Source organism: Schistocerca americana, chromosome X (genome assembly GCF_021461395.2).
Source record: "Schistocerca americana isolate TAMUIC-IGC-003095 chromosome X, iqSchAmer2.1, whole genome shotgun sequence".
Taxonomy (NCBI): Eukaryota; Metazoa; Arthropoda; class Insecta; order Orthoptera; family Acrididae; genus Schistocerca; species Schistocerca americana.
In genome coordinates this window covers 317,589,171-317,661,259 of record NC_060130.1, presented here as the reverse complement: position 1 = coordinate 317,661,259, position 72,089 = coordinate 317,589,171, and positions in this window count along the sequence as shown.

The following is a 72,089-nucleotide window of genomic DNA, read 5'->3' as shown; positions in this document are numbered from 1 at the left end:
GATTATGTGTTTAATGTTAAAATTTCTTGTAAGATTAGGATTTATGACGTGCAGATGCACCATGAGACCAGATGATAATTCCGCTTTGCTCCTAGTGTGGGGTGTGCATTACAGATAATTTCGTGTTACTTTGTGTCCTGGATCTACATCTGCGTTTACATGGTTGCTCTACAATTCGCAGTTAAGAGCCTGGCAAAGGGTTCATCGAACGACCTTTAAGCTACTTCTCTACGGTTTCATTTTCGAACCGAACTCGAGAAAAAGGAACATTTAAATCTTTCCGTAAGAGCTCTGATTTCTCTCATTTTATCATGATGATCCATTCTCTCTATGTAGGTGGGCGCCAACAAAATATTTTCACACTCTGAGGAGAAAGGTGGTGATTGCAATTACATGTGACGGTCCTACCGCGGAGAAAAACGCCTTATTTTAATGACTGCCACCCCAATTCCTGTATCATATTCGTGACATTCTCTCCCCTATTTCGTGATAGTACAAAACGAACTGCCCTTCTTTGAACTTTTCCGATGTCGGCCGTCAATCATATCTGAAGTGGATACTACACCGCACAGCAGTACTCCCGAAGAGGCGGACATGGGTAGTGTAAGCACTTTCTTTAGTAAACCTGTCATATTTTCTAAGTGTTCTGCCTATAAATCGTGGTCTTTGGTTTGCCTTTACCACAACATTGTCTATGTGATTGTTCCAATTTGAGTTATTCGTAATTGTAATCCTCAAGAATTTAGCTGAATTTACAGCCTTTAGTTTTATGTGATTTATAGAATAACAGAAATTTAGCAGATTCATTTTAGTGCTCACGTGCATGACTTCACACTTTTCGCGACCAAGAGTCAATTGTCACTTTTTGCACTGTACAGATATCCTGTCTAAATCATTTTGCAATACCTTTTGATCATCTTATGACATTACATGACGGTAAATGACAGCTTCATCGGTAAAACATGTAAGAGGACTGCTCAGATTGTCTCCTAAATCGCTTATGTAGCGATCAGGAACAACAGATGGCCTAAAACAGGTCCTCGTCTTACTCTTTAATTAGCTAAGAAATCTGGCGTTACCTAGGTATTTATTTGTTTAAATCTTCCATTAGCCCATCCCCTCTTCCCTCCTCTCTCTGGCCATCTCCTCCTCCCCCCTCTCTCTACCCATCCCCTCTTCCTTTATCCTCCCTATCTCCCTCCACTTTATTTATCCTCCCCATCTCCATCCACTTTATATCTGTCCCCCATGTCCCTATCCATCATCTCCATCCCTTTCTCTCTCTGTCCATTTCCACCGTCCCCTTTATCTATCGACTTCCTCCATCCTCACTCTCTCTGTCTCTCTCTCTCTCTCTCTCTCTCTCTCTCTCTCTCAATCTGCTTCTCCCCCCTCTGTTCGTCAGCCCCTTACTTTCTGCCCATCCTCTCCTCTTCCTCTCTCTATCCGTTTCCTCCTCCCCTCTCTCTGTCCATCTCCTAATGCCTCTCTCTGTTCATCTCTTTCCTTTTATTTTCTGCGCCGATCTCCTCCTATCCCCTCTGTCTGTCCATCTCCTCCTCTTCCACTTATCTGCCTGTTTCTACTCCCCCTCAGTCTGTACATCTCCTCCTGCCAAATCTCTCCATCTGTCTTTTCCTCACACTGTCTCTATCCTCTTCTTTTCTTTTTCTGTCCATCTCCTCCTCTCCCATCTCCATACATTTCCCCCTCCCCTACCACTATCGACCTCCACCTCTTCCTATCTCTGCATTTCTCCTCCTTCCCCCTCGCTGTCTGTCCATCTCCTCGTCCTCCCTTTTCTCTCCACGTCATCACACTCACCCCAATACGAGGCTGGCAGCTCAGCTCTTGCCCCTACATTATTTCTTTCCATATTATAAATAATACATATACCAAATTCAACTAAAATCGTTTCAGGGGTTCAGGATGAGCTTTTTACCCGTAGCTTCGTTCGCATATCCACATGTCACGTATAGGCCACATATATTTAACATATGTCTATGTATTTCACCTGTATGTCTAGCGAATTTCACCCTGCAGTTTCATTTTCACGCAGCTGGATGTTTATGAAGTCGTATCTCCTGAACTTTGTGGTGTGTAACGATATAGTTTTTCAGGTACATCCAGTGGTATATGTTCCTACTGTCTGCGAAAATGTGTTGTGCCTACAGTTACTAGTGAACAAGAAATAAATTAGAACGTCATGAATGACGCGGCAGTTTCTCACGCATTTCAGTGTTTATGCAGTAATATCTATGGAACTGAGTCGTAAAATGATACATTTTTGTAGATTCCCTTAGCGGCAAATGTGTATGCGCTCTGCGATATGCGTTGTGAATAGAGTTCGTAGCAAAGAAGTAATAAATTAAAGCGTCATGCATGATGTGGCAGTTTTTCAAGCATCTCGGTATCTTAGGTCATATCTCCGGAACTGTGTGTCGTACAACGACATATTTTTGTAGGTGCATGCAGCGGCAAATGTGGATATCATCTGCGATAAATGTTGCGAGTAGAGCGAAATAATAAATTTAAACGTCTTGCATTTCACACATTCAGTGTTTAAGACGTTGTATCTCCTTAACTAAGTGTCGTATAAAGATGTTATTTTTCTGGTGTATTCAGTAGTATATATGAATACCGTCTGCAAAATGTGCCACGAGCATAGTTAGTAGAAGTAATAAATTAAAACGTCGTGCTTCATGTGGCAGTACTACCGCATGACCAGAAAAAATGTAATAAAAGACAAACATTCTCCCTTTCATCATTTTGTGGGTGTCGTCCAGAAAAGTTTTGTAATGATATGAAACTATTGTAAGTTCTTTACAAGTCTCTAAGTGCTCGCATTTTCAAACACTGTTTAACTAAAGTAAGAGGTATTCTTGAGTCGTCGGCTGCACTGCTTTTTCACCTCCACCACTCCCTTTTGATAGTTCGGTAGTTGTTACTCCCACCGTGATTATTCCCAGACAGTAAATGAAATGTGCATGAAGTTCGATTGAAATCGGTGCATTGGTTTAGGAGGAGATGTGGGACATATATACAATTCTTCAACCAAGAAATCTGTACTAAATTGTAGCCATAACCCTCATTTACGAATAAATGTAAGCCCTTTACAGATACTAAGCACTCACAGGGACGCATACTCATTTACAGATGATGTGAGAAGAAATAAATTTGTTTCATATACGTACATGAAGGCTGACAATTATTGAAGTATATGAAACAACGTTAATTGATTAAAAAATACGGCGTGTACACACTTTATTCAACATGTAAGCGTTACTACAGATATTCAGATTCAGATTATTACATGTTCGATATGCCTGCCATCATTGGTGATGATGTGGCGCAAACTAACAGCGAAATTCTGCATGACCCGTTGAAGTGTTGGAACATCGATGCTGCCAATAACCTCCTGACTGGCTGTTTTCAGCTCAGCAATGGTTTTGGGGTTACTGCTGTAAACCTTGTCTTTGATGTAACCCCACAAAAAGGAGTCACAAGTGTTCAGATCCGGAGAATATGGCGACCAATCGGGGCCAATGTCAGTGGCCTCTGGGTACCCCAGAGCCAGAATGCAGTCCCCAAAGTGCTCCTCCAGGACACCAAACACTCTCCTGCTTCGATGGGGTCAAGTTCCTTCTTGGATTTACCACATCTTGGTGAAATCAGGGCTACTTAGGGTAATGGGGATGAAATCAATGAAATCATCTTCTAAAGCCTTCACATGCCGTTCGGTAGTCACCGTGCCATTAAGAAATATGGCACCGATTAGTCCGTGACTGGACATTGTACACCACACAATCACTCATTGAAGGTGAAGAGATTTCTCGATCGCGGAATGCGGATTCTCAGTCACCCAAATGCCCCAGTTTTGGTTATTGACGAACCCGTCCAAGTAAGAGTGGGCTTCGTCACTAAACCAAACTATAGAGTGCATACTAATTCCCATCATGCTACGCAACCAACCAGGCAGTTTGAACGTCCTAACGCAAACCGTTCAGAAGTTATGATGATTTTATTTCATATGGTTCAATAACTGTCACCCTATACATAGACACATGCAGTTTTATAATTTGTATGGATTTGTTGTTTATTGGTTAATTGAAGAAATTTTTCTTTAGTCTGTGTGTCTGGAACCTGGTCTGTTAAAGAAAAATGGTACCTAAGGTTATAATGAGCTTACCATACATGTTGGTTTCTGGATGAGTGTATTATAGGGTGATTAATGATTTGAATGTTGCTTTAGACAGTGAGCTCGTAGATGTTATTTTGCATAATGCTTATAAACTTAAAAAGTTAAAAAAGAGAGAGAGATTATAATAGAAAATATTCTTATATGTATAGAGGTGTAGTTCATAATGAATACGGAGTGATCGATGAGGATTGTTTGCATTGGTGCAGATAGTTGACTTGTGTGTTTGTATGTACTTGGAACATATTCTGACAGTTCGTGGAGTGAAGGGGAAATTTTTATCTTCTTATATCAGCATGCCTGATACAGACGTGAGCCATCTGCGAATGAGTACGTGTCCCTGTAAGTGCTTAGTATCTGTAAAGGGCTCACATTTATTTGTAAATGAGGGTTATGACATAAATTTGCTACTGATATCTTGGTTGAAGATATGTTCTGGTTATGTGATTAAAAAATAAATAAATAAAATAAAAAACAAAAAAATCAGGAGAGAAATAGGTATGAATATCTGATTAGGTGGTCACATTTCCAGTGACATAGTTTTTTGTGGCATAAGTGATTCTGTACCGAGCGTAGTGGTACAACGAGTGAGCATTTGCGAAGTAACCGTTATAAAACGTGAATTTAATGTGCATGATTCCCTACGGTTGAAGACGATGTGATTCTTGTCAAGTATTGTATGATTTAAGGCATATTAGAGTGGTAGATGAATGCGTTGAATTAACAATTTCCTTTAGGGAGTTTGAGTGGAATGATTTTTGAGCTATAGATAATGAGTGCAATTTGTCACTAACTGGTAAAGTTTATCCAAGACTGATGCTTATTTCCAGAGGTCGTTGTGGTTCCTTCATGATCGCCTGTACGTAGAAAGGGCTTTGCCTTGGAGAGGTCATGCGGATGTACAGATGAGTATAGTTGCTGACCAGAAAAAAGTGGTTAATGCCCAGTATAGATGATGGTTGCCAGTGCCTAAAGAGGGGACTGAGACTGACAGTTTCTGCGGAGAGGTTATGATAGCCAGAAGCCAAAGCGAGGACTGATCCTTGTGAGGTAACGGGTGAGTTGTGGCACCCTGAAAATATTCTAAGTTCGGAGTTGGCGTGGCCGCACAGGCCGCTCAGTGGGCGCATGCCGCTCGGCAGGCCGACCACGCGGTGCCGGACGTTGGCCGAAGCAAGAGGGGTTCAGCCCAAGCGCGTGGCTGGGAGTTCCATGGTGATGCTGTGTCGATTAAAGAGACTTGTATGCCAGGAGTGCCAAAGATGCTGGACTTTGTGAAACCATCATGGCAGACATTTCACAGTTCGTATGGAAATTAATAGCTAGATGAATCATGATACCTCAAAAAGAAACATGTACATTACTGTTATTTGCACGATGATTCTGATGGTGTAATCAGATTTTCAATATTTTTATTAGTTTAAAGTTTAGTATCTGACAGTAATTTATACAAGTAACACCCAGTAACGAATTTCCAAAATGTAAATGGTTCATATGATTTCGCCGATCTACGTGTCTTTGGAAAGCTATTAGCGTAAACATAAATTGGTATAAATTGCAGGCATGTTACTTGAATAGTACATGAGTTATTGGAGGTCAAAGTAGCCGATTACTACTGATCGCATCAGGCCATAAGTACTCCTAAGTTACACGGAAAAACGGTTAAAAAAAAATGGCTCTGAGCACTATGGGACTCAACTGCTGTGGTCATCAGTCCCCTAGAACTTAGAACTACTTAAACCTAACTAACCTAAGGACATCACACACATCCATGCCCGAGGCAGGATTCGAACCTGCGACCGTAGCAGTCTCACGGTTCCGAACTGCGCGCCTAGAACCGCGAGACCACCGCGGCCGGCGGAAAAACGGTAGCACCATGCTTACAAATATATATTCATCTATGTATTTGTTTATATCTGATATATACTATTCATGAAGAAATTGCTCAAATATTTACTGTGTTTTAGAAAGCACAGAGACATTACGCTACTGGCCTATTTTTGTTTGCTATTCCCTTGATACATGTTTATTTGATTTGTTTATATATTTAATAGTGTGTGTTAGAGCATGTTTATGGTACAGCCGTAGGAATATTTATTTAATTTCGAGTTATTTAAATGTAAGTCCAGTATTTCGAATTTGTTTCAATATTTTCGTGAGTGTGCGTTGGCTTGGAGACATGGAGGGAGTGCTCTAGCCAATCACAGCGCTCGTTACTACAGTAGGCGACTACCGAAGTGAATGGAGGGAGTTCTGAACAGTGTGACGCGAGGGACGCTCACACAGGACACGGGGAGTGCTGAACGTGAAATCGCGACGTACGGTCGCAGAAGAGACTGGGAGGGTGTTGAGCGGTATGTGCTTGGTTGCGGCAGATAGAAATACTTCGTAGTGCCCACTTGTGCACATGTGAGATTTCCGTGTATTCTACAGTGAAGACGTAGTGTGCGTTTAGAAGTAAATATCTCGCGAGCTATGTTGTTGTTCATAACTAATTACGTGCAGTACGAATCTATTGTTTCCGTGTTGGCCGCGCGGGATTAGCCGAGCGGTCTTGGGCGCTGCAGTCATGGACTGTGCGGCTGGTCCCGGCGGAGGTTCGAGTCCTCCCTCGGGCATGGGTGTGTGTGTGTTTGTTCTTAGGATGCTTTAGGTTAAGTAGTGTGTAAGCTTAGGAACTGATGACCTTAGCAGTTAAGTCCCATAAGATTTCACACACATTTGAACATTTGTTTCCCTATTATTCAACTTATATTTTATTTAATTGCTGGACTATAGACACCAATAAGTATTTTGCAGGAATATACCACATTATCAAAAGTACTTCTGCTATCGTACTGATCGTTTAAAGTCGTTAAGATAGTACCTGCAGATTTTACTTAATTGTAATCTTTCATGTATAAATTTCTACGTTACATTCGCAATTTTCTAGTGATAGGAACCTTCGACCATTCGATTCCTGTGTTTATTCATACCGTATACTGTAGACTTAGCCTGTAACGCGGCAACTACGTATCCCAGCCCCTAGATAACGAAACCAGCCTAAACTTTTAATATTTAAACTCTGAGACGGAGGGTACGTAGTTGAGGGCCACTCAACACCATCACATCATTTCATTTATCATTTCATTATATTAGAAAGCCCGCAGCCTGCAAAGGATGCGACTGATGTGCAGATGAATATATTTGCTGACTGAAAAAGTATGTTCAATCTCAGTATGAATAATGATTGCGTTTGACTGAATTTCCTGAGCCAGGTGCGATACAGCAGCTTTAGGCAATCGAAGTAAGTTATAGGTAGCCTTTCTTCGATGCAGTAGCCCTCTGTCTCATTTACACTATACGAATAATTTGATTCCATATGTCTGTGAATGGAGATGCTCGATTTTTCAGTGGAAATAACGTTCTTAGACTATTTGCAGCACTTGCGGCGTTCGAGGTCACCACCGTCAGCTCCGGCTGCCAATAATGGTGTAGTCGAGAAACTGATGGTTACTGCAGTATAGGCATGGACAAACGATTGAGCCACCTTCCGTTGATTCATAGCTAAGTGATGAGAATAACCGTTTTGAAAGTGGATGACGACCTAACGTTACATAAACATTTTTGTGTCCTGTGTTGCATATGTGTTACTCACGATTCATATTGTTGATGTGGTTTTCAAATTTCCTTTTGATGATGTTTTAGTATGAGGGGCAGTCGAATGAATACCGAACACCGGCCACAACAGGACCATGAAGTGATTCCATTAAAAAGTAATCACCATACCCGTTAAGACATTTATCCCATTAGGAGACGGGACGATCCATTCCTGTTTCATAGAACACGATCAGCCACTGATGGATTCACAACTGCACCCATTCTTGCATTTCGTCGTCCGACTGAAACCGACGTCCACGTATATCTGTCTTCAAGTCTTCAAAGATGTGAAAATCCCATCGTGAAAGATTGAGGCTTTACGGAGGAAGTTGCAGTGTTTCCCAGCTAAATCGCTGAAGCGTAGCCATCGTCCGATTGGCAGTGTGAGGGCGAGCGCTATCGTGCTGCAGGATGATTCCGTCCGATAGCATTCCGAAAGCTCGAGGGCAAACGGAAAACTCAACAATGGTAACATCTCACAACCCCTTCCCCAAGGATATCCAAATCTGTTCAAACAAGTTCCGGTAAGGCTATGCTGACCTCGTACTGCGGCTGCAGAGGCCTTCTGCTCGTCGAGTTCTTCGAGCGTGGAACCACAATCAGTGCCCAGTGTTGTGGAGGTTCTTTGCAGAAACTGCAACTCGCCAGAAGGTTAAAACGCCCACGAATGCTGCCGGACAGAATCATTGTTTGCACGACGACGCCCACCCCCACACCGCTAGTCGGACGAAGTATAAGCTCTAGCCATTTCCTTGGGAAACATTGTAGCAACGTCCATACAGCCTGCATATTTCAACAAGTGATTGTCGCATTGTTGGTGACCTGAAGAAATACACGCGTGGACGTCGCTTTCAGTCGGACGAGAATGCACAAGAGTGGCTGCCGTTATGGATCCTTCAGCGACCGACCAAGTCTTACGAAACAAGAATTGATCGTCTCGTCTGCCAATATGATAAATGACTTAACACGTGTGATGATTACTTCTGAATGGAACCATTCCATGATCTTGTTGTGTCGGGCGTTCGTTTTTCTTTTGACTGCCCCTTATTTATTAGGTAATTAAGTGGATGGTGTCCTGATGAAGCATCAGGCAACTTGATGGATACAGGGAGTTCTAGGTTAAAGCAGTGCATGTAGTTTTCTTTCACTGTCTTCTCTGTGCCAATGACTTGTTGATATACGTACTTCAGAGGATACATTTCATGCATAGGCATGTACCATGTGCCGTAGAATAACCCTCCCTGTAGCACCACAAGTGCTTGGCTAGAAGTTGTCACAGCAAGGAAAGAAGTTAAATTTGTTTTTCTTGTAGTTCCCTTTCAAGGCACTTTGAAAACTGTAAGAAGTACTTGTATTTCTTTGAAATGTTTTAGATTATTATGACCCGATACCTCGTTAATTTCTCCTTTTTGTTATCTTTGAAGGAACTAATGATAGTAGCCGATCACAGTTCACAGGCTATTAACCTGGACAATCATCATGATACACTTAAGAGTTTCTGTAAAGAGAAAACCAGTTTTGCTTTTGTTCATCATATATAAATGCACTCTAAGAGAACGATGCACCACTTAGGAATTATCCAAAAGGGACGCAATTCGGTAACTGTGATGTAAATGTACAGACAAACAAATGATTACAATTACAGAAAAATTGGATGATTTATTCCAGACAACGACCTTCACAAACTGAGCAAGTCACAAAAGCGTTGGTCCAACTCTGGCCCTTATGGAACGAGCTATTCGTCTTGGATTCATTCTATGTATATAGTCCTCCTGAGGAATACAGTGCCAAATTCTGTCCAATTGATGCGCTAGATTCTGAAATAGTGTGAGGGCCCTGCTCACAATGCTGCAGGTGTTCTCAGATGGGGAGAGATCCGGCGATCCTGTAGGCCAAGGTAGGGTCTAGCAAGCACGAAGACAAGCAGTAGAAACTCTCTCAGTGTGCACCCGGGCGTTATCTTGCTGAAATGTAAGCCCAAGATGACCTGCCACAAAAGGCAACAAAACTGGACTTACAGTATCGTCGACGTACCGCTGTGGTGTAAGGATGCCGTACATGAGAAACAAAGAACTCCAGATATAAAATGAAATGGCACTCCAGACCACTACTTCTGGATGTGGAGCCGTATAGTGGGTGACAATCTTATCCCACCACTGTAGGGGACGTCTCCAAAAACAACGTCACTAGTCATCGGAGATCGCTTCAAATTAGAACTCTTCACTGAAGAGTCCTGCTTCGAACTGACCGCCGATGACCAGCGATGACGAACAGTAATGAGAGGCGACTGCTTCATAGAAGGACCAAAACAGGAGATGTTGACCTGGTATGAGGCTCGGCCTGCTGAGAGCAAAACTCTGTTCGCACCCTTTGACAGCGGGGACGCCTACCAGAGGCAGACGCTGTCAGCACAGTGCTGGACTCCATGCTGTTCGGCGGAAAGGGGTTCGCAGCAGCCACCTTCTGAGCCAGACAATAGAACTAGACCTACTTCACCTCAGCGCTGGGTCACTGCGGAGCACAGGTGCCGGAATCGTAATTGCTGCCTCAGCAGGTTAGGGAAGAAAACTGCGGCTCCCATTCAAGCTTGCTCGGCTGGGCACATTGCGAACGACCCTTACGCTGTTAGCACGCGGACCGTGCTTTCGAACGTCAGCGTTGAACGTGCCGAGTTCAGCATACTACTGAACACTCACAAACAATACGACTTCTGCTTACGGCACACGTGCGTCAGCGTGATACACGCTCTCGCAGCGAGTTCCAGTGGCAGCTGTCAGCTGCAAATGGCTCACAAATCACACTGTTACAAAATAGACGGCCGTAGACTTCCTAGGTTAGGTCTATTATAACGCACATTTCATTCTTTGTCCATGCTCTAGTAATGTTCTTCTGTCCGTAACATACATGATTAGAAATTTCAGTATCCATGGACATTGTCTATGGCAAAAATTAGAAAATTAAAGTGCCTTGTTAAGTCAATAAGGACTTCGGCTTGTAAAAGTTCCATTACTAGTAGTGCGATGCTAATTTATACTGAAGGGCCAAAGAAACTGGTAAACCCGCCTAAAATCATGTAGGGCCGCCGCGAGGATGCGGAAGTGCCACAACACGACGTGGCATGGACTCTACTAATGTCTGAAGTAGTGCTGGAGGAAACTGACACAATGCATCCTGCAGAGATGTCCATAAATCCGTAAGAGTACGAGGGGTTGGAAACCTCTTCTGAACAGCACGTTGTAAGGCATCCCAGATATGCTCAATAATGTTCATATCTGGGAAGTTTGGTGGCCAGTGGAAGTGTTTAAAGTCAGAAGAGTGTTCCCCTGGACCCATTCTGTAGGAATTCTGAATGCGTGGGGTGCCGCACTATCCTGCTCGAATTGCTCAAGTCCTTCGGAATGCACATTGGACATGAATGGATGCAGGTAATCAGACAGGATGCTTACGTACGTGTCACCCATCAGAGTCGTACCTACACGTATCAGAGGTCCTATACCACTCCAACTGCACACGCCCCACACCAAGCTTGAACACTCGCCTGCTGATATGCAGCGTCCATGGATTCATGAGGTTGCCTCCATACCCGCACACGTCCATCTGCTCGATACAATTTGAAACGAGACTCGTCCGACCAGGCAACATGTTTCCAGTCACCAATAGTCCAATGTCGGTGGTGACGGGCTCAGGCAAGGCGTAAAAATTTGTGTCATGCAGTCATCAAGGGTAGACGAGAGGGCCTCCGACTCGAAAGCCCATATCGATGATGTTTCGTTGAATGGTTCGCACGCTGACACTTGTTGATGGCTCATCACTGAAATCTGCAGAAGTTTGCGGAAGGGTTGGACTTCTGTCACGTTGAACGATTCTCTTCAGTCGTTGTTGGTCCCGTTCTTGCAGGATCTTTTTCCGGCCGCAGCGATGTCGGAGATTTGAAGTTTTATCGGATTCCTGATATTCACGGTATACTAGTGAAATGGTCGCATGGGAAAATCCCGACTTCATCGCTACCTCGGAGATATTGTGTCCCATCGCTCGTGCGGCGACTATAACACCACGTTCAAACACACTTAAATCTTGAAGACCTGCCATTGCAGCAGCAGTAACCGATCTGAAAATTGCTCCAGACACATGTCCTATATAGGCGTTGCCGACCGCAGCGGCGTACTCTGCCTCTTTACATATCTCTGTATATGAATACGCATGCCGCTATCAGTTTCTTTGGCGCTTCAGTGCACAATTGTTCTTCACATTAAGATAAAATTTGTTTTATCATTCTCACTTCTTAGTAAAACCATAACACCATTTTACTAGACCACTGTTCGTATTCAGTAGCAGAATCTTTACAACATTTGGATACAAAACTTGAAACGAAGTGCAAAATATCTTACTGCAAGTAGTTCAAGCTGTCTCGTACGTGAAGCCAATAGAAAAAACTCCCTGCTGAGGAGGAGCGCACTTATATTTACATAACGTCGAATATTATAGAATATTCTTCTATTAAACCAACAAGGAGGCATCCGGACCTATTAGAAAACGCCGAGGTTAAAAATCCGGCAACACATCATATACCAAATTTCAATACTGCATCTGTACTCAACAAATCATTCATTACCATATTTTGCATCTTACCAATTCCTTAAAACTTTAATGGTGGATATTTTTAAGTGAAATTTAGTTATAGTAAATTGTACTAAGAACAAAGCGTTTTTGATGGATTCTCAACACTGAAACGGCGTACTTTCGTGATACATCAGTTACAATTATTCTTTCATCAGCAATGCGACGTTTCCCGTCATTTTATTACTACAAATCGTAAAATTAACCACTGTTTTTTGAGAGATCCGCATTTTTCTGGTACTTAGAAGTGGCATATATACACACGGGCTGCGCCTTCAGAAAATCTGGAGTGCTAGATATTCCCTGCACTTTCGGAAAGACTCCCGAAGGTGCTTTTCCCATGAAATGACATCAGAAACTTGCACGCTCAACGCTCAACTTTCGAATTCACTGTCCCTGTGCCTAAGGCATTATGCCTGCCTAGAGCCTGCAGGCGGTCCGGACGGCAGGTTGTCACTGGCATGACAGAACTTCGACGTATGGGAGCGAGCAAGAAATGACCAGTCGCTGGCGCCAGCTCGCACCAAAAAGCTGAACTTGATGTCTTCCTTGGTGCTTGAAATACATTTCTCCCACAGCAAGTCAAAAGCCGGAATCCTTTTGTGTCATTTTATTCCGTTATATCAGGCAAAGATCCACTGTACTGGGCTCGCAAATTCCACTTTCCTTGCATTATCGCATCCGCGCAGGAAACTGGACACTTGCTCCTGCTGCACTGGCATCATTGTTCCTTTCTTTTCTGCAAGAATCTGCTGTTGACCACGCCACTCCAAAAACCTTTCCTGCCTCCTTCCTTCGACCGATAGCTCTACCTGATGGCAGCACATAACGTCCTCTGGAACCTTGCCTGATCTGAACTCCTGTGTTCAGACAACAGTTCCAGAACAGGCAAGGGAACAGTCCAATTCGATGTGTCGAAAATTGCCAGGATATTTTTTACACTGGAAGAATGCATCGAAAGATGCACAATTTCAGTGATAAGACAAACTGCCAGTATATTTTAAAAAAAGTGCTGAAATTTGCCAAATTCGTAGCTCGTCAGGCGTCAGGAGTAATACATACTCCTGGCGCAGTTGTAGCAGACAGCATGTACGCAACACGACGGGCACATGTTTCGGTTGACGGCTCATCGGTAAACAGATAACACGGCACAATGTGTACGTAATTTGTAAAGCGAATTTCAGTTTCTGTTGATAGTTTCTCCCACACAGTTGTCCACAGTTACTATTCGGTCGAATTTGCAACTCATTTAATATCCATGACAATCAACAGTTGCCATTGCGGTATCGTTAAGTGTTAAGAGTGGATATAAAACGGAATTAATTTTCTTTGTGATTTCTTCGTATGTGCATGCTAGGAGTCTCTGTGTTTGTGCAGGTTCCAGAGTTCCACGGTATTGTGGAATTAATTAATGTTTTCAGCCTTGCAAAGATGAAATACGAAGAACATAGCATGCAATCGAAATTATCAATTTCTCCTTTATATGTGTTATTTATCAGCTTTTTTCTCCTATATATATATTATTTATTAGGTAATTTCTTGGACATTCATTCGAACGATGTCAAAATTTCGTTAGAAATGGAGGAAACAGGCAGATTCCGGCAGTTGTGGTTCCAACGATGATGATTGTGCTAATTAAAGTCGAGAAAAAAATAGAGTACATCTACATCTAAATTTATACTCCGCAAGCCACCCAACGGTGTGTGGCGGAGAGCACTTTACGTGCCACTGTCATTGCCTCCCTTTTCTGTTCCAGTCGCGTATGGTTCGCGGGAAGAACGACTGCCGGAAAGCCTCCGTGCGCGCTTGAATCTCTCTGATTTTACGTTCGTGACCTCCTCGGGGGGTATAAGTAGGGGGAAGCAATATATTCGATACCTCATCCAGAAACGCACCCTCTCGAAACATGGACAGCAAGCTACACCGCGATGCAGAGCGCCTCTCTTGCAGAGTCTGCCACTTGAGTTTGCTAAACATCTCCGTAACGCTATCACGCTTACCAAATAACTCTGTGACGAAACGCGCCGCTCTTCTTTGGATCTTCTCTATTTCCTGTGTCAACCCGACCTGGTACGGATCCCACACTGATGAGCAATGCTCAAGTATAGGTCAAACGAGTGTTTTGTAAGCCACCTCCTTTGATGATGGGCTACATTTTCTAAGGACTCTCCCAATGAATCTCAACCTGGCACCCGCCTTACCAACAATTAATTTTATATGATCATTCACTTCAAACCGTTCCGTACGCATACTCCCAGATATTTTACAGAAGTAACTGCTACCAGTGTTTGTTCAGCTATCATATAATCATACAATAAAGGATCCTTCTTTCTTTGTATTCGCAATACATTACATTTGTCTATGTTAAGGGTCATTTGCCACTCCCTGCACCAGGTGTCTATCCGCTGCAGATCTTCCTGCATTTCGCTGCAATTTTCTAATGTTGCAACTTCTCTGTATACTACAGCATTATCCACGAAAAGCCGCATGGAACTTCCGACACTGTCTACTAGGTCATTTATATATATTTTGAAAAGCAATGGTCCCATAACACTCCCCTTAGGCACGTCAGAGGTTACTTTAACGTCTGTAGACGTCTCTCCATTGAGAACAACATGCTGTGTTCTGTTTGCTAAATACTCTTCAATCCAGCCACACAGCTTGTCTCATATTCCGTAGGCTCTTACTTTGTTTATCAGGCGACAGTGCGGAACTGTATCGAACGCCTTCCGGAAGTCAAGGAAAATGGCATCTACCTGGAGTACTTTCCAAACCAAAGAAATTATGTACAGTAATAGCATTCATGTAGAAAAGAAAGGCTATAAATTTTTTATTTAAAAAAAGGAGGGAGACGCTTATACATAAGCAGTGTGCAGCTAATATCGTTTCGTAAAATATGATCATGAATTGTATAAACGCAAGAAAATTTAAACCAGGTATTAAATATGCACCAAAATGAACTCGCCAGAATGTGAAAGAAAAACTTTGCGTAAGGCTTACAAGTGCTCGTCAGAGTCAAGACACCGTTATCTAGGGAGATCTATCATACTGGGTGTTCTGAATTGCAAGTGATAAGAACATTACTGATTTCCATGTTTCTTCTAACTGGTTAAACAAATTCAGATAATTGCACGGCGAAAGAAATCACAAATTACGAAGCTTACCTAAGTAAACTTGTTGAGGAGATGATATTAATAGATAATACTATAGAGAAATCTGTAGCTGACGGGAAAACGGAGCTTTTTGGTTTCCCCTAAAATGCTGCGTATAAAACCAGTCAGTCAGGTTTCTTGCAAACCGCACTTTATCATTTCGAGCGAAAAAAAGACATAATCGCTTGGGCAGTCGATGATTACTGTGACACATTCATATAATACAATGCCAGTGACAAGTATGAGTGGATTACAGTTTCCGCAGATTTATATCAGTCTTAAAAACATCAATGCAAATTAGGGTCAAAAATATAAAAACGACTGTTTACTTGCAAAAATCTTGCATTCAGCGTAGGAATTGGAGAGAATAAATTTCTACGTTACATACGAAAAGTCTTCTTTGCAGAAAATAATTCATTGCTTTTGTTGGACTCTTCGCCTTGACATAACGATCCCCTTGTCTTTAGGAGGGCGACGAAAATACCGTTAACGAAATTTCTATTCCACCCGGAACTAAAGATGTGAGTCAAACTCACGATAAAAAAGTTTTTATTAATCTAAAGCATTTTTCAGAGAACTGTCGATCAAAATAATTTCCGTTAGCCCTTTGTTATGTCAGTTTTATCAGGAGTACAGTATTGCTAAACTTCAATCGTTACTAATTTGTCAGTTTTCGTCGCCACGTATTACAAATTTTACAAGTATACGCAGCACAATATGAGAAACAAAGGCCGCGACCGTTTCTTTCTCCGTTCCTGTGCCGTCTAAGTAACACAAGTAATTAATGTGAAGTTTCTGAATGCCTCAATTTTTCACTTACCAGGTGTTCCTGGTGTAAACAAAATGTTTGTTCTTGTCATCAGATAGACACTTCAAATTTTTGTAACGACTACAGTAAATAAACAAGGAACTGTTTTATTGTTTGCAAAGCATACATGATTCAAAAAGTATCGTGTGAACTGTGCTGTAGTTAGTCTATTCGTATAAAATATTTAATTTCAACAAATTAAAGATACGATTAATGGAAGTTCTCTCTTATGTAACATCATATATTCCCGTGATTTTTTTTCTTCTGCTAGTCACTTGTGTAATAATTACATCTGCAACAGTTTAGCTGTCGGTACAGACTGCAAGTTACTCAAAAAGTTAATGATTTGAAATACTTTTGGTGTGGTTAAGTGCACAGAATTTTTCGTGTGTACACTTTGGACTTCGCTGTTGTAAGTGGTTCTTCGTGCGGCATAAAGAGTAACTTAACCATTTTTTAAAATACTTACAGTACGCCTTAGGAGATTTTGACTGTGCATTTTTTTCAGAGTATTTTTACTGTGTGCAAAATTTCAGGGTACGTTTCCACATGTCGACCATGCCCTTGTAAGCACACTACCAGCCCCTCTCGAACTAAACTCGTGCAATTCTCATGATATGTTGTAAGTAGGCTGTTTATGTTTTCTTATTGGCAACGTTACGAAGCAGTCTGTGGCTGCTTTGCATTGTTGTAATACTCGCCATTGTAGTGTTAGGCAGCTGGATGTGAACAGCGCGTAGCGTTGCGCAGTTGGAGGTGAGCCGCCAGCAGTGGTGGATGTGGGGAGAGAGATGGCTGAGTTTCGTAATTTGTCATGAACTGCTATATGTATTATGACTATCAAGGTAAATACATTGTTTGTTCTCTATTAATATCTTTCATTTGCTAACTATCCCTATCAGCAGTTAGTGCCTTCCGTAGTTTGAATCTTTTATTTAGCTGGCAGTAGTGGCGCTCGCTGTACTGCAGTAGTTCGAGTAATGAAGATTTTTGTGAGGTAAGTGATTTCTGAAAGGTATAGTTTAATGTTACTCAGGGCCATTCTTTTGCAGGGATTTTTGAAAGTCAGATTGCGTTGCGCTAAAAATATTGTATGTCAGTTTAAGCACAGTCATGTATAAATTGTTCTAAGGGGACGTTTCATATGTCGACCCTGAGCCGAGGATACCTCACTAGCGCCGGCCGAAGTGGCCGCGCGGTTCTGGCGCTGCAGTCTGGAACCGCGAGACCGCTACGGTCGCAGGTTCGAATCCTGCCTCGGGCATGGATGTATGTGAAGTCCTTAGGTTAGTTAGGTTTAACTAGTTCTAAGTTCTAGGGGACCAATGACCTCAGCAGTTGAGTCCCATAGTGCTCAGAGCCATTTGAACCATACCTCACTAGATTCTTCTGATTTTTTCTTGTAGTTTGTGTAATTGGTGTAGATTTTGTTTATTGCTAGCGCGTAATTCTAGAGAGAATCTCCTTTGTAGTTGCAGTCTTTCATTGTTGTACAGTAAAACAGTTGTGGCATGCATGTAGATTTGCACCAAGTATTTCGCAGCTGCAATTATCTAGATATTATTTTCAGTGCTATGTTAATGTGTTCCCTTATTTTTGCTCTTCAAATTGTGTTTTTCTATGTTGTCGTGTGAAATATTGTGAGAATAATGGCGTGTGAAAAACGTAACACCAGGCTCCAAAGTAAACTGAGAAATAATAGTGACGACGAGCGTAGCTTATCAGCACCACTGTGTAGTGAATTAACAGACATTCGAAGTAGTAATTTGGTAATTGTGCATAGGGAAATGGAGCGGGCGGCAAATAATGGTGTAGACAGTAAAACAGGTAGTGAACAAGGAAGCATTATCGATCGATCGGTCGGCAACAGCTCGCCTCAGGAATCCGAAATGACAGAACACAATATTGCAAATGCTGTAGACTTAGGTTTTGGGTCCTCACCGTTTTCTCAAATGAGTCAAGACACATTTTCTACTTCTCAAAGTGTGAATGTTGCCGGTGAAAATGCACTGCCAAAAAGCATAGAGAAACAGATTCCAGACACTAATACATTATTATTGCAATTAATGCAACAAATGGAACAAAATCAGAGACAAATGGGACAAAGGCTTCAAAAGTTAGACACAATGGAACAAAATCAGAGACAAACACAGCAACTGTTAGACACAGTGGAACAAAATCTTCAAAAGTTAGACACCACGCTTGCACACACACGTGAAGATTTAACTACTGAGCTTCATAAAATCGAATCGAAATGTCAAAAAGTCTGTAATGACGTGAAAACACAAATTTGTGAGCATTTCCAACCTATTTTTTCGCGTCATGAAAATGCATTACAGAATCACGAAGCAGCCATAAAAGAACTGCAAACTATTGTTCATGAAAATCACGACACCTTGCAAGCTAAATTTGACTCAGTTGCATCTACCGATTCGGTTACGCAACTTGCAAAAACTCAAGAAAACTTATAGGACACAGTAGATTCGATTTCAACACAAATGGACACTCTGAAACGTGGTTCAGAAAAACACACTGAGGAAATGTATTCACTATCGGAGAAAGTAGCCGAACTGTCGGATCAGGTCACTAATTTATCTACGAAGGTAGATGATAATCTGAATGACACAGAAGAGTGCAAAGTAGGAAATTCAAACAAAATCAGAATCAGATTAATACGCAACACCAAAGAGAAATCCGGGAAGTACAAGATCAGCTGACACAGTTAATACAAGAATTACGTATTTCAGAGGACACTCGCGCCCCAATACAGGAAGAGGGACATAGAAATACGGAACAGCCACAAAATAATAACACAGCGCATTTCGGAAATTATGAAAGAAATTGGCAAGGTGCACCGAATTTTGAAATGGAACCGCCGAAACGACGTAACAATGACCGATATGCGACTCGCCGACATGATGACTTTGACTATAAGCTGTTCATTACTACACGTAAATTCAAAACATTTAAGAATTCTGCCAACGACATTCATCCACAAGCATGGCTCCATCAATTCTCTCATTGTTTTCCTCCCAACTGGTCATTAGAGCACAGATTAGAATTTATGTGTGGCTGCTTAGAGAATGAACCAGCTGTAAGAATGCGATCGGTCATTCACGATTGCCACAGTGAAGGAGAGTTTTACCATGCCTTCCTCTCAGCATATTCGTCTCAAGCCACACAAGACCGAGTAAAACATGGCATCATAATGATGAAACATTTCGAACAATCTGAATTTTCCAGTCTTGTGAAATATTTTGAAGACATGTTGCATAAGAATCAGTATCTTTCAAACCCATACAGCCCCTCAGAACTCATCCCCATTTGCTTAATCAAATTACCTGAACATTTACGGCATATTATTTTGGCAGGACGTTGCAAAGACGACACTGAAGCTTTTCAGGGGCTCTTACAAGAACTGGAAATTGACACAGACAGTCGCGGGATGCGAAAACAGGAAAACAATCACTACAGGTCACATATGTCACAATTCCGTGACGACAGAAACGATAACTGGACGCGACAAGGTTATTCTCACCACACAAATCGTGACCAAAACAGACACCACCCGTATGACAATCGGTGGCAGAGTAGTAATAATTACAGGGAAAGATCACCTCTCCGCGGTAATGACTATCACAGAGACAATCAGAGAAACAGACAGTATGGGAACCAAAACAATTATTATTACGGGAGACAGAATAACTTTAGACGCAACGGTCCACCGTGCAGTGATAATTCAGGGAGAAGTTCTCCACCACTTAACCGACAAGAAAGAAACTACAGGAACTACCGACATGACGACAGACGATATGATCGTAACGACAGACCTGAATTCCATCAGAACTGGCGAGCTTCAAACAGGGCAGGACCTTCTCGACAAAGTGAATTTGTAGAAGTTAGGTCTCCAAACCCCAATAACGACGCGTGCCAACAATGAGACAATAGGCAATGACTCATACCACTGGCAGCCACAAAACGTACGTATGAAACTAACGACGCAGCTGCCGTAGCTAGTAATTACGTATAAATGGAAGACATTAGGGACATCTTACTCCAGGAACACGACATAAAACATAACAACATTGCATATCCTGTGATTCACATTACTGTAAATGACGTAAAATTTATGGCAGTACTTGACTCTGGCAGTCCCATTTCAGTAATTAGTGAAACAGCATTTAGCAAATGCAGCAAATCGAACGATTGCCCCACACTTCCGTTACACAAGATTAAATTACAAGGTGCAATCTTTGGAAAAAGTGTAGATGTACGCCAACAAACCAATTTAGAATTCCTTTGCCAAAGCCACAGCTTCTCTATGAACTTTCTTATTGTTCCATTATTGTCGACGGAAATTATATTGGGAGTAGACTTTTTGAATGAATACAAAGCAATCTTAAACTTTCACGATGCGGAAATAAGTTTAGAGAAGGAAGGTAAGTCAATAGCTTTGAAATTTGAAGATTGGCTCTCAAACCATGACGAGGAAATTAATCGGCTTTACCTTCTGTTAGACAACGGTTCGGAGTTTTCTACGGAACTAGACACTAACAATCACTCTGCAAGTACTGACAGGGATGACATCGACGACATATTTGATACTAATGAGTTAATTCAAAATAAAATTCAAACAATTGAGAACTGTAATGACATTGATAGGCAGGACCTTTTTGAGATTTTACAAGCACATTCCACAGTTTTTACTCACAAAACAGGAACAATCAAGGGATTTCAATACCAACTTCGTGTTCGTGAGCATACTAAATTTTGTGTTAGACCATACGTAATTCCAGCACATTATAGGGACCGTGTTAGAACAGAAGTACAATCTATGCTTGACGAGGCCATTATTGAGCCTGCAGTAAGCTCATACAACAATCCATTACATGTTGTTGAGAATAAAAATGGATCGATCAGCCTTGTCTTGGATTCGAGACAAATCAATACTATCATTATTCCTGAAACAGACAGGCCGCAGACGATGGAAGAACTTCTTCAAAATTTTAATGGTGTAAAACTGTTGTCTTCCATTGATCTCAGATCCAGCTTTTATCAGATCGAACTTCATCCAGAATGTAGAAAATACACAGCTTTCCTATGTTTTGCTTTTGTTATCAGTTTCGGAAACTTCCCTTTGGTTTGAACATTTCTTCAGCCGCATTCATTCACGGGCTAAATTCCGTATTACCTGAGTTCTTAAAACGTCACATCACCTTATATGTGGACGATATTCTAATAGCAGAAGCTTCATGGGAACAACATAATCGCATCCTCAACAGTTTGTTACGTATTTTTGCAGAATCTGGAATTACAGTTAACTTGGAAAAGTCTGAATTCGGTAGGTCAAAAGTGTGGTTTCGGGGACGTATTATTTCTTCTGAAGGTATTCAGCCGGATCCTGAAAAGTTAGAGGCAATCAGAGCCATTCCAGTTCCATCCACAAAAAGACAAGTCCGCAGTTTTCTAGGTCTCGTAAATTTTTACCGTCGTTTTCTGAATATGCAAATTCTTGTTACACCAAAACTTTGTTCTCTCACTGGAAAAAATACTATTTGGAACTGGGACGAACAAGCACAGTTGGAATTCAATTCTTTGAAAGAAGCGTTACTTTAGGCGCCAATCTTAGCTCATCCAGATCTGTCACAAGATTTCTGCCTTAGCACGGATTCTTCTAAAGTCGGTCTTGGTGCCCATTTATTTCAAGATGCTATAGAAAATGACATTACTGTTCAGAAAACCATTGCTTTTGCTAGCCGAGTGCTAACAAAATCTGAAAAAAATTATTCCATTACTGAATTAGAAGCTTTAGCTATCGTTTGGGCATTTAACAAATTCCGTTTCTTTCTTTCTGGTAAGCACGTAAAGGTATACAGTGATCATCGTGCATTACAATTTCTTATGTCTTCAAAATTAAATCATGACAGGTTAAAACGTTGGGCATTGTTTCTGCAAGAATTCCACTTCACAATAGTCTACATTCCCGGGAAGGAGAACATTGTTGCGGACCCACTGTCACGCGCACCGGCTGGGCTTGAGAAAAGTAACACAGAAGGCAACCTCGAGAAAAATTTCAGTATTCTTTACATTCAGAAAGTCGCCTTTGAAAACTTCATCACCACATCTTTAAAGGACATTGCTCATGAGCAAGATAAAGATCCGATTTGGAAAGACATCAAAAGCAAATGTCATGAAAAGGCACACACACAGATTCGGCATTATTATCTGGTTAGAAACAACATACTGTTCAAACGCTGCACTGTTGATGACAAGCTATGGGTACTTTGCATTCCTGACGATTTTGTTAATAAGCTCATTTGGTACATTCATTTCAGCTACGCACATTTTGGTCCACGAAAATGTTATCATATTCTTCGAACGACTTGTTATTTTAACAATATGGAAAAGAGAATTCGAAGAGTCCTATCTATTTGTAAACATTGTCAAACGGCTAAACCATCTACTATCTCACATCGTGCTCCGTTGTTTCCTATCAGTCCTTCTAAATTAAAAGAATTTGCTGCAGTTGATCTATTGGGACCCCTTGTCAGAACATCGAATGGATTTTCGTACGTTCTAGTCGCTGTTGAACTTACTTCAAAATTTGTTTCTTTCACACCGTTACGTAAAGCCACTGGACGGTCTGTATCCAACGCCTTTGTTAAAAATTTCTTATGTGAAGTTGGACACGTTAGTAAAGTCATTTCAGATAACGGACCCCAATTCAGATCTGCTGTTTGGTCACGCATGCTTCGCAACCATATAATCAAACCCGTTTTTATTTCATTGCACTCACCACATTGTAACCCGTCTGAACGGATTATGAAAGAAATCAATAAGCTTTGCAGACTTTATTGTCACAGAAAGCATCAGCATTGGGACAGATATTTACACTTATTTCAAAACGTGCTGAATGAAATGCCTCACGACTCCACTGCTTTACCACCTACTCTTGTACTAAAGAATGAAGAACCACTGAACAGAATCAGAGAGCTTGTACCTTTCCCGAATACACGTAAACTTCGACACAAACACATAATTGATTTGGCTCTTAAAAATATTAAATCTGCAGCAGACAAAAGTAGAAAACTACAGGGTAAAGCAAATGCAAAGAAATTGTATATTGGTCAGAAAGTTCTCATTAAAGCTCATTCATTATCACATAAGAAGAAACACTTGAGTCACAAATTCTTTCTAGTTTACAATGGACCTTACAGAATCCGACGTATACCACATGATAATTGCGTTGAAGTTGAAACTCTGCGTACTAGGAAGAGTAAAGGTTTACACCACATTTCACATGTAAAACCGTTTATTGAAAGATAATCTGCTTTTTAACTTTGTCTTTGCCATATAACTTTTCACTTTACATTGCTAGTATGCTTTGTCAGACTTAGAATCTGTTAACATACAACAATGTTTGAAGTTAAATATCCAGTATAGAACCTAGGGAACATTTTTAAACAGAAGTTACGAATGCATTGTTATAGTGAACAGACGTCACAGTGTTATTGTGTGTGTACATTCTTGCTTGTTAGTTGCACGATTACTTAACGACTATAAGGCTCACATACTTAGAACATTTACCAGTACTGCTAATGAGATTTTCATGCAACATTTTGGTTTACTTGAAAAGACATTCTTTATTTGAAGTACTTTCTGTGGGATTAAAGATGACTTAGCACTTGGTTTCTTTGACAGCTACACAATTATATCACGACGCTACTAATGTGTGACACAATTTACGTTGTTGCTTTTGTGCTGTATCTGCTTTATATCTGCACAGTTTTTCTGAATTCTTCTGGAAAGTAAAACATGTTTTAGTAGTAACTTTTGTGGTATAGCAACAATGAGACAGCCTTTTTCGTGGCACAACAATAGGTTACTGTACAGTACTTTCTTCATCACGCCAATAAACATAATAACTATGATATCTATTCGCAAAGCATTTCACTTTTGTTTATCATGAGGTAAGTACATTGACTTCTGCAGAACTTAGCTTTCAGAGGACGACAACTACGACACTTCCACAGAGATTATCTTACAACAAGATGCACAGTTTAGCGCTACAGTACATGTATTTGAGTGATTAATTTTATACTTAAAACATTTATTTTTCAAGGTTTTTGAATTACAAAGAAAGTTTTCCGTGATACATTTTATTCCATTGCAATAATCTGTAACACCTGAGGGTATAATTACATTAATCCTCAGGGGGTTACATGCCTACCCTGTGTACCATGTGTTTGGCAAGCACAAGGAGCCCTAGCTAATATGGTATTTGCTTATACAACTTTACACATCGGTACCATATTTCTCTATCACAGAATTACACAGCTATCTGATCATTTAACTGAGAGTTAAACATATTTTTTACTACGTCAGTGACACATGTTTATGCAATTACAGAGTTGGATTACTTCACACTTACGAAACTGTGTTTTGTCTGTACTTTGTAAACTGTTCATATTTTTTTGGAATCATTGTGATACTATGAGAGCTTTGAATGATGTATTTGGTATGAGATCATGATTTTTAAAGTACGTTTGAGGTAGATGACACTATTGAAATGACCAGAGAATTTTCTTTAGGTTTTGACATTATTGCATAAAGCTACGACGTTTTTGAGATTTGACTGAGGTGTTATGATGTTATTTTTACGACGACGATGTGTATTATGCTGCTGAGGTATGTTTATGATCAGTAAGCTGATGCTATATGAGTTATCTGATTATGCTATATATCTGTAATGATGAAATATTGAAGAAGTGTCGACGAATAAGGTAAGGAATAATGAGTAGTGGTTAGGGACTCTGGTTTGTGAAAAAGGTTGTTGGAAACCAAGAATCGTACTTTAAGAGTTATGAAATGTGTGTATATGCGTGAATGTATCACAATGCTGGCGAGAATTTTTTGGACGCTGTTATATTTATAGGATTTTGTTTCTACAGATTTGTAACCCAAATTCTTGACCTGTGAAATATTTTTATATGAGACTGTCACTGTAGCGGAAACTGGAGTCGTAAATATTTTGGTAAGAAAGTTAAGTGACCACCTGCACCTAATGCGTCGTGGGCACCCAGCTGGGCGACAGTCGCCTTGAAAAAAGCCATTAGCGTGTGCCTTCCAGAGGCACAGGTGGAAAAAAAAAGGGAGGCCATTATCCTCGCTATTGACGTTCCTTTGTAGAAAGCATTGGAAAAACGACACGGTCGAACTTGATAACATATGATTACACTGGGGAGCTTTCAATTTATGATATTTACTAAATTGCCTAATGAAATGACGAGGAACATTTTTACATCTATTGTCTTGCTAGCTGAGAGAAATGCCATATGGCTTGCTTTATGTATGTATTTGCGCATTTCGTTTCATATATAGTTTCTAGCTGCACTGCAGCATTGGTTAAAATAAAATTTTATAGATGTACTAATATAAATGTTTTCTGTCTACAGATCGAGTAAATAATAATTTAAAAAAAAATGAGGGAGGACAAAAAGACATTTACCTTCACATGAACTGCATTCATAATTTTCTTTTCAAGTACTTGGTAGTTTCTTTTGTAGAAATAGTTGTGGTGCACCACTTTAATTACATAGACTTTAAGATGTGATTATACATTTCCCTTATCTGCATTGTTGTCTTTACTGTAATATTTTTCTGCTTGAGCGTTGTCATGTTTAGATATAATTTATTGTTTTTGCTTCTGCTGTTTGCCAGGCATAGTGCTACTGAATTTTAATTTGTGTTACTCTGCTAAGCCAGATTCATTTTTCTTGTTTGCTGCGCATTGCCTCATGTTAGTTGTAATGTTGACTTGCTTGGTAATTTAGATTTACTGTAGCTTGCTTTGCAAATTTCCATTTTTTTGTCATTGATGTTTGTGTTACTTGTTTTGCGCTGCTGCATTGCCTCGTCCCTTAGTTTAGCATCTGAGCTCAGTAGATTTAAGTTAGCTTAAGAGGGGGTAGCCTATAAGAGAATGAGTTGCGATGAATTTGAAGAAATGCACTGAGAGGCTATACAAGAAAAGTACAGAAAGCAGGTATAGATAGGACTTTTGGAAATAATGAAGAACGAAGGGAGATCTCCGAGAAGTAAAGAAAGTTTTGTTGCAAAATACTGCAGTAAAACAAACCCTGTCCTTTCCTTGCATTATTCCGCTATATGTTTATGTACCCTTGGGTATTTATGTTTTCCAGCATTTATATGTTTATCTGATAAGACTTATGTTGTAGAATTTTTCTAATACTAAGCTACATTCACTGTGATGAGGAATACTGTTATCCTCAAATATAATTGGCATTAATGATATGTTATTTATCTTGTAAATATGCTTAGACGTTATTTATTCTGTTTTGTTTAAATGCTCATGTGTAAAGTTGATGTTTCAAAAGTTATTCTGATCTTTTATGTATGTACTCATGTCATAATTCCTGTAACACTGACGTATATGTTATTTCGATTCTTTTGTAAAGCCTGTACTACAAATATTCTCTGTATTGTTATGTTCTTTAATGATGTATTTTGTACCTTTGTTATTGTATTATTATGTTATCAAATTGTAATTGTTACCAGTTCTTCAAATTAAGTATCATTTCACTGCACACGTTTCTGTTAGTCATAGTATATAGGCAATATGTGAGAAGTAGGGACTGTTAGTGTTTGCATGTGTGTTAATAATTCAGCAAGGGCCAGGTTAACAGCATTGCTGGTTCTAAGGACAATTCCAAAAACTTTGTGAGTGCACAAGTGGTGGTTTATGGACTTGCTATACTCTCCGCAAGACACTTCGATGGTGATTGTGCACCTGCAAAGTCGCAACAGATGGCTGCTGGCCATCTCTACGAGGACTACAGTGGGTCTGCATCTTTGATGACCCACCAATACCATTATTTCTACAAGGACTGCAGTGGGTCTGCAGGTCTGGTGACCCACCAATACCGTAATCTCTACAAGGACTACAGTGGGTCTACTCTGTGATGACCTACCTACCAATATTCTTCCAAACTTCGACTGACTCTGCTGTGGGTTTGCTCTGTTGTGGCGCATTACCTGTCTGCATGTCAAGAGTCAGCACTGTCTTTCCGTTGGAAGGACAACACTACTTCTTCAAGACTGCGTGGAAATCCACTACTTCCGTGTACATTTTCTTTTACTGCTCAAACATTGAGAAAAACATTGCTATTTTACTGTGATGAATGATCAGGACTGTCTTTATGGACTGAGAGAAAATTTTAGCTTTTGACCAACATTATATCAATAAGTGTGTGCATTTGCTTTCTTTATTATTGTAATTATGAAAAATTTTATCAAATCATTATTGGCCACTGCCCAAAACAATTTGTAAAATTTATGTGGAGAGCATGGGGGCTATGTAAGTAGGCTGTTTATGTTTTCTTATTGGCAACGTTACGTAGCAGTCTGTGGCTGCTTTGCATTGTTGTTATACTCGCCATTGTAGTGTTGGGCAGCTGGATGTGAACAGCGCGTAGCGTTGCGCAGTTGGAGGTGAGCCGCCAGCAGTGGTGGATGTGGGGAGAGAGATGGCTGAGTTTTGTAATTTGTCATGAACTGCTATATATATTATGACTATCAAGGTAAATACATTGTTTGTTCTCTATTAATATTTTTCATTTGCTAACTATCCCTATCAGTAGTTAGTGCCTTCCATAGTTTGAATCTTTTATTTAGCTGGCAGTAGTGGCGCTCGCTGTACTGCAGTAGTTCGAGTAATGAAGATTTTTGTGAGGTAAGTGATTTCTGAAAGGTATAGTTTAATGTTACTCAGGGCCATTCTTTTGCAGGGATTTTTGAAAGTCAGATTGCGTTGCGCTAAAAGTATTGTATGTCAGTTTAAGCACAGTCATGTATAAATTGTTCTAAGGGGACGTTTCAATGTGACGGTGCCTGAACTTAGACGTGTGTCTGCTCCAGTGAAACTTTGGTCAAAAAATGGCTCAAATGGCTCTGAGCACTATGGGACTTAACATCTGTGGTCGTCAGTCCCGTAGATCTTAGAACTAATTAAACCCAACCAATCTAAGGACATCACACACATCCATGCCCGAGGCAGGATTCGAACCTGCGACCGTAGCAACAGCATGGTTCCGGACTGAAGCGCCTAAAGCCGCTCGGTCACAACGGCCGGCAAACTTTGGTCCATGTACTGTGTGCGTGTGAATGATGAAAGTGACATTAGATACTGTTCCTTTTTTATTGACGACTTGGTTTCTAAAAGTTATGTGGTAGGATGCACGTTAGTGACGCTAACGCGGTAATGCGGACGTGAATGTTACTTTCACGTTTCTTTCTCTTTTTTGTTTTCACAGATGTATGTAACTGTGTTAGGACCACCGCAAGACCAAAATGTTCCTAAAGAAAAATAAAGATTACTCGATTTTCCGTTGAGATCCATTGAAAGGTCCCCTTAGAAAAATTATAAATGACTGTGTTTAAACTGACACACAATATTTTTAGCGCAACGCAGTCTGACTTTCAATAATCCCTACAAAAGAATAGCCCTGACTAACATTAACCTATACCGTTCACACATCACTTACCTCACAAAAATCTTCGTTACTCAAGCTACTGCAATACAGCGAGCGCCACTACTGCCAGCTAAATAAAAGACTCAAACTACTGAAGGCACTAACTACTGATAGGCATAGTTAGCAAATGAAAGATTTTGATAGAGAACAAACAATGTATTTACCTTAATAGTGTTCAAAAGTCATAAGATATATACAGGGTGTTCCAGCTATCTTGTCCACCCAAAATATCTCTGGAACAATAACAGCTATTGGAAAACGACTTTCACCGGTATCAATGTAGGGCTGGGGCCCATGATTGTACATATTTGGAAACATTCTAAAACGAAAGCATATGTGTTTTTTAACACAAACGTATGTTTTTTTAAATGGACCTCCTATATTTTTTCTTCAGCAATCCATAGCATGACAAAGCACATACACAATGGCTTTGATTGAATCGCAATATTCCCATTACATCCCGAGATATTAAGACGCGAAGTTGATGCTTGAAACACCCGACATGCACAGTTAGTGCACGTCCTGAGGCTCAGGCGTGAACCCCATGCTGCCCGCAATCGCGATGTGATTGACATGTGTAATCACACTTCCATACTTATCAAGAGGTCCGAAACGAATAATACGGTCTGCTGCCATCCTGCATTAACGTCGTACATTCCAGCAGGTATTTATCCCATAGGCTAGGGGTGATGCGGTTCTGTAACATGTCTGTGTACCGCAACGTTAGTCACAAACGTAACTTCGCTTATCGTTAATCCGTTACTAAAAAGGTAATGCCGTTCAACGTTAAAACTTTACATTACTGTAGATCTAGCGCAAGTGACAGTTAATCATTCACTCGTAATAGTAAAATTCATGTTGATGGTTTTAGTGACACGAGCAAGTGGACTAAAAGTTTTACCGTTGTTTAGGTAAAAATGATTTGATTTGGGAAGTTCAGGTAGGACATAGAAGATAAGTGTAAACATGTTTAACCAATTGGTTTTATTATCACATAATTATCAATGTTATGTTTATCTAATGCGTTAAATGACAAATTGTTGCAAACAAATGTTTCTTAACATCATTGGGTAAAATGGCCCTTTGTAGAAACTGCCAATGTGATACCAGCACTACATACTAAACATAGCGTTCACATCTCATGCTCAAAGTGATGCCCATTGGCTTGCATACGTAGGGTCACTCTGCGAATGAAGGATGCCCTACTTCGTGCTACTGTTTCCTCTTTGATGGCTGTACAAGCATCAATAATGCGTTGCTTCATGTCCTCTGGTGTTGTTGGTTCATGTTAGTAAACAGCATCCTTCACTGCTCCCCAAAGAAGATAATCCAGCGGTGTAAGGTCCGGAGATCGGGCAGGCCACCTAACTGGGCCACCTCGTCCAATCCACCTACCAGGGAACTTACGGTTCAGAAGTCATCGTGCTCGTAAGGTTTATGAGAGTTGTTGGCAGCAGACCGTATTATTCGTTTCGGACCTCTTGATATGTATGGAGGTGTGATTACACATGTCAATCACACCGCGATTACGGGCAGCATGGGGTTCACGCCTGAGCCTCAGGACGTGCGCTAGCAGCGCATGTCGGGTGTTTCAAGCGTCAACTTCGCGTCTTAATATCTCGGGATGTAATGGGAGTATTGCAATGCAATCAACGCCATTGTGTATGTGCTTTGTCATGCTATGGATTGCTGAAGAAAAAATATAGGAGGTCGATTTAAAAAAACATAAGTTTGCGTTAAAAAACACATATGCTTTCGTTTTAGAATGTTTCCAATTGCGTACATTCATGGGCCCCAGCCCTACATTGATACCGGTGAAAGTCGTTTTCCAATAGCTGTCATTGTTCCAGAGATATTTTGAGTGGACAAGATAGCTGGGATACCCTGTATATCAGTTCATGACATCCAGTCTTACAAATTTCAAAACTCCGCCATTTCTCTCCCCACATCCACCACTGCTGGCGGCTCACCTCCAACTGCGCAACGCTACGCGCTGTTAACAGCCAGCTTCCCAACACTACAATGGCAGACAGCAATGCAAACTAGCCACAGACTGCACACAGCACAGCCAGTGATTTTCATACAGAGCTCTACGTGGCGTTACCAATAAGAAAACCTAAACAGCCTACTTACATAGCCCCCATGCTCCCCACAAAAAAAATTTACAAATTGTTTTGGGCACTGGCCAATACATATTTGTTAAAAAATTTTCACAATTACATTAACAAAGAAATCAAATGCACACACTTATTGATACAATGTTGGTCAAAAGCTAAAATTTTCTCACTGTCCATAACGACAGTCCTGATCATTCATCACAGTAAAATTGCAGTGTTTTTTTTTCTCAAAGTCTGAGCTGTAAAAGAGAAAGGCAGTGCTGACTCTTGACATGCAGACAGGTAATGGGCCACAACAGAGCAAACCCACCGCAGAGTCAGTCGATGTTTTGAAGAATATTGTAGGTAGGTCGTCAGAGTAGACCCACTGTAGTCCTGGTAAAGATTATGGTATTGGTGGGCCACCAGAGGTGCAGACCCACTTCAGTCCTTCTAGAAATAATGGTATTGGTGGGCCATTAAAGATGCAGACCCACTGTAGTCCTTGTAGAGACGGCCAGCAGCCATCTGTTGCGACTGTGCAAGTGCGCAATCACCATTGAAGAGTCTTGCGGACAATGTAGCAAGTCCATAAACTACCACTATTGCACTCACAAAGTTTGTGGAATTGTCCTTAGAACCAGCAATGCTGGTAACCAGTCCCTTGCTGAAGTATCAACACACGTGCAAACACTAACAGTCCCCTTTTTTTCATATATGGTGCATATACTACGACCAACAGAAACGTGTGCAGTGAAATTATACTTAATTTGAACTGGTGTCTATACAATTATAAATTTACAACATAAGTATACAATTACGAAGATACGAAATACACCATTAAAGAACATAACAGTACAGATAGCATTTGTAGTAACACAGGCTTTACAAAAGAATAGAAATAAATATATACATCAGTGTTACAGGAATTATGACATAAGTAAATATATAAAATAATGAGAATAGTTTTCGAAACATTAATTTCACACATGAGCATTGAAACAGAACAGAATTAATAATGTCTATAAACATCTTTACAAAGAAAATAACATATTATTAATGCAAATTTTATTTGAGGATAATAGTATTCCTCATCATAGTGAATGTAGCTTAGTACTAGAAAAATTCTACAACATAAATCGTATTAGGTAAACACATAAAGACAGGAAAAACACAAATACACAAGAGTACAGAAACACATAGCAGAATAACATAGGAGGATAGGACAGGGTTTGTTTTCAGTGTAATATTTGATACTGCAGTCCAACCCAAAACTTCATTCCATAGATCTTTCGTCTTATTTCAACATTTGTTTCCACCAAAACATCCTATCCAAGCATGCTTTCTGTATTTATATGTTCACATATTTCTTACCTCATTATTTATTTTCCATTATTTTACCTCATCATTTATTTCCAAGAAAATCCTACCTAAATCTGTCGTCTCTAAACCCTACTTTTTGTTCATATCCTCTTTCAAAATACTTTTTTGGCCAAACCATTTTCTTATAGCTTCTCAATGCATTTCTTCCAATTCATCACAATTCTTTCTCTTATATACCCTACCCCATCTTAAGCTAACTTAAATCTACTGAGCTCAGATGCATAAACTAAGAGACGAGGCAATGCAGCAGCACAAAACAATTAACACAAACAGCAATGACAAAAATAGTTACTCCGCTCTGTTGGTCGGAATTTTATGCTCACAAACTTTTCTGAATACGCAATTATAAAAAGACTTCCCGGACACTGACTGCTGGCATTGAAGATTATTGATGTAATTTTATTTTCTATTAAGAAAATAAAGATGTGTTTAAGCTTTTACTTATGTTAAATCGTTGACTTTTTTTGGGAAATTGTGTTTACACCACGGAACAGCAAGACCTATGACGTTCATAGTCGGATAAATGCGTCTCGTGTGGTTTGTGGGTGTAAAATCTCGCCCTCTCGTTATTGTCTTCCGCGCTGTTTCCACACAGCATTTATGCTATGAGCGTAAAGCAAGTTCACAAACCCAGCAGTAACTGACTGAAACTTATAGAGAATAACCAACTTATCCGTTCACTGATCCGCCCAAAGTCTTTCAGAAAATTTCCATGTTCCTCTTACGTCAGTTTAATCCTAGATTACTGCAAAGTTCCTGAAACTGCCGATACTCTGACTACACTAACTCCATGATAAGACGTGACCCGATAAACTACGGCTCTTAATGTATTATTAGCCATCGTGTTTTTGCGTGTTACTGTTCGCGCGCATATAATGATTTTTTAACATGTTGCCCGCTTTTTGAAACATCAATGAATCATTGTATCACGCCCCAGGAAAATACGCATCCCTAAACGGGACTAAAAGCGCCACGATTCTTCTTAGTGGATGTCACTACCTCTCAAAGTATATTCACAAATATGACAAAGGGTAACAAGAAAGACACTCAGTTGTCGTTTTTTGGATTTGATATCCCGGACAGGCTCAAGAAATGGATTGAAGATATATATTCATTGCAACGGACGTCTCATATTCCTATATCAGTTGATGTTATGGAAACAGTAAAACGCTTCCTGGGGTTATACTGAATACAAGTATCGCAAAAGTGTAATTAATGAACACGACGACCTCCAAAATTAATATGTCAGCGTTTCCGTTAAATTTAATTTATCTTTGATTCTTTTCTGTTTAGCCTCTCCGATGTGGCACTTTTACACTGACAGATACGAAATTGGATAGCCCACAAAGAGATATATGACGTAAGATACGTTGGTGGAAGGAAAAAAATAATCCATAACAATGAATACACAGGAAACAATTGAAATAACACATAATTAGCAATCAATGAAATAAATTCCGAGCTTTTAAATCATTGCTGCATATTAAATATTTTGCAACGTTTTGTCTCACTTGTTTCTCAGCTGTTAGTATCTTTGATGGATTATACTTGTTTAGTGTGTGGTGACATAATAGATTTTTTTCAAAGACTTTTGTTATGGAACAGTCAGGGGATAGTAGGGCTCTCGTTTATGGTCCTTTTCTATTTCATTAGTTGGTTTAATGTTTGGTCTTTTTCTTTTGCTTTTCTCAAATAATCTTCATATTTTTCATATATAGAATTGTTGTATCATCGACTTAAATTTGTCGAATGTTTCTTGCGAATTCCTCTTCATGTTATTGATTTTCGTACCTTGTTGTTCCTACATACTGTAGCTGAGATACTGAATCTCGAATTAAGTCAGTTATTTTCAAAATATGACTTGTATGAGGTATGATATTTTTCTGTTTGTGTCCATCTTGGTGTTTCAAGCCACCATGCCTGGCGTGTATTTTGTGATATTTAGAGATACTTGATATTTGACTGACGTGTTGTGCCCTCCGTTATGCATCTATATAAAATTTCTGGTTCTATGAGATACTTTCATAACTGGAGTTTAGTTTTTGTGTTTTGTCCTCTATTGATGAAGAATGGCGTAAGTCTATCTCCCTAAATATAAGTTGTTTTCTTTCTTTCTAGAGTGTTTCCTTTGAAGGTAAGAGCTTCCTTTAAATAAATACCCAGATATATTGTTTCTTTCTGTCCATTATATCTTTTGTCCTAGTACCAGAAGTTTTATGTGAAATGTAGTTTCCCTCTTTTTAGAGAAGACAGCTTCCATAGATTATATTGCGGAGATGGTTACTGTGTTTCTATGTGCCCTAGTTTCCATTACGTTTATTTTCCATTCTACATGATTGATTATATGATGTACATTGCATTCTGCTGTTAAAAATGCTTTCTCATCTGCTTATAAGATGGTAATAATGCTTTGTAACACAGGAATACCATTGATATGGAAAGTAAACAAAATTACTTAAATTATTGACATGTGCAGAATATCCACTAGAGGGGTCTTTGTTTCAAATCTATTACTTTCTGGTTTCCACTGCAGCGAATTTCATGCAACATTGCTGCACACGCTGGACAGCGTGTCAAAGGCGTTGGGCCTGACCGGGTAGCCTCCAAACACGTCTCCGACGATTGTCTGGTTGAAGGCATAAGAGACACTCATCGGTGAAGAGAACGTGTACCAGTCTGCATGGCGTCGTAGTTGCAAAGTTGGATCTCACCATAGACGTCGGGAGTGAAGTTGCGCAGAGTTTGAGTCGTAACACGACGTCCTGTGGCTGCACGAAAAGCATTATTTACCATGCTGCCAGGGTTCCTCCGAGCTACAATTCATAGGTAGCGGTCATCCACTGCAGTAGTAGCCCCTGGGCATGTCATCAACAGTTCATGTCTCTCTGTATCTCCTCCACGTCCGAACAACATCGCTTTGGTTCGCTCCGAGACGCCTGGACAGTTTCTTTGTTGAGGGCCCTTCCTGGCCCAGAGTAACAATGCGGACGCGATCGAACCGTGGTATTGACTGTCTAGTGACCTTCTTGGTGGAATGACTGGAACTGATCGGCTGTCGGACCCCTGTCATCTAATAGGCGCTGCTCATGCGTGGTTGTTTACACTTTTGGGTGGGTTTAATGACATCTGTGAACAGTCAAAGGGACTATGTCTGCGATACAATATTCAGTCAACGTCTATCTTCAGGAGTTTTGGAAACAGTGATTGACACGGGACTATTTCCATACCCGCTCCCCTCCCCATAACGGCATAGTGTTCTCTCAGTGATCCTATCACGACACCTGTATTCTGCTGCCCAGACTACCAGTAAGAATTTTCCAAACCCGAAAGTACAATGAGAAATTTGCTTCTACCATACAGTGCAGTTCATCTGGTGCTCTGTGCTCACCACTATGTATTTGTATCTTCGTAAGCAACGTGCAAGCATCTAACAGTAATTATTTACAGTAACCAAAAAGTTAAATAATAAATATGGCCTACCCTTCTTAAAAGTGATAACCGCACTGATAAATATTCTTTCTAATGGTCAGTGGTAAGATTATTAGCGATATAATTGAAGTAATTAGTGACTAAAGTGCTTAAAATGATAAAAAATAGTACATTAAAATGTGAACATCGAATATGAATCTCGTTTTGCCAACCACACACACTTACTTTCGCGTACAAACCGCATCTCAAGGTGGTTAATTCTCCATTGTCATTATTGTTCCTGCTCAGGGGCTAGTCTCGAACTATAACAAGGATACAGTTAAAGATATAAAAGCCGTAAATCGAAATGCTGGGAATGGTCTCAATTTACCAAATATGGTAATCATTAAAACTGTAACACCGTGAGGGCTACGTTCTTTGACATGCAGGTCATTAGTATTTCAGGCCAACCAAACAAAATAGGTTAGATTAACGCCATCTGCATTCTGTATTTGATAAAGGACTTCTTGTTGTACACAATCAGCTGCACTTCAAAGGTAATTATCTGCGAGACTGTTATCAGGTTATACACCTCATCATTACTGGAATGTGTCATGGGGAATAAGCAACAAATATATGTTTACCTATACCAATAACACAAAATGACTTTCTGTACACTAAAGCAAAAGAGGAATATATACACTCTGTGCAAGTCTACATCAAACAACATACCTACCTGGTGTAAAATGTTTTGATGATTGCGAATTATATTCATCTAAAAATATAGAACCGAAATGAAAATTAAAAACGCTATCTACTTTACTGCTAACAAACTGATGCATTATATACGCAGGTATGCAGACATACGTTGTCTACTCTCTCTATCAGATATCACTGATGGTGGGTTGCATGCACAAACAAGAGTGTGCAAAATCAATTTTTTTGAAGTGCAAGTACGAACAAGTTGAGAGAAAGCTCTCAAACAATGTATTGAGTCGTGCTGCGGCTCGCAATGGTGCTGTTGCTAGGTTGGCATCGTTTAGTGGGTATAGTTACGGTTGTGGTCTTCGTCTTGTGTTCATTGGCGCCACTCCGTTCGCAGGTGTTGTCTGTCCGCTAGTGGCAGCAGCGGTGGTTATCGATATCTAGTAACAGTGGTACTATCTTTGGGACGACGTTGTGGTGTTTCCGTGTGGTGTGAGTCGGCATTTCGGTTGGGGACAGACGAGCAGCCACGTCCGCTCAGCGCGAAAACACGCCGGGACCACTTGCGGCACGTATGCAGGGCTGTAGTTGCAACGGGCACAACCTCGTTGCCAACCAGACCCAGGAACCTTAAGTTGAGTGGACCTTAATTCAAGAAGTGAAACCTCCACCATTGTGAGATCTCGCCATTTGCTTGTGTGTTGCTGCTCGCAGTTTCGCCGAGACGAAGAGCAGCGAGTGGAGCGTTTGGGGAAGGCAATCCTAATTAGCCTTCCTCCACTTCTTATTGTTAATTGTTGAATTCTATATGCTATTATTTTTCCTGCCTAATGGCCACTAACACCCCAGTTACCTGCCCTGGAGATTAGTATATGTTACTGCAGTGTACTTTTCCTCACCTTGCCGCTGCTGTCCGGTAAGGCGTGTAGTTCGACAGCTTCCTTGATTTATGGGCTGTGTGTGTGTGTGTGTGTGTGTGTGTGTTTGTGTGTGTGTGTGTGTGTGTGTGTGTGTGTGTGTGTGTTTCCTACTCTAGTAGTAGTGGTTCCCTTCTGCTTACAGATGCTCTAAGCACCGGAGTCTGAAGGCGTAGTGCTGACCGCCGGTTCCGGCTTGGGTGCGTTATTCCATCACTGGATTGGTCATCAGGCGCTAGGTAGATTCTCAAAATGATTATTGGTCCTGTGTTTAAACTGCCACTAGTCTGAGTTACCATCTCGTGTACTAAATGCAACTCTTGGCTACCTGTTTCATCGTTTGCGAAGTTTTGAGGGACTTTCCCAGGTCGATCCTTGGAGCAACGTCTGCGCCCCCCCCCCCCCCCCTCCTTGGTTTGGTCAGATTTGATGACTTTTTTAAAATTAATAACTGTAATTACAAGTTCGAAGATGTTAAACTGCTTGTTAAAGCATTGCTATTCAGGCCTTCAGCTTAGAAACAGTTTTTTAAATTATTACTACTGGGGCATTCAGCTGAGAATTAGCTGAATTTGGTGTCATTAAGGCCTTCAGCTGTGAGTGTTACTTGTCTTAAAATTTTAGTTAGACAACTGTATTCGAGCAGTGAGGCTTTGATGATTGTTCTTTTAAAAATATTTTAATAACTGTAATTGCAGGTTGAAGTAATTTAACTGGTGCTTAAGATTGCTATTCAGGCCTTCAGCTGTGAAACAGTTTTAAATTATTGCTGTTGGGGCTTTCAACCAAGAAATAGTTTTGAATTTGTTGTCATTAAGGCCTTCAGCTGTGGAACACTTCTCAATTTATTGTCACCTTTTGTTACTGTTATTTCCAAATAAAGTGGACATGATTGGAAAATAAACTAACCAACAGCAATTGATTACTGCCCCATCCACAATCGTAACCCAATCCTGGCTTCCTTGGTACCAGGTCTCATGTATGAAGTACTACACAAATTAATTTTGATTTTTCTTAAATTGCCTGAACATGCAGTTAACTAATGACAGAGTGGGAGTCTTAAAGTAATGCTGAACTGTTTCAAAATTTAAACACTGTCTGCTATTTCTACAGCTTTTGTGTTGAAAACTCCGATTGTTGCAGTGCAGTGACCTACATTTTATCGTATTGCTTATCCATGAATTTAGTTATGGAATGCATTCCAGCTCTTACTTTCAGTCACTGTGATCTTGGCTTTCATCAGTACATAATTAAATATGACACCAAAATCGTGTAAAATTAATCCCTGCAAAATAATATGCACAAGACATTAAAAAACGGATCAAACAAACTCTGTGCAACACTTTCATAAAATTTAATGTAAGTAAGCACAAGTATTCTGAACACCGATCCACTACACTGATTTACTCCAAATACAGCACTATCACAGCTATCAAACATAGCACTATGACCAAAATAAAAACAGAAACACATTCACTTTTACATTCGTCTAAGCACAGTCACACTGTTTTCATTTAGCTGTAGTCATGCTACACTGATCGTAAATAATCAGAACAATGTCATCTACATAAGTGCTATGTGTGGCAAAAAAAAAGTCGAAGTTCACTGTACATGTTTCCATGTGCAGCGCCATACAACCATTTCTTACAACTTTGAGTCATTACCTACGTGAATGGAATTTGAATAGATCAAGTGACAATCCAGATCGAAGGAATGGTATAAAACTCCATAAAAAATACTCAGTCGCTAGGTGTGTTGTGCTCCTGTGAGAAAGAGAGCTGTTGGGTTTGAACTGACATTAGTGGGAAACGTCTGGCGAACATGGCGCACCTCAGTTGTATAATGCTCATCCATACAAGCAGGTACTCTTCTGAGTGGCCTCTTATTTCCAATGCTTCTCATGATACATCCACGATGCCTACATCCAATACTTTCATTGGTTCTAGTGATCAATTGGGATGTATTAACACTCAAACCCCTAAGAGACCTTTAGTTGCTAGAGCAGCTGATGTCTGTGAATCCAAGATAAAACATTACTAACAGCATCTCACATCCGGGAGTAAATAATTTTTAATTCTCGTTAAACCTGCCGAAAGTTTAGTTGAAAAAATACTTTAGTCATAAAAATACAGAGGCATGTAGATGACCACTCTATTCCGACGTTGCTTGATGATACACTCCTCACTGCGATAATGGATTCTATCCAAGTAAACAAGGTAAGTGACTAATAACTTGGAGAGAATGGTATTAACAGTGAGATGAACACAGTTATACACTCCTGGAAATTGAAATAAGAACACCGTGAATTCATTGTCCCAGGAAGGGGAAACTTTATTGACACATTCCTGGGGTCAGATACATCACATGATCACACTGACAGAACCACAGGCACATAGACACAGGCAACAGAGCATGCACAATGTCGGCACTAGTACAGTGTATATCCACCTTTCGCAGCAATGCAGGCTGCTATTCTCCCATGGAGACGATCGTAGAGATGCTGGATGTAGTCCTGTGGAACGGCTTGCCATGCCATATCCACCTGGCGCCTCAGTTGGACCAGCGTTCGTGCTGGACGTGCAGACCGCGTGAGACGACGCTTCATCCAGTCCCAAACATGCTCAATGGGGGACAGATCCGGAGATCTTGCTGGCCAGGGTAGTTGACTTACACCTTCTAGAGCACGTTGGGTGGCACGGGATACATGCGGACGTGCATTGTCCTGTTGGAACAGCAAGTTCCCTTGCCGGTCTATGAATGGTAGAACGATGGGTTCGATGACGGTTTGGATGTACCGTGCACTATTCAGTGTCCCCTCGACGATCACCAGTGGTGTACGGCCAGTGTAGGAGATCGCTCCCCACACCATGATGCCGGGTGTTGGCCCTGTGTGCCTAGGTCGTATGCAGTCCTGATTGTGGCGCTCACCTGCACGGCGCCAAACACGCATACGACCATCATTGGCACCAAGGCAGAAGCGACTCTCATCGCTGAAGACGACACGTCTCCATTCGTCCGTCCATTCACGCCTGTCGCGACACCACTGGAGGCGGGCTGCACGATGTTGGGGGGTGAGCGGAAGACGGCCTAACGGTGTGCGGGACCGTAGCCCAACTTCATGGAGACGGTTGCGAATGGTCCTCGCCGATACCCCAGGAGCAACAGTGTCCCTAATTTGCTGGGAAGTGACGGTGCAGTCCCCTACGGCACTGCGTAGGATCCTACGGTCTTGGCGCGCATCCGTGCGTCGCTGCGGTCCGGTCCCAGGTCGACGGGCACGTGCACCTTCCGCCGACCACTGGCGACAACATCGATGTACTGTGGAGACCTCACGCCCCACGTGTTGAGCAATTCGGCGGTACGTCCACCCGGCCTCCCGCATGCCCACTATACGCCCTCGCTCAAAGTCCGTCAACTGCACATACGGTTCACGTCCACGCTGTCGCGGCATGCTACCACTGTTAAAGACTGCGATGGAGCTCCGTATGCCACGGCAAACTGGCTGACACTGACGGCGGCGGTGCACAAATGCTGCGTAGCTAGCGCCATTCGACGGCCAACACCGCGGTTCCTGGTGTGTCCGCTGTGCCGTGCGTGTGATCATTGCTTGTACAGCCCTCTCGCAGTGTCCGGAGCAAATATGGTGGGTCTGACACACCGCTGTCAATGTGTTCTTTTTTCCATTTCCAGGAGTGTATTTTGCCGTAAGGGAGGAGTAACCTGTGGTGATAACATGGATATAATCTGCCTGCTAAAAAAGTGAACCACTCAGAAGTGTATGAGGAAATCAAATGAAATTTAACATGTATGGAGGTATATGAAGCTTTTTCAGTGATTACAAAGTCGAGTCAGATTTATAAAAAACTGGGTGGTGTGAGCCCAGTTATCACTATGATGTTGCACTTCTACTGGCCTGGATGCAAGGACTCTGATTCGATTGGAAAGGCTGTCAAAAATTATCACCACAGGCAACCTGTTTCACATTGTAGTTGGTTCTTGATATACTCGGTTCTGGTACTGGGACAGAGTATATATATTAGCTAATCTCACACATTTTCTATCAAGGACAGTTTTGGCGTTCTTGATGGACTCAGAAGTACGTGAACGTCTTACAGACAGTTCATAGAGACACAAGCTGTGTGTGGAAGAGCATTCTCCTGTTAACAACGGTACCATGATAGTATCGCTTGGGAGATAACACATGAGGACACAGGATGTTCACGAGTTACCGTTGTGCCATCATACTTCACTCAATAAGTATTAGCCGCGATCTGAAGTTATACCCAATGGATCCCCACGACCTAATGCCAGAAGTGACACGACTGTGCCCCTCCAGTGCCTTGGATGAATGGTATTTCTATCCAGGTCGCCACCATGCCAGCTGACGTTGGTCAACCAGTATAGTGCAGAACCACTATTCACTTCTGAACACTATCCGACACCATTCAGCAGCATTCCATGCTTCCTGGTCACAGTACCATCCAAATGCTGATATTCGTGTCGTGGTGGTAATGGCTGCCTGAACTAGGGTGAATAGTTCATTAGTCTGTCTGCTGCTACTCATCAACTATGGTGCGTGATGACATAGAAAGTAGCAGAGGATCTATTACTTGTGCTCAAATAGCAGGCGTGTATGTGAAAGAATTACGACGTGCTTGGTGCACAATACGGTGATCGTTCCTTGTTGTGTCCAAATGTGGTAGGAGAGAACCTTGACGACGAATACGCCTTCCCTCTTGTTCTCATGCAGCACAACACTGAGGCATTATCACATATGAATGCCCCACAAGTCTAGATATCCTCAAAAAACTGATACCATGATACATCGACTTCCCAGCGAGGGTTGACCGCGTAGCCACAGATTCCATTCATCCATACCTCTTTACCACCGTACAGTACATACATCGATGGAGTGAATATAGTCAATGCACATGTAATCAACATCAGACCGAGCCATTCACGTGATATTGGGACGACGCTGCTTGTCTACAATTTGCTCTAATAGCGAAACTTGAGTAACAGACGTACTCGCGTCGTGTTATATATGTCTAAGCACTTTTGAGTTTTAGTAACAGCTGTGATGCAGTGCTATCGTTACTACGGATGTAAAGAAAAGTACGTGAAACAAGGCATGCACAACAAATGTATACTTATATATACACTACTGACCATTGAAATTGCTACACCACGAAGATGACGTGCTACAGACGTGAAATTTAATCGACAGGAAGAATATGCTGTGATATGTAAATGATTAGCTTTTCAGAGCATTCACACAAGGTTGGCGCCGGTGGCGACACCTACAACGTGCTAACACCAGGAAAGTTTCCAACAGGTTTCTCATACACAAACAGCAGTTGACCGGCGATGCCTGGTGAAACGTTGTGATGCCTCGTGTAAGGAGGAGAAAAGCGTACCATCACGTTTCCGACTTTGATAAAGGTCGAATTGTAGCCTATCACGATTGCGGTTTATCGTATCGTGACATTGCTGCTCACGTTGGTCGAGTTCCAATGACTGTTAGCAGAATATGGAATCAGTGGGTTCAGGAGGGTAATACGGAACGCCGTGCTGGATGCCAACGGCCTCGTATCACTAGCAGTCGAGATGACAGGCATCTTATCCGCATGGCTGTAACGGATCGTGCAGCCACGTCTCGATCCCTGGGTCTACAGATGGGGACGTTGGCCAGACAACAACCAGCTGCACGAACATTTCGACGACGTTTGCAGCAGCATGGCCTATCAGCTCGGAGACCATGGCTGCGGTTACCCTTGACGCTGCATCACAGACAGGAGCGCCAGGGATTGTGTACTCAACGACGAACCTGTGCGCACGAATGGCAAAACGTCATTTTTTCGGAAGAATCCAGGTTCTGTTTACAGCATTATGTTGGTCGCATCCGTGTTTGGCGACATCGCGGTGAACGCACATTGGAAGCGTATATTCGTCATCACCATACTGGCATATCACCCGGCGTGATGGCATGGGGTGCCAGTTGTTACACGTCTAGTTCACCTCTTATTCGCATTGATGGCACTTTGAACAGTGGACGTTACATTTCAGATGTGTTACGATCCTTGCTCTACCCTTCAAAAAATTGGTTCAAATGGCTCTGAGCACTATGGGACTCAACTGCTGTGGTTATCAGTCCCCTAGAACTTTGAACTACTTAAACCTAACTAACCTGAGGACATCACACGCATCCATGCCCGAGGCAGGATTCGAACCTGCGACCGTAGCAGTCCCACGGTTCCGGACTGCGCGCCTAGAACCGCGAGACCACCGCGGCTGGCGGTACTGATTTCTCAGGATCTATGCACCCAAATTGCGTGAAAATGTAATCACAAGTCAGTTCTAGTATAATATATTTGTCCAATGAATACCCGTTTATCATCTGCATTTATTCTTGGTGTAGCAATTTTAATAGCCAGTAGTGTATATCACATTGATATGAAGCACTTTACATGTTGAAAAATATCGAAACACGGTGTTATAAACACTACTACTGTAGAGACAATTTCTGCGATTTTATAACTGTGTGTATACAAGTGGTAGATAAATTTGCAAATGAGTCTGAGTAAACAGCTAGTCAGTGTATATATAATGGTGCTATGTTTATATGCAGATAAAATTTATAGCTAACAGGTTGATTAATTTCCTCCAGTTTATGCAGGTTCTCAAATCTGTGCGTGCATCTAAGTGTTTCCGCCTAAGGGTTTCCCTCACAGTGTCTTTGTAAGGTGATTAATTAGAACAGATTCGACAACATAAGTTGGTGTAATAGAAAACCTTAAAATTTATTGTTGGTTGTCACTTCTTTTATTTTTCCAAAATTAGAGCACTGGTCATGTATTTTTAATTTTTTTATGCGTAGTGTCTAATTTCACTTTTCTCATGAGGATATGAAAGAATTTTACTGATATTTTAATTGTCTATAAGAAGGAGAAGGAATAATAAAGAAAAATCGGAAATAATGATGGACAAACAGGTGATGCAAATCACCTACCGTATTTACTGCAACAATTTCATAGTTCCAAATGCGTTGCTTTTTCGTGACATTTCGGAACCGTCTACAGTGTAGTTGTAACCTAATTAATTAAAACGGAGATTCGACAATATGAATAAGTGCAACGGGAAACGTAGAAAAACATTGTTGGCTGTCGTTTCTTACCCCGCAACCGAAAAATCGTAAATGAAGCCGAATCCGAGCTATGATACTGCGGTGACAAAGCACAATAACAGTGCTCTTCTCATCTTTAAGTCAATTTCAGCTCCTGGAATCAAATAGTGAAGATTTTCTTAAAACGCGTATACGAAGTTTAACGGTACTTCTGAAGGTGATATACACGTGGCAGCGAAGTAATAACATTCAAAATACTCTAAGGGCTATACGGCCTAAAATACACTGTCCCTAAATCACGTGACTTGAGCTGCAGGAGGTGTTGCGGATACAATTATCTGTCTGGTCAATTGAATGGTCACTCCATGGATACACTAACGGAAAAAAGTCGCATTAGCAAGAAGGAATTGTGCGACATAAATGAAATATGGTACGCGTGCTTCTACATCTGAAAGATGAAGTGTATTCAAATTTCGCACCAGTGGCATAAGAGTGGCACCAGTAGCTCCGGTATGAGAATTCAAATCAGTTTTCCTTTAAACGGTCGTGAGCGTTAGTTATGTTTGACTGGACGTGATGCCTTTAAGGCGACTAAGGCCTCATTATCAACGCCTCACTGAGTTTGAACGAGGTCGTGTAACAGGGCTACGAGAAGCTGGATGTTCCTTCTGCGATACTGCAGAAAGACTTGGCAAGAATATAGCCACTTTGCATGATTGCTAGCAGCGGTGGTCACAAGAATGTACAGTCCCAAGAATACTGGGTTCCGGACGGCCACGTGGCACTACCGCGAGGGAAGATCACTGTGTTTGACGTATTACTCTGGAGCATCGTACTGCATTTGGAGCAGCTATCTGAGCGGCAGTTGGCATGACAGTGACACAACGAAATTTTATAAATCGGTTAGTTCAAAGACAGCTGCGAGTCAGACAACCTGTAGTGTGCATTCCACTGGTTCAAAACAACCCACATTCGCGACATCAGTGGTGTCAAGTGAGAGCCCAGTTGAGGGCAGGGTGGAGGTCTGCTGTCTTTTCTGATGAAAGCTGATACCGCCTTCATGCAAGTGATGATCGTGTGTTAATTTGAAGGAGGACAATTGAGAACCTGTAACTAAACTGACAGAATGCTAGACACACTGGACATACACCTGGAGATATGATCTGGAGTACGTTTTCTTGTGACAGCAGGAGCACTCTTGTGGTTATCCTACGCACCCTGACTTCAGTTTTGTAAGTTAGTCTAGTGATTCGACCTGCTATGCTGCGATTCATAAACAGGATTCTGTATTCCTGAGGGCGTCTTCCTACAGGGTAACACTCACGCACATCCCGCTGTCATAATCCAATATGCTCTACAGAATGTCAACAAGTTGCCATTGACTGCTCGGTCACCAGACCTGTCTCCAATCGAGCATATATGGGACATCATCGGACGACAAATTGAGCGTATTCCAAAGACAGCACTAACGGTCCCTGTATTGACCTACGAAATGCTACGGGCATGGAACTCCATCCCGCAAACTGACATCGAGCTCCTGTAAAACACACTGCATGCACGTCTGCATGATTGCATTCTACATTCTGGCGGTTATGCCGGTTAGGTTATTAATGTACCTGCGTTTCACGTTTGCAATGGCTTACTCGCTCTTACATTAACCTGTGATCTTGCAGTGTTAATCACTTAAATACGTCAACTAGACATATGTATTTCCGAAATTTCATTACTATACTTTAATTATTTATTGGTGTTGCGATTTTTTCCGTCACTATTTATGCTCTATGGTTGTCACCGTTCAACGTCTGTGGCTCTTGTGCTTCTGTGGCGGTTTGGGCAGTGGCGCGGTCTGTATCGTCAAAAGCACGGAGCGAATGCTGTAGTGCCAATCTTTCGGCTCACTCTGAAGATAGCCGATCGGTACACGGCGGAAATATTAGAAGAAAAAGAAGAAGTGGAATGTATGTGGCTGTCAGCTCGAAATGTAATGGAGTAGTCACTGCGCCGCGAAAGCACGAACATGTACATCGGGCTAGTCTAGAGAAAGAATATCTTCAATGACGAACAGTTTAGTATATCTGCATCCACACACATAGTCCACAAGCTATCTTATGGTGTATGGCGGAGGGTATCGTTGTACTGCCGTTGGTTCATTTCCTGACGGTTCTCTATATACCTCCGTAGGAGAGCTGTATTTTCTTTTCTTTTATCTTTGTGGTCCTTAATCTAAATATACGTTTGAGGCAGTAGAATCGTTCGGTAGTCAAAAATGTCAGTTCTCTTCATCTTCTCAATAGCGTTTCGCAGGTAGAACGTCGTCTTCCCGTGCATGCGGTAAATGTGGAAACGTGAACTATGACGACGCTGTAACCAAATGCGTCCAAACAGGATCAACGTGCTATTATTCTTCTATTGGCTGCAGAGATAGAAACAGCCGTATACTTCCATCGAAGAATGAAGAATTTGTTTGTGGCATCATGTCTGTTAGCAAACACGGTTGTGGAATGGTGCGCCAAGTTCCGTGCTGGTCGCGATTCGACATAAAACACCGGTCGATCTCAGAGGCCAGCCTCATCCATTAAGGAAGTGGGAGATACTCGAGAATCCGCTCTGCCGTCCAGATCTCTCCCCATATAACTCCACACTTTCGGTTTCTTAAAAAAGGTCTTCAATGGTCAAGGAATCCTGTCGGACGAGGACATTCAGCAGGCAGTTACGGTCTCCTGCACGCATCAGGACACGGCGGTTTACCAAACTGGTATATTAAAAATGGTCGAATGATTGCCTCAACATTCACGGTGTCTTAGCGTAATTGGCATATCGGTTCTGGACTGATCGACTTTCGAACGGAAACTTTTTGATCGCCCCTTAAATCTTCCTCGTGTCGCGCTTCTGCAAACCGGCTGCTGTCAACCGGATATCGACTCTGTATTGCGCAGTGGACCGATATTTTCTGTGCTGCTTACGACTTTTTCGTGCACGTGCAGACTTTGTCGTATTATTCATTCTCATTCTACTTTTCTAGCTTGCTCCAAGTTTGAGAATTGTTATTTTGTTCTGTGACTATTTTAATTCTGAGTTTTTAAAGGCTGTGCACGTTAGTAATTGGTTCAAATGGCTCTGAGCACTATGGGACTTAACATCTGTGGTCATCAGTCCCCTAGAACTTAGAACTACTTAAACCTAACTAACCTATGGACACCACACACATCCTTGCCCGAGGCAGGTTTCGAACCTGCGACAGTAGCGGTCGCGTGGTTCCAGACTGTAGCGCCTAGAACCGCACGGCCACACCGGCCGGCATATTAGTAATTAGTAACCTTACTAACATTCACAAAAGCATTAATTATTTGAACGTAAAATAACAGGTTTGTTTCCTTCACGACCTGAATATCACTTTAAGTTGCTTATAATACTTTGCTCCGACTATGTAGTATTACTTCAGAAAACAAGGAATGTAAAAAATATTGGTAAGGTTTTGCAAAATGAACACAATGCAACGCCTCAGATGTAAACGTCCAAACATACTGTCTTGTATTATGTGTACTGTAATAAATTCTGCTCTTAGCGCTGACTCAAGTTTTGTGGTGCTGATAGCTGCTCCAGAGGGCGAGGCTGGGGATGCTGTCGGCTGCTGCGTTCGTCACAAGCCAGCCATGAAAACTGGCAGCAAAGAGTTACAAGAGGACCGCCTCTTTCTCCTCGCTTCGTTCGTTTCTCTTTTTCTGCGTGTCCTGTCTTTCATATTTTGTTTTCCTTTGCTTTCTCACCTCTCTCCGCTGAAGCAGAGGCGGTCGGTGCTCAGGCTGCTGGCTGACACTGACTCAAATGCTGACACACCGCAAGTGTGTGTGTCTGTGTGTGTGTGTGTGTGTGTATGTGTGTGTGTGTCGGGATCGCTGTGTGGGTGGATGCTGTTTTCCGGGCGTGTGTGCCACTGACGGCGCCGAGGCGTCGAGGCGACAGGTCTCTCGTGGAAAGGCGCGTAATGATGTTCCGAAAATTGCCTGCCGCAAAGCTCTGCGTTTCGTGGCTCGGCACCTCTCCTACAGCGCCGCAGGCGGATGTATCCAGACGCGCCGTGTAGATTGAGTCAAGGAAACACTGCCACCTAGTAGACATGCGACCGCATAAATAAGTAATTGGGTACCCAAAAGCCTCTCCCTGCTCGTTCTACACCGTTTCGCATAAATGTTTGTGACGTGTCTTTCAAATCTAGCACACTTTAAGCGGAGGTACCTTCAGTTTTCGTTTCTTTTGCCAGCATAAACAGTGACTGGCACCGAGTGTTTCCTTTTACACGCTATGTCACAATTCGTCTACTTTTTGTGTTCCTAGTTACACCCCATCGTAGCTACTAAAACCCTGCTGTCATGCGCCACAAACACATTATCAACATCATCCTCATTATTGTATCTAAATGGTGTCTTTCGTAATGTTGCTTTTATTTCATGGCGATACAAGAACAATAATTCTTTGCTGACCAATGAGCTGTCATCAACTGAGTTGCTAAAGGTGCATATTGATTTGTACTGTTTGTTTACGTATGTATACATAACGTTCCATAAGACGAACTTCAATTACAAACAGCTAAATCTGCGATTGACGCGTATATTATGATCAGTCACAAGGCACTTACAGCAACACATACTCTTCTAAACAATATATTTGTAAGAATTACGATTAGTATCTTGGAAAATGACTTTCTTTTTATTTAGAAGCAAACGGACAATTTTACTTCAGTACATCAAAGGATACATCATCAATGGTAAGTTTCATGCATGGCAAGATCTAATAGGCAACTCTATTTTTTTTTTAATTTTAAGTTTGCTATACAGAGAATGGACCCTCCTACTTAAACATCTCACCAACAAGTCTTTGGAGGAAACTAATCTGTAACTACGTCGTTTATTTTCGTTCATCTATATCAACTGTAATTATTTTAGAGCTATTTATGTTTAAGGAACGAAGTTTTCACAGTACGATCCCCATTCGGCGATTTTTTTGTAGACGACTGTTTCAGAAGTTGGGTGTTTTGGCTGCAGTATCGTAGCATGTGTATCATGTTGTTAAATTCGTTGCAAACAGTACATTCCGGCTCAAAAGGAATAACAATGCCCATTCTTACAATGCCACAAGAAAAAAGACATTATTACTTCTTCATTAAAACTTGCAGCCAAAATATTTCGTTATTTACCTAGTTATACTCTACTCCTTATCTCGTGTTTCTATTTCACAGACGAATTTTTATGTAGATGCGAAAATTTTTCTATCATAATATAATTACTTACTTACCGTGGGAGGTGGCGCAGTGGTTTGCATACTGGAGTCGCATTCGGGAGGATGACGGCTCTAACCTGGATCAGAACATCGTGATTTAGGTTTTCCTTGATTTCCCTAATTCACTTCAGGTAAATGCCAGGATGGTTCCTTTGACAAAGGGCACGGCTGATTTCCTTCCCCGACCATTCCTAATCCGAGCTTGTGCTCCGTCTCCAATGTCCTCGTTGTCGACGGGACGTTAAACACTGATCGCCCCCTCCTCTTCTTCGCCTTACTTACATCTACTACTGATCAAAATATCGTTATTTTATGTTATGGAAACCAGTCGTGTTTAAAAACAACCAGGCGTATTTAAAAACAAGTGAAATTAATGGCCTGTTAACTCACTGCACAGTGAAGTACCTTATAAATGATGCACGCAAACATCTAACTGAACATCGAACTGAATTAAATGAGTCTCTCAGAATGAACACATGAGACCCGATAAATATCATCTAAATATATAATTTACCCATTATGTCCCACGACTCTTATTCACTACATTAGTTCCCTCCCAAAGCGCTTGCTATCTGCAGTTTTGCCTTGAAAATAGAAGGGTGTGCTCCTGTCAAAATATCAGCGTTTGTCGACATCACCCAGCTGCATTCCTGTAAGTTACTTAAACATTCCACACGCGGGAAGAAACTCAGGTCTCACATAGTTATATTCTATATATTGACAGCAATGAATTTTATAACCGTAATGTCATGATGAAATGGAAATATGTGCTAGTAATAAACTGAATTTGGTCTGAAAACTTACTTCAGTTCATCGCAAGTGTCTGTTGAACGTAAGTGGTTCGTGTCTAATCTAAGTCGGCCGCTGTAGCCGAGCGGTTCTAGGCGCTTCAGTCCGGAACCGTGCTGCTGCTACGATCGCAGGTTCGAATCCTGCCTCGGGCATGGGTGTGTGTGATGTCCCTAGGTTAGTTAGGTTTAAAAAGTTTCTAAGTCTAGGGGACTGATGACCTCAGATGTTAAGTCCCACAGTGCTTAGAGCCATTTGAACCACTTAATAAACTAATTTTATTAATCTTTTTTATATACATAGGTAATTATTACTTACAAAATTATTTATATAACTATCATATAAACTTGCACTTTCATAATAGATATCAAATATCATAGGGTTATAATTTCTCTATGGACAATAGCAATTTCTGAAGAGTGTCCTCAAACGAGGGCGCTTGGCTTTCTTGTTATCAATTTACTTTCATGTGAATATATCTATATTCTGTTGCAGTTTTTAAAATTTCAGCATCTGTTAAATCCAAACGATGAGGCGGGGAAGGACAAAAAGATAAATAAACCGTAATTTTTCAAGACTTTAAACGAAGTAGCAGAATGTTATACGGTAGAAAAAACGTTCTAAATGTTGCAGGTGCTGTAAAAATACAAAGAAATGTGGTTAAAAATGAGAAAGACGAGAGTTTAGGATTTCAATCTAATGAATGGCTTCTAAAGAAAACAAGGATGGATCTTCAGAGTAATTCACTGGTACACCATTTTATAACTGGCAGAAAAGAAATAAGAAATTAGAGGTACTAAAGTCTAAAAGTTCTAGTTTATGCTAACAATTGTGGAATTGCTGGAACACCTTATCATACACGATGTTAATAAAGTGATCTGAGAGGAAACTGTACTTCATGCAACAGAATCTGAAGCCAAACAATAATTTGTTGTAACACCTGATGAAATAAAAGTTTTCATCGGTATTCTAAGTTTTAGTGGATTTTGCATTTTAACAATTCGGATGGATTACTGAGCGCAGGAACAATACTTGGGAATTTCGTTGTTTAAAACTGCTGTGAGCAGAAACTGGTATTTTAAATTGATGCCAACAATCTCTTTCCAAGATAACTAGAAAGCAAAAGACATCACATATGACAGATCTTTCAAAATCGGGCAACTATTTAGTAAGATAATCGAAAATTTCCAATAGTGGGACATATTTCATGCTGCCTTACCTTTACACGAATGGACAAAGTATTTACGTTTACAATGGCAAACTTATGCGGTTTGGTATATCCATTGGGTGCTCTGTGGAAGTAACGGTCATTGCTAAAAATTTCTCCTTTACTGTCGGATGCAAAACCAGTCTCATGTTTTAGGCTGTATTCCTTTGGGCTAACGAGTTGTGCTTGGTACATGAGGCACAGATAACTCTATATCAAATCGTATGGTATTCTTCGACAGTTTCCTTACGATGTAGAACTTGCTGAAGGTATTGAAAGACAAGATTTTAGAGTCAGTGGCACTTTAAGGGAGAAGAGAAAAGTGCCCTTCTAAACCAAGGAAAGAAACAGAAAATAACAAACGGGGCTGTCATGAAAATCAATTTTGCCAGAAGAATTAATAGGAATTGTCATGAGGAATGACAATGGATGTGATTCTGTGGACACATATTTTAACTAAATGACCCCTCTCCCATTGTCCATTTTTTTTAAAATCTCGTACAGAAAATTAAATAACGGTTATTAAATACTGCTGAAATCTTTCGGAACAGATGCGTGACTGAAATAGACCACAAAATTAAAGTGTAAAGTAATTTGAGACTGGGTTCAGGGATACAAAATAAGTGTCACTAAATTCTTCATTTGTGTGGCCACATCATTCGTAGTTGCTTTAGAATTCCTGAGGGTATTTTCGTTCTGTCGTTGCACCTATAAGAAAATTCTTAAACTGGTAATAGAGACGAGCTTGACATGCTTGACAAAGTGTCATTCAATTCCTCATTTGTAGTTGCAAAAAAAATGTTCAATTGTGTGTGAAATCTTATGGGACTTAACTGCTAAGGTCATCAGTCCCTAAGCTTACACACTCCTTAACCTAAATTATCCTAAGGACAAACACACACCCATGCCCGAGGGAGGCCTCGAACCTCCGCAGGGACCAGCCGCACAGTCCTTGAGTGCAGCGCCGTAGACAGCTCGGCTAATCCCGCGCGACTTGTACTTGCAACGACAGAACGAAAATACCCTCAGGAAGACAAAAATGCCGAAGTGGCCGTGCGGTTAAAGGCGCTGCAGTCTGGAACCGCAAGACCGCTACGGTCGCAGGTTCGAATCCTGCCTCGGGCATGGATGTTTGTGATGTCCTTAGGTTAGTTAGGTTTAACTAGTTCTAAGTTCTAGGGGACTAATGTCCTCAGCAGTTGAGTCCCATAGTGCTCAGAGCCATTTGAACCATTTGAAGACAAAATAAGTGTTTTAATTTTGCTAAGTGGAAGAGACAGCCTTTAGATGACGTTATGTTTACTTCATTATCAGCAGACGAGTCAGTTCTATTTTGTAAAAAAGTATCGTTTGTGGTGTTTTTGTTTCCTTGGTTTTCCTATAATATACACATACCTGTCTCTGCTTACACGTCAACGGTAGCAGGTGCCTATGGTCCAATGTTGCTTCGCCTATAACCTTCTGTGTACTTTTCTTCAGGTACAGTAAGTTTTCATTTGCGATAAATAATGGACCACAGGCTTTGTATCTGTCAAACAGAAAAAACGTTCAATTATAAGAAAAATTAAACACTACTCAAACCATTTTGGCACAATAAAGGCAAGTAAACGGAGAGGATAATGGTAACCAAAATCAATTACTTATACACAGTTTTCTGTTCCACGTTATTTCTAGGAATGATTGTGGTAATCTTGCAAAACGCAGAGACTACACAGGGTTTGAAGCAGTGTCATGGTTGTAGTATTGTTCAAAGCTATAAGAGCAGTTCATGTAATGCTATGTCCGGAAACCAATACTGGTTGAGATATAGACCAGTCTGTCCTCTCATTTCCATTTGACTGTTATTTAAAAGTAGACACTATAGGCAGTGCTGCATGTCGGTCGTCCACCTTTGGCACGGAAAACAGCGGCGACGCGTCGTGGTATGGACGAAATGAGGCCTTGGCAGGTCGCTGGAGACACTGGGCACCATACTGCACAAACAAGTCACCTAATTACCGTAAATTCCCGGGAGGAGGACGATGAGCTCTGACGCCACTTTCAATCACATCCCAGATGTGTTCGATCGTGTCCAGATCTGGTGAGTTGGAAGAGGGGAGGGGAGGAGAGAGGGGCAGCACATCAATTGTAACTCATCACTGTGTTCCTCGAGCCACTCTATCATACTCCAGGCCTTGTCATATGGCACATTATCTTGTTTAAAATGTCACTGCCGTCGGGAAACATGATCGTCATGAATGGGTGTACGTGGTCTGTAACCAGCGTACGAAACTCCTTGGTCATCATGGTGGCTTGCACGAGTTCCACTGCACCCACGAATGCCCACGTGATGCTCCCCAGAGCATAATGTAGCCGCAGCCATTTTTTTTCCTTCCCGCAGTACACGTGTCAAGGAGCTGTTCCTCTGGAAGGCGACGGATCCACGCCCTGCCATCGACATGATGAAGTAGGTATCGGGATTCATCAGACAATGACATGTTCTGCCACTGCATCGACTTCCAGTGCCTATGGTCACTACCCCTTTCATTCGTAGTTGCTGATGTCCTGCTAACACTGGCACAGGCATGGGTTGTCTGCTGCAGACGTTCATTGTTACGAGTTTTCGGTGCACTGAGTATTCCGACACACTTTTACTCTTCTCGGTATTAAAGTCTGACGTTAGCTCTGCTGGAATTCGCCGCCTGTCCGGTTTTACCAGCCTGCCCAGCATACGACGTCCGACATCCGTAACGACGGGTGGCCGCCCAACCCCACGTCGTCTGGATGTGGTTTCACCTTTATATCGCCACGTACTGAAGAAACTCACCGCAGCACCCCGCGAACACCCGACAAGTCGTGCAGTTTCCGAAATGCTTGTGTTGAGCCTCTGGGCCATCACAATCTGCCCTCTGTGAAACTCAGATAAATATCGCGCCTTCCCCATTCTACACACGAACAGTACGCTCACTGATACTACATGTACCGTGCCTGTGTCCGACTAGTATTCATTCTTCACCAGGTGACAGTGCTATCCCCTGGACGGTCTTATATCAATAGAAGGTCGGTCATAATCACTGTACAACTGACTCTATTCGGATGGCATCATATGTTTTGTTCACACGCTCTGTAACGTCTGCATATTATCGATGGGTTTGACATACACCAATGCCTCTTAATGTCCCCATAGTCGCAAATCCAGCAGATTCAGTTCCGGTGAATGGGGAGGCCATGGTACCGAAACTCCTCGACCAATTCCGCTTCTGATACTAGCCGTTTTACTTGTCCCGAGTAGTGACACCTTTTTCAAAATCATAAATAAATAGTTATACCCACCTACTGATTCTGTTAACAGACGTAAAGCACACAGGGTCTCATTAGGACAATGTAATAAAAAACCTATACTGACAGTCGCAGCAACAGTATATGAAGATAGCCTTTCATAAACGACTGAAGATAAGGAAATAATATTAACAGTAAGCTATAATAAACCCACAGGATAATAATTTGTTGCTGTCGTTGGTGTTCTGGTATTCAGTCGGAATACTTGTCTGACACAGCTCTCGATGCTACTCTATCCTGTGCAAGCCTCTTCATCTCCGAATACCTACTGCAACCCACATCTAATAGAATTTCTTTACTGTATTTCCTTTGCCTCTGTACAACTTTTTACGCGCCCCAATCCTTGCATTACCAAACTGACGATACCTCTATGCCACAGTATATATTCTATCAAATGATCTCTTCTTTTAGTCAAGTTTTCCCATAAGTTCCCATTTTCTCCATTTCTATGCAGTATCTCCCCATTAGTTAATCGATATACTCATCTAATTTTCAGCATTCTTCTCTAGCACCACATTTTAAAAGTTTCTGTTCTCTTCTTGTCTGAACTGCTTATTGCCCACTATTCATTTCTGTACACAGCTAAACTCAACACAATTACCTTCAGGAATAACTTCCTGGTATTTAAATTTACATTAGATTCGAATAAATTCCTTTTTCTCATAAATCTTTCTCGTGCTATTGCCAATCTATACTCTATAACATCCTCACTTCTGCTAGTGTCAGTTATTTTTCTATCCAAATACACTGCACAAAAGAATTAAAGTAGCACTTTTTCGAGGACCCGTCCGTGCTCACGTTTCGTACCTTAGTGTGGTGTGATCACAAATGGATATGACATTCACACATGAGTGAATAAAATAGCAAACAGTCTTTCTAAGAATTTCTAGTTCGGCTACACCCTCAGTGCCAAACAACTGCCTTTGTTGAACACCTAAAAAAATAACCTGCACATACAGAATCAATGACGAAGGCCTAGGCGCTTGCAGACTGAAAACCCTTCAGCACCCTCTGATTTGCGTGGTCTACTAGCAGGTGCTAGGGTAACAGTGAAGCCTCCCTGCAGGCGCCTTGAACCCATATCACAGGTTGTCTCTGTACAGGTACATTTTAAGGTGCTTAACAAGGGTGAGTGTTTGGCACGGAAAGTGTTGCCAAACTGGGAGGTCTTAGAAGGATCCTTTGTCGTTTTATTCACACTTTTGTCAATTTCGCACCCCTCTGCAGCCACTCAAAAGGAGGGCGCGAAATATAAGGACTAAGAAAGCAGATGCACCCTTTGCTGCTTCAGATCAAGTACAAATCTCGTCAAATTATTCTGAACAGTCTTTGTGGTTCCATCCTATACACCAGAGCAAAAATTGTAGTCGTACTACGCCCCAATGAGGTGCGATCATATTCAGTGTGGTTACTGGCCCATGATACCCTTACAGAAGCGTTGAATGTTGCCCAACCCACTAAGAGGCGTCGTTTTCATCTACGAAATACGTGGGACTCAACGCCTCAATAGAAGGGATGGTTTCATTGACTTCCCTTATGCCACCCTCTAAGGCCTTTTTGAGTCTATTCTGAGGGATGGTGTGTCTGAAATGCTTTCCTTGGCCATACATAGCAGAACCGCTTGATTTCACCACTGGGCGTCGCGTTTGTCATGTCCATGCAGAAACATCAAACGAAGGGGTGAAATGTGAATAAGTGGGGATTTAACGACCTTCCCATCGAGTGACACGTCGCGTTGGGCAGAAATGTGGCGAAATTTAGTACCAATGTGGCGTCATTAACACAACTTACACCTCACGTGAACTCTGGCCTATTTTTCGCATGTGGCGACATCTTGCAGTTTCAAGATTCAACGAGCCTGAGGGTGACGTCGCAGGGCACCACGCTTTTTTACCATTACAGAGGAAGATCGAAGGTACGTTTGAGCCAAATTTCAAACTTATGGGTCGCAATGGAATAAAGTTATAGGGCTTCGGAAAAGTGGTCGCTTAATTGTGTTGCACAGTGTAGAAGACGGACTTAATTAAGTGGGACTGCATAGGTTTGTACCTTAAAAAACAGTCCATAGTATCATACCTGGTTATAGGATATCAAGATAAACAAATATGACGGATTTTTGTTTATGTAGGTGATGGCTGATAAGCTAGGTAACGTAAAGAAGTGCGTCGTCGATGAAATAGTTGAGATGAAATCCCCGAAGGGTATTGTAGATGGGTACGAGGGTTGCAATATGCTGGTCGATTCGTTGGGTAAGAATGGCTTCATGAACTTGGCTGAAAACTGTGGAGCCGATAGGCCAGTCGAATGATGACTGTAAGGGCGGCCTGTCAGTTTTCAGGACGAGCATGAGTTTGGATGTTTTCCACACCTGGCTAGTAATCTGTGTATAGGATAGATTTGTAGAAGATGGCAAGGGTTTTGTAGTAAACTATGGGGCTCTCTCTGAGGTTTCGGTAGGTAATTGTATTCTGACTGAGAGCAGTGTACCGCTGTTTAGCGACTATTTCTGTAATGTCTTCAGCTGTTATGGGCGTGATTAGTACTGTTCGTGGACTGCCGAGGACGTTCTCAACGTTTGGTGCTAGGGGTGGTATGGCCGGCCGTAGTGGCCGAGCGGTTCTAGGCGCTACAGTCTGGAACCGCGCGACCACTACGGTCGCAGGCTCGAATCCTGCCTCGGGCATGGATGTGTGTGATGTCCTTAGGTTAGTTAGGTTTAAGTAGTTCTAAGTTCTAGGGGACTGATGACCTCAGCAGTTGAGTCCCATAGTGCTCAGAGCCATTTGAACCATTTGAAGGGGTGGTATATCTATGTTTGTGTGTTCATGCAGGTGGGGATACATAGAGTAATCATGTTGAATGGTGAAACCGTCTTCCAGGTAGGATACGAAGGGGTTGGCTTTAGTGAGATTGTCAGGAACGGGTCTGTTAATGTGTAGCATAGGTTAAGTTAGAGATGGGTTGTTTCTGGAGATTATGCAAAGCTTTCCAATAGTTTGTAGACTCTGTAGGTGTTTCGTTTAGTTTAGTGCATGTCATGTGAAAGTGGCGACGTCTTTCAGCTTGTAAGTAATTGTGAAAATGTCGCCGGAGCTGTCACTGGCACGTGAGCGTGTTCCAGTTACAAGTAAGAAGGAATTCTCTATAGACATGGCGGTATTCCTATAGCATGACAACAGAGCATGGAGGGAGAGTGGGATGGCAGTAGCTGACAGTTCAGAATGAGATGTAGTTGTAAATGGCATCTGAGAAGGAGTATTGCAGGAAATCAGCCTCACGCTGAATGTCAGCAGAATTTTGAATGGTGGAGGCATGGCTTTCTGTTATGTTATGTATTTAGGCACGGTATTCATTCTAGTCTTCATGGAAACAGTCCTGGATATCCTGGGGAGTATGATTAGGGGCGGGTTTAGTAGATGGCATGAGATGTGGAGAACAGAGATATTATCATTCCCAGTTGGATCTATGATAACTACTATGGTATGCCTCAGGAGGAGAGGGTAAGAAGTAATAGCTCTAAGATAGTATCTATATCCTGCCACGCGGGCGGAGGGATGTTAATTTCGTGCTCATTGAGAATTTTGATGAACTGACATCACCGCTTTTTTTCAGCAAGTGTATAGGAGTGCAGTTTAAGACTGGCAGAGTTATGTATTTGTTAAAGGTTTGGTCTACGTGGGTTACGAAAGCGTGAGTGATGAGATATTTAAAGTTGTAAAGGCCAACGGCCTTGCTACAGTGATAACACCAATTCCTGACAGAGCGTCGAAGTTAAGCACCGTCGGGCTTAGCTAGCACTTGGACGGGAGACCATCCAGGTCTGCCGAGCACTATTGGCAAAAGGGTAAACTCAGTTCATGTGAGAGCACTTGAGGATCTACTTGACTGAGAAGTAGTGGCTCCGGTCACAAATGCCAACAGTGACCGGGACAGTGGTGCGGTGTCACATTCCCCTCCATATTTGCATCCGTTGATGCCTGTCAGCTGAGTACGGAACTGCAGTGCGTTGGCACCACTGGACTTACTAAGATCTATTCGGACGTAGTTCAGAGTAGGATGTAAGGACACATGCGTGTCGAATAGTGAGGCTGTAAGAAGGTTTCGTTGACCAGGACATGGAGGATATGGGTAAGACGGTGTTTATTGGAGCAGACGGAACGGATATAAGCTATTTCTGCGAATGTTTACCCGCAGGTACCAGTATATGGGTTGTTGCTGGTGTTACTGGCGGCATTGTGGCTGCTCCTGGTGATGGTGTGGCTACTACTACTGCTGGTAATACTGCGGCTGATGACTTTTCTGGCGAGGTTGCGGCTGGTCTAGTGATGTCTTGTGATTGCTGGCGGTGATGGTGCTATTCCCTGGGCTGTCTGTGGAACCGTTGGAGGTTATGGGGTGTTATGGAAGGATCTGCGAACGTCGGACTGGTAGTCGTTTCCATGTTGTTATCCTAGTATTAGGCGGTGTCATGTAGAGTGGAGCTGTTGACGTAACAGTGGTTTCCTGCGATGTCCTTATTTTGATGGCGTGCATCGCCATCATGGCGATGGAGGTAGCGTCCATCAGTGCAGGAGAAGCCAACCTCTCGGCGTCGATGTGGTGAACGCAACTGGCAATGAATGTAATAGCGGCGGTAATAATACGATGCGAAGAGAGAGTGGTTCTAAGTGTGAGATTTCTAAGCTAGAAGAGTACTTTCTAGCACTTCGATGAATGAGAGTTAAGGGACTACAACCATTGCTGTCGCACCTACAGCACTCGCTCTGTCCTTTAAAGATCTCGGGCAGTGCTACTGCGCAGGCGGCCATAGATACACAAGCGCCAGAAATGTTGATTGGAGGCAAAGAAGTATGCATAAACCGAATCTGTGGCTACACGATCGATCCATGTTCGGATATCCATTATGAGCTACGCTGCAGCGATGTCTCTGCGAGTTAATGAAAGAAAGCACTGGATTCCGTAAATACTCCAGGCTGTAACCGCTATCTCTGTTAATTAAGTTGTTCACTATACGAATTTCAGCAGCTTCCTTCACCAATGAGTTTGATAAATCGTACTATCAACGAGTCCAGATACACATTAAATATAAACCGTACAACAGCAAATAGGGCTCACCTTCTCAGGGTTTGGTACATAGTTAATTATGTATATACGAGTAGATGGTTCATCTACAGGATTTTATGAGTGAGTTGGTATTAAAATATGATATAAATGGCGCTACCTTTTGCTTTTATTGACTCAGAAGCTTAAATTTTTTAAATTGCCAAGAGAGCAAATACCTTAGTATCCGCACATATTGCAAAACTGGGTATACTATCATTTTCGAAAGTATCCTAATGACCTGAATTGTGCTTCTCTTGATTTGCATTCAGCCCACTTAACGTAACTGTCCAACAGGACCTCTAACCTCCTTTTGGTACAGTCGTTTAACTATACAACATGGTTACCGTAAATGACCACTAGGAAACACTGATCCTTATGGTGTTAACTTAAGATATAAACCAATACCATAACACTACAAATATCAGGGAACACCTGAGATAGTCCTTAACGCTTTTGAACTCAAATTTATTACACGAAGTGACATTTTTAAAGTGTTATCACTCTCGTCAGTAAATGACATAAATAATAACCGTAATTGTAACACATCAGTCATTCTTGAAATCTTGTTTTCCAAAGCATTTTCCATCGTTCACTTGGCGAGTGCTTTTGCAGAAAGTGATTAATGAACCAATCACTTACAAAAGCAATGATTAACAATCTCAAGCCCACTGTCAATACCTCACTGTCAACAATGTATCACTGTATTCACGTAGCACGTCGATCCATGTTCAGTTAGGAAACCACCTATTGTACTTGTTATCTAACTCAAAGTGACATAAAAAATGTAAGTTATCCATATGCTGTGAGTCTCGACCAAAAAGTCATTGCTGACTAACCATAAAAAGACGAGATATAATTACTTTCTAGACGGTATGAGGTAAGAAATGAAAACTTTAAATTCCATGACGAAAATTTTTGTACTGAATCGGGACAGCTATCCAGAAACTGTTGTCCCCCCTCACCAATCACGAAAAATGTTAAATATGCTATGATTCTCAAGTAACAAACTCTAAATGATGTAATGCATATGTTGTACGTAGATTCGAGCTCTGCACATAATCCGGGTATTATGTAATCGCATTCAAATTCCAAATATAGAATTTTCTCATCAGTTACGAGATTTTTGGAGCTACGGTAACCAGAAAAATAATAATTTTTGCCTTCCAGGGATTTTAACCCGGCACCTATACCATTGTTTTCTAGGCAAGACTGGACATAAAATATAGGTTTCTTTCCCCGGCGGCGAGATGTGCGCAGTTTAAACGAGAAGTGACGTGACGAAGGGTACAGTGATGACTCGGAATGGAACCCAGCACATATCGTTGTTGACTACATAAGAAGATACGTCAGCTATGGAATTCTTTTTCTTCAGTAGCTTGACGTGGAAGCTGTGACGAAAATATTTGTCTCTCTCTTTTGAGTCGAAACTATCACATAACATTATTGACAATGGATGTAGAGATGATAGAAATCAAAATAAATATGCATCAGTAATTAGGTGTGCTCATGCTAAAGCACGAAAGGACATAACGAAAATTTTTGTGCCGAGTCACTATTCAAACCCTGACCCTCACTTGCGTGGAGAGCTTGAGAAGTTTGGAACCTCGAACCTAAAAACGAACTGATGACACTGTGTCATCACGAAGGGATCAAATCCCGTGAAGCCAGAAGCATTATACTCAACATTTCAAACTGAAAAAAAGATAGAACAACTGCCCTGTGACCTTACATGGCGTTTGACTCTTTAACAAAAATGAATGTACTAGTGTGCGAAAGGTTACTAAGTGTGAAACGTCCCCTTAGAAAAATTATACATGACTGTGCTTAAACTGACACGCAATATTTTTTAGCGCAACGCAATCTGACTTTCAAAAATCCCTACAAAAAATGGCCCTGACTAACATTAACCTATACGTTTCACAAATCGCTTACCTCACAAAAATCTTGGTTACTCGAACTATTCCAATATAGCGAGCGCCACTACTGCCAGCTAAATAAAAGATTCAAACTACGGAAGGCACTAACTACTGATAGGGATAGTTAGCAAATGAAAGATTTTAATAGAGAACAAACAATGTATTTACCTTAATATCATCAAAAGTCATAATATATACAGCAGTTCATGACATCCAGTCTTACAAATTTCAAAACTCCGCCATTTCTTTCCCCACATCCACCACTGCTGGCGGCTCACCTCCAACTGCGCAACGCTACGCGCTGTTCACATCCAGCTGCCCAACACTACAATGGCAGACAACAATGCAAACTAGCCACAGACTGCACACAGCACAGCCAGTGATTTTCATACAGAGCGCTACGTAACGTTGCCAATAAGAAAACATAAGCAGCCTACTTACAAGTGCTGCCCCTTACGCCTCTGTCATTGCCCAACCTAACATGTAGTCCATATGGAAGAGACATCACGTTTAAAGTAAATTTTGAACCACCGTGGAATCGTTTGTTCTTCATTTTGTACAATCGTGGGTAAATAAAATATACCAGTGCCTATTAAAAACTTTCACCTGAAGTAGGATTTAAACCCTGACCATAAAAATACTAACTTTGTATAAAGCCCCCAGACCACTGAACCCAACAAACGGCTGGGTCATGATGCGGTCGTAGCACTGATGTGCTACACCACATGCGAACTCCGAGAATTCATAAAGCGAAAGACAAGAAAAATTATAGCAATTTACGAGGCAAATGACTTTCCTGGAGTCACAATTGTCACTTTCTACGTTCAGAAAGTTTCATCAAAATTACCAGAAAATATCCAATGGATTTGGAAAGATAATTTAGCTCTAGTTCCAAAAGTAGGTCGACGATCACAGAGTTGCCAAAAAAAATCTTGTGGTAATTCCAAGTCTCATTTTTCCCAACAGTAGAAATTTCGTTTTGTATGGCTCTCAGAATCTTGCTTCTACCCAAATCTTGATACGCATCTGAACTACCAGACATCAACTTGAGGACAGATTTCATTCAATGCACGAACAGAACACTTGACTGAGTTTACATCGATTCTACCTTATAATTACAATTATTTGAGTGTATGTAATACCATAGAGCATTTCAAATCTACGGGAAGTATCCTGTGACTTAGCTAATTGTGTTATTGTGTGATTATATGTGTAATTGTGCAATGAAGATATAATTGTGTCATGATAATTGGCAAAGATGACTTACCTTATTTTTTTTAGAATAAGCTGTTCCTATGATGAAACTAATTTAGCCATATTTCTAGGATTGCAAAACACTGAAATCGGCCAGCACTCCGGATTTCGGCCGTTTTGCAAAGAAACACATCATGAAAAGTGGAGCCAATGTTTCGCAAGTGACCCGCAGAAATAAAGTAATCTGAAGAATTACATTATATTACGGGAAAAGTTCATAGAGGGTTAACTAATAGTAAAAAGTAAATATCAACAAGACAGTTACTGTAGACACATCGGTATTGAAGAATTACTTGGGATACATATCCGCTGTCATCTTACTTCCTCATTTTAGCAGAAGAGGATAGACTTGTAATCCACAAAACAACACAATTTTTCACTTTTTGAGACAATACAATAATCATACGGAAGTTGCCTACTTTTGTAAAATTCTGCTAGAAATGTAATCCACCAACTGACTTAATTTATTTGTTCTTTAAGACAGTATAAATGATTTCCGAACGTTAGTTTTGACGTCAGCGTGATAGGACATCAATTTCATCGTATCTTCAGTCACTAATTTGTGACGGCACTACCTCAGGTAAAAATAAACGTGAATCAAAGTGCAACGCCTATTAATTCAAAATAATGGTCAGTAGCATTCAGAGCAGTGTAAAAATATCGCAATGAACTGGCTGCTAATTCAAATAACTTCTGGTCATTAAAATACAAAACAGCGAAAAAAATTGCAATAAAATGAAGAAAAACTTATCGTAACACACAGAAGCTGAACAGTGACCCCAAAATTACATCTCATTGTCAATGTTGTAGGAGGTGATCTTTAAATAGTGTTGCAGTCTTCTTTTGAGAACTTATTTCTATTTATAAGATCGCAGGGAAGCACACTCGGACATCTAATTTCGGCCACTTAAACGGTCATCTTCATATCACGTAACTGAATGCTGTTTCACAATCGAATTTCAAATTCAAAAGTTGTAGTATTAAATTTTCGAGTTCGTAATTGTAAATTTGATAATGTAAAGACGGCAAAGTTTAAATGCAGGCGAGCTAAAACTTTTTACGTGATTTTAACCAACTCAACTACATGCTTACAAAAAAAATCCGAAGATTCTAAATTAATACGCAACAGTGCTATAAAATATTACGTGTCCGAGAAAGTGGCCGTTGAGAGGCTGCTACCGTGCGCATAGTGCGGATAACAGCAGGTGTTCCCTTGGCCGTCCGCTTGTAACGTCCCCCTTCTCTTCTATTGACAATGTTAGAAATATATGACCGTGTAAGCATGTGCCTAAACAATTGGAATAAAATTTTGAAAAGGCTATCGTTCAGATGATTCAATATAAAGTCGATAAATGAGGGAGAGGTTAACAACAAGATGCCTTCTAGGACAACTTATTCCGCCTACTTAATTACTGTAAAATTTAGTATGGTTGTTCGAAAGGTTTGTGCTATCATTCACGTACTGTGCGAACGAGAAGGGGTACCACGTGGGTCGGAACAGAATAGTAAGAGTTATTGAAATAATTATAGCTGAAAGAAATACGGTCGCCAGCCCAATTGGGCAAAATTTCTGTTCGGTAGGTTAATTAATGAGCAGAACAGTCAATGTCAATAATTACTCGAACACGCGCGGCAACAGAGGGCTGCACGCACGTTAGCAAAAACAATTGAAACATTTACGTAATAAAGCGAGAAAGAAAATAGTTTGCACTCGAAATATCATTAACTAATACAGCTGAAGTTTTGAAAACATGCAAGATAACACTTAGATTAATGGTTACTTACTGTTGTGAGTGACAATGGCGCTACCTCCCAATAACGGCTACTATTTTCATATGAATTTTGGAAAATGGCAAAAAATAATTAAAAGAAACTCTATTGACTTCTGAACAGGGAAATAGAAATTGATAATTACTGTACCAAAAGGTAATTATTATACTTTAGCACGACTGCAAGTCAAATTGTGAACTAGAACTTTACTAACAATAAATTACAATAATCACTGATATTTGCACTCACTCATTAATTCTAGTTAGTGCTTTTGTTCGGAGTGCCAGGAATCATTTTAATTTTATTAGTTGATTTACTATTTGCAACAATTAGATCGCCTCAGATTAAAGTTCAAATTTAAAGTCAGTGAGACTGAAATTACTGAATGCTTTAAGTTCAAATCTTTAATCTATATGAATCATTTAGTTCATAAGCAAAATTAACTGGCACTGCAATTTTCATTTTTCATAAACGGTACCCCGATTATTGTAACAATAGGACTGGACAGGAACCTACTTGCTGAATGATTTTAGGAGAATCACAGGTAAACAGTTTTGACTAAACTATGGTAATTATTCACTCCCAAAACACCAGAAAGCTGAGTAACGCCGTTACAAAACTAGTTGACAATAAGCTGTGATGCAGAAATCTTACTTCAGTCCATTCTCGCCGTGACGAAGTTGCTGACGACGATACTACTGCTGGCTCCTTTCCATGATAATTAGCGAGCACAGGAGTTATTGGCAATGATATTGGCGCGGCGGGTTCGCGATGTTGCTGCAGCCAATATTTCCACCGCCCACGCTCATCACTTGCCACGTGCCGCTGAACAATCACTCCTCCAGTACAGTGCACGCCATCCATGCGTCCGCACTTCACCAAGTCTCACACCAGAGTTCTCTCTCTGTGTAGCGCGCGCTCTGACGTAACATCCTCCCTCGTCCCGAGACACCACTACTCCAACGATACTTATTCGTTGACAAAACCCTAACGTTTCCCTAACATTCCCTCAGCGATTACTCAGCGATATTTACATAATATACATAATTGATTATACAGCAAAATAAACAAATTAATTCATACATCGTGTACATATAAATTTACATAAAGATAAAAGCAAGTATATATACAATAATAAATTGTCAAAGAGCACATCGGCATGAAAGTGTTACACGCCCCGCCACATATATAAATACAGCCCGAGAGGCAAGACTAGGCTTCACTTCGCACCCAGCCACTGTACGATACACATCAGGCAAACGCCGGAGTGCGCTCTGCTTCGGATGATGTTAGACACAGGCTCTTACTAAACGCTTATTTTCGGTAATAATAGAAAGCGAACTCGCAAGGACTGTACACGGTCCTGGATCGCTTAGTTTTCGCAGAAGTGCCTCAGTGTGCCTCCCGTAATGTTAGCAAATCCGTGTGGCAAGTGGTGATTACTATTTTCCACTTTTGTGGCGAGCAATTATTTTTTAAGCAGAAGTCAGAGCGAAAGACAATTTAATAGGAACTTACGGTAGAGGTCATCTCTGAACTGCTCATAGTGCTGTTTAGGATAGAGAGATTTATTGACAGTATTAACATAATGAATGTTACAATGTTGAGCCGGTGAAACTTTATCAAATATATCTATCTATTAGAACTCAAAATCTTCATTTGTAATCATAGCCCTGATTCCGCTGAGCAAATAGAGAACAGAAACATTTCATTCAGCGGACTGGACAAAAATGTGGAGCTGCAGACTGGGAACTATGGTCAGTATGTCCTCCATCGCTTTGTGGCTGACAACAGAAATAGTTTCCAGGCTCTCGTAAAAGACGACGAACAGTATTTCAATATTTACAGCAATTCCACAATATTGTAATACTTCAATTATTTTCTCCTATCACTTACGACTGATTGAATATATATATATATTCCATTGTTGTTAGTTGCGCCAAATATTTTCCTAAGTATTTTCCGTTCTACTTTTTCTAATTGTCTGATACGTGTATGCCCTAGGATTAGTGTGGTCTCTGCTGCATATAGTGCCTCGGGGAGCACCACCGTGTCGTAATGGCGTAATTTGGCTTTTTGTGAGATAGACTTCTTGTTGTAATGATTCCACACTACTTTGTATGCCTTGTCCAGTTTAGTCTTTCTTTCTTCGTTTGAGTCTCTGTTATGTCCACTCATTTGTAGTGTTTCACCGAGGTATTTGAAGTTCGCCGTTTTGTAAATCGTGCCATACTTTGTGTTCAGAGATGAGAGTTTCTTTGTGCTCATAAACTGTGTCTTTTCGTAAGAGATCTGTAGTCCACTTTTGGAAGCGATTTCGTGCAGTTTTTCAATAGCGTCTTTTGTTTCCTTTATACCTTTCGTGACAATCGCCAAATCATCTGCAAAAGCCAGGCATTTAATCTGTAGGTTTCCTAAGGTTATCCCCTGTTGTGATGTTTCCCATTCTTTTATGACCTTATCTAACACCAGATTGAAAAGGAGAGGTGAGAGGCCATCGCCTTGTCGGACACCTGTGCGAATTTCAAAGGGCTCTGATAGTTCCCCACAGAACTTTACTTTGGAGGTCGTGTTGGTTAAAGTTTTCTCTGTGATAGCCCGTGTTTTGTTGTCTACTTTGTATTCTGCTAGAATTTTGAAGAGAGTTTTCCGGTCGATAGAGTCGTACGCCTTTTTGAAGTCAACAAAGGTAATGATCAGGTTCTGTTTGTGTTGTAAAATCATTTTCAGGTTCCAAATTTGTTCCGCACAAGACCGCCCTTTACGGAAGCCTGCTTGGTATTCCCCAATCAAGTGGTCGGTTTGGCATTCTAGTCTGTTCAGTAAAGCTTTAGAGAGGATCTTGTATGTGACCGGTAGTAGGGATATTCCTCTGTAGTTGTTCGGGTCAGTCTTGTCACCTTTTTTGTGTAGTGGGTGTATCAGGCCAGTTTTCCAGTCGCCAGGAATTTTCATGGTCTTCTAGATGTCTTCCAAGATCCTGTGGATGTCTTTGGTGAGTTCTGGGTCTTGCAACTTCCAGATTTCCGCGATGATGTCATCTTCTCCTGGTGCTCTACGATTCTTGAGTGACTTTATTATTTCTTTAACTTCTTCTAGAGTTGGAGGTTCACTATCTGGATTGTATGTGCTCGTTTCTGTCATCATTTCTTCCATGGGGGGTCCGTGTTGAGCAGTTTTTCAAAGTACTTTGCCAGAATGTCACAATTGTTTTTGGTATTGGTTTCTAGGGTTCCATCCCGTCTTCTGAAACACAAGTTGGGTGGTTGATATCCAGTCATATTTTCTCTGAACGTTCTGTAGAAGTTTCTTGTATTGTTCTTCATGAAGTCCGATTCGATCTCTGTCAGTCGCCGTTTGTCATACTGTCGTTTTTCACTGCGAATGATTTTGCTTGATTGATTCTGTGTTTTCAAGAAGTTCATCCAATTCTCTTGGGATTTATGGCTACTAAATTTTTTCCATGCACTGATTCGTTGGTCAATAGCTTGGTCACATGTGTGGTTCCACCAACGGTGTTTCCGTGTTCGTCGTGCTTGTGCTAGTTTCATGGCCTCTCGGATTCTTCGTGAAAGTTGTGTCCAGTCTGTCGTTTTCTCCATTTTAATTTTGTGTAATATTTGTGTCTGGTTTAAAGTAACGTATTCTGGATCTGGTCTAACAATTTTGTTCTTCTGGAGCTTTTTCTTGGGCAAAAGACGAATCTTGATCTGTAGTAGATGGTGGTCTGAGTCGAAGTAGCCTTTACAGGTGTCTATGTTCAAAATTTCTTTTTGTGAGTCTTTCTGCACTATTACGTGGTCGATTTGTAGTTCTTGCTTTCCGCTGGGGAATTTCCATGTGGTAAGTTTTCGTGTTGCTTTCTTGAATTTTGTTGACATAGTGGCGAGGTCGTGGCTTTTGCAAAAGTCTATCAGATGTTTTCCGTTTTTGTTGGTGTCCTTGTGTGGAGTATGTTTTCCTGTGATATGTCTGTATATCTTTTCTTTTCCGAGTTTGGCGTTGAAGTCTCCCAGTATTATTTTGGCTCTATGTGCAAGAATTTTTCTGATAGTTTCTTCCATTGTCGTCCAGAAGTCATCAATTTCGTCCGGGTTTTTCCTGTTGTAGTCATTAGTCGGAGCATGTGCGTTGATTATTGTGTAGGATTTATTGGCTGATTTCACTGTGATGGTGCTGATTCTTTCGTTTGGTGACGAAAAGTCGATTATTCTGTCCGTGATTGACCTGTGTACCGCAAATCCTGTGCCAAAAAGCCTTAGGTTTTTCCGTTGTCTCGATGGTTTTCCTTTGTATATTCTGAAATTCTCCGTGTTGAAATGGTCTTTGTCTGTGAATCGTGTTTCTTGCGGTGCACATATTTTGATTTGAAATTTTTCGAGAGTGTCTGTCAGTTGTTTCATCTTTCCTGTCTTCACCAGTGTGTTCACGTTGAGTGTGCCGATGTAGTGTTTGCGTTTGGTCTTGAGGGAGTTTGAGAAGCTCCGATTCTTCTCATGATGTCCGTGAGCCCCCGGAATCCGATGCTCACGACAATCCCAGTCTATTGACTGGGGCCCGGGGTAATGAGATTTTTCTCGTTGTACCATCATGATGTTTAGTAGTTGGATGTATGGCATGCTGCCGAGTACAACCCGACTTTCCAGATCAGGAGTTTGGTTGAGGCCGCCACTGACATGTGGAGCAGACGCCTTTTGTAGCAGCCCACTGTGGGAACAGACGCTACTAGTAGTTTTGGTCCGCCCCGAGTATTTCATTTCCTCGGTACCACCTATATCTAGGAGGCATTCCCCTATCCGCCACTTGGGGAGGCGCTCGGTTGCGGGTCTACTAACCGCCCCGATATATATATATATATATATATATATATATATATATATATATATATATATATATATATATCATTACTATTATTATTAACCTGCCGCCCCACAAGGCCGACAAGTTGAAATCTACTAAATTACGGAAGAATCGATTTCGAAACTTCCGCATCCTATAGTGTTGGCAGTTTGTGTAGATGGCCATTATGTGATTTTATTTCAGAAATTACAAAAATGAAGTTGAATGTACGCATTGGGTAGATGACGCAGTTGATTGACGGCGATTCGACTGATCAATTAATGACTGCATTAAACAGAATGTAATCCAGGGAGTAAGGAAGTCTGAATTATTATCTGATGTGGCGCACCAGCTCTACGACAAAATCATGGCCCTCTCATATGTGGATCCAGTGGCCTGGGGGTTTGATACTTGGTTAGTATCGGTAGGATCGGGATTTCATTGCTACTTCAGGTGAAAGATTTAGTAGGCACTGGTAGATCCTAATTACCCATGATTGCACCAAATGAAGAACATATGAGAGACCACCATAGTTCCAAATTCACTTTAAACGGGATGTCCCTTCGGTACTGATTTGAGGTTAGGTTGGGTCATGGCGGAGGCGTATGTGGCAGCATGTAGAATCTCTGTCACTATTAGTATTGATGCAAATTTATTTTGATTTTTAACATCTTTTCATTTGTTGTCAATAATGTTATGTTACGGTTTCGACTCCCACAGAGACGCAGATCTTTTCCTCACATCGTTCCAAGTTCACACATGCCACATCTAGCTATTGTCGAAAAAGAATTCGATAGTTGACTTGTCTCCTTGTGAAGTCAACACCGATATGTGTGGCCTTCGATTCCGAATCATCACTGTACCTTCCGTCACGTCACTTCTCGTTTAAACATGCACACATCTGGCTTCTGGTGAAAGAAACCTATATTTAATGTCCAGTCTTGCCTAGAAAACGACGGAATAGGTGTGGGGGTTTCAATCGAGATAAGGCAGAAATTAATTTTCTTGTCAATGCCGTTCCAAACATCTCGCTATTGCTGAGAAAGTTCGATACCTGGAATTCGACTGTGCTTACATAATAATCGGATTAGTTACTGGGCTCTAAACGCCATCCACTACATACGTTACGACATTTAGAGTTTGTTACTTGAGAATCATAGCATATTTAATATTTCTCGTGGTTAGTTAACAGGGACAACAGTTTCTGGATAGCTGTCCCGATCCAGAACAAAAATTTTCGCCATGTAAGTTAAAGTTCAGATTTGCTAACTGATAATGGCTAAAAATGTGTTAAATTACGCCTAATGAAAGCCAGTCGGGAATGTCGATCAATGCTGTGGTCCAATCTAGGTCAGACATGAATATTTTTACTTAGCACTGGGTCTCAATCCATTACCAGAACAAAACAGTTCGTCACATCAACATATGGACAGCTACCTGCTCATTAATAACTTTCAGTTTTAATGACACTTCGTGTTACATGACAAGTGCAATGGGTGGTTTCCGAAATATACACAGACCAATGTGTGATCATGAAAACGGTGAAATTGCTAGTGGTAGTTGTTAGTTAAGTTTCGATAGCGCCTTTGATGCTGTTAATGCCGATTTTTGCATGCAACTTAGTTGAGGAAAAAGCATTCGCTTAGTGAACGACGGTTAACAGATGGTTGGGAAACCTTATTTATACTTCGGGTAATCAAAGAGATTTGGGAGTCTATATATCCTTAAAATATCTTATTCGCAAGAAAATGTAGTTTTGAGTAGGGATTACGGAATAATTGATGTGTTAAACTTCAGAGAATTATTTGTGTCAAATATTAATGAGCTTCGTAATTGTTTAGAAATGTCAGATACATGAATAGGTTTGAGTTTAAATCGCTAAGGACTGTCTCAGGTACTCCCCGATATTTCTAGTATAGTGGTATTAATTTACACCTGGAGTTAATTGCCATGCAGATTAATGTTTTCTAGTGGTCACTTGTGATAACCATTTTGTATAATCAGGCGACTGAACTGAAA